This window comes from Salmo trutta, chromosome 3 (genome assembly GCF_901001165.1).
Source record: "Salmo trutta chromosome 3, fSalTru1.1, whole genome shotgun sequence".
Taxonomy (NCBI): Eukaryota; Metazoa; Chordata; class Actinopteri; order Salmoniformes; family Salmonidae; genus Salmo; species Salmo trutta.
In genome coordinates, this window is record NC_042959.1 from 55743983 (window position 1) to 55804930 (window position 60948).

At 42.8% G+C, this 60948-nt stretch overlaps 4 protein-coding genes across 7 annotated transcripts; 2 read left to right on the top strand and 2 right to left on the bottom strand.

Moving 5' to 3' along the window:
• The first annotated feature begins 21388 nt into the window (after window positions 1-21388).
• On the top strand, window positions 21389-22818 carry gbp (glycogen synthase kinase binding protein). Its single transcript, XM_029741264.1, has one exon. The coding sequence runs from the start codon at window positions 21504-21506 to the stop codon at window positions 21987-21989; it is 486 nt and encodes a 161-aa protein (XP_029597124.1). The 5' UTR covers window positions 21389-21503; the 3' UTR covers window positions 21990-22818.
• A 9699-nt stretch (window positions 22819-32517) lies between these two features.
• On the bottom strand, window positions 32518-39765 carry LOC115179633 (potassium voltage-gated channel subfamily V member 1-like). The gene is made up of 3 exons (XM_029741275.1): window positions 39359-39765; window positions 36039-37062; window positions 32518-33655 (listed from the first exon to the last, which is right to left on the bottom strand). The coding sequence occupies exons 2-3, from the start codon at window positions 37024-37026 to the stop codon at window positions 33123-33125; spliced, it is 1521 nt and encodes a 506-aa protein (XP_029597135.1). The 5' UTR covers window positions 37027-37062; window positions 39359-39765; the 3' UTR covers window positions 32518-33122.
• A 5042-nt stretch (window positions 39766-44807) lies between these two features.
• LOC115179640 (solute carrier family 22 member 13-like) lies at window positions 44808-52990 on the bottom strand. The gene is made up of 11 exons (XM_029741289.1): window positions 52904-52990; window positions 49790-50183; window positions 47622-47725; window positions 47388-47542; window positions 47070-47238; window positions 46533-46653; window positions 46318-46412; window positions 45927-46141; window positions 45635-45743; window positions 45283-45492; window positions 44808-45175 (listed from the first exon to the last, which is right to left on the bottom strand). The coding sequence occupies exons 2-11, from the start codon at window positions 50162-50164 to the stop codon at window positions 45097-45099; spliced, it is 1632 nt and encodes a 543-aa protein (XP_029597149.1). The 5' UTR covers window positions 50165-50183; window positions 52904-52990; the 3' UTR covers window positions 44808-45096.
• Window positions 52991-53565: 575 nt separating this feature from the next.
• On the top strand, window positions 53566-60686 carry LOC115179648 (protein DEK). Of its 4 annotated transcripts, none has more exons than XM_029741314.1 (12): window positions 53566-53760; window positions 54536-54696; window positions 54924-55022; window positions 55275-55384; window positions 55508-55602; window positions 57802-57922; window positions 58057-58353; window positions 58540-58716; window positions 58943-59042; window positions 59140-59285; window positions 59377-59445; window positions 59623-60686. In XM_029741314.1, the coding sequence occupies exons 2-12, from the start codon at window positions 54564-54566 to the stop codon at window positions 59632-59634; spliced, it is 1359 nt and encodes a 452-aa protein (XP_029597174.1). In that variant the 5' UTR covers window positions 53566-53760; window positions 54536-54563; the 3' UTR covers window positions 59635-60686. The 4 variants fall into 4 exon arrangements, with proteins under 4 accessions (XP_029597174.1, XP_029597183.1, XP_029597168.1 ...); XM_029741323.1 differs by lacking the exon at window positions 53566-53760 and adding an exon at window positions 53950-53971; XM_029741308.1 differs by lacking the exon at window positions 53566-53760 and adding an exon at window positions 54107-54275 and having other exon boundaries at window positions 59143-59285.
• The last annotated feature ends 262 nt before the right edge of the window (window positions 60687-60948 follow it).

A 60948-nucleotide genomic window follows, 5' to 3' on the forward strand; every position in this document is an offset into this window, starting at 1 on the left:
GGACAGACGATTTTTACACACTTCAGCACTCGGCGGTCCCGTTCTGTGAGCTTGTGTGGCCTATCCCTTCTTGGCTGAGCCGTTGTTGCTCCTAGACATTTCCACTTTACAATAATAGCACTTACAGTTGACTGGGGCAGTCCTAGCAGTGCAGAAATGTTATGAACTGACATGTTGGAAAGGTGGCATCCTATGACGGGGCCACGTTGAAAGTCACTGAGCTCTTCAGGAAGGACATTCTACTGCCAATGTTTGTCTATGGAGATTGCATGGCGGTGGGCTCAATTTTATAGACCTGTAAGCAACGGCTGTAGCTGAAATAGCCGAATCCACTAATTTGAAGGGGTGTCCACATACTTTTGTATACATAGTGTAGAAAAAGGGGGAACGACAGTAACATACAGCGTCTTCAGAAAGTATTCACACCCCTCGACTTTTTCCTCATTTTGTTGTGTTACAGCCTGAATTTAAAATGGATTCAATTTAGATTTTGTGTCACTGATCTCCCCACAGTACCCCACGATGTCAAAGTGGATTTTTTTTCTCTCTGAGTATTCAACCTCTTTGTTATGACAAGCCTAAAGTTCAGGAGAAAAAAATGTGCTTAACAAGTCACATAATAAGTTGCATGGACTCACTCCGTGTGCAATCATAGTGGTTAACATGATTTTTGAATGACTACCTCATCTCTGTACCCCACACATACAATTATATGTAAGGTCCCACAGTCGGCAGTGAATTTCAAACACAGATTCAACCACAAAGACTAGGGAGGTTTTCCAATGCCTCACAAAGAAGGACACCTTTTGGTAGATGGGTAAAAATAAAACAAGCAGACACTGAATATCCATTTGAGCATGGTGATGTTATTAATTTCTATTATTACACCCAGTCACTACAAAGATACAGGCATCCTTCCTAACTCAGTTGCCAGAGAGGAAGGAAACCGCTCAGGGATTTCACCACGAGGCCAATGGTGACTAAAATAGTTACAGAATTTAATGGTTGTGATAGGAGAAAACTAAGGATGGATCTACGACATTGCAGTTACTCCACTAATTTACAGAGTGAAAAGAAGGAAGCCTGTGCTGAAAAAACAAACAAAATCTCTGCATCCTGTTTGCAATAAGGTGCTAAAGTAATACTGCAAAAAATATGGCAGAGAAATGTACTTTTTGTCCTGAATACAAAGCATTATGTTTGTGGCAAATCCAACACAACACATCACTGAGTACCACTCTTCATATTTCCAAGCATGGTGGTGGCTGCATCATGTTATGGATATGCTTGTCATCGGCAAGGACTAAGGAGCTTTTTAGGATAAAAAGAAACGGAATAGAGCTAAGGACAGGCACAATCCTAGAGGAAAACCTAGTTCAGCCTGCTTTCCACCAGATACTGGGAGACAAATTCACCTTTCAGCAGGACAACAACCTAAAACTCAAGGCCAAATATACACTGGAGTTGCTTACCAAGATAACAAGTTCCTGAGTGGCCTAGTTACAGTTTTGACTTAAATATGCTTGAAAATCTATGGCAAGACCTGAAAATGGGTGTCTAGCAATGATCAACAACCAACTTGGCAGAGCTTGAAGAGTTTAAAAAAAGAATAATGGGCAAATATTGTACAATCCAATATTTTGAGACTTACCCCCAAAAGACTCACAACTGTAGTAACTGCCAAAGGTGAATGTAACATGTATTGACTCAGGGGGTTGAATACTTATCTAATCAAGACATAGTCAGGCTTTTTTTAAGTGTTAAAATGTTTCTTCCACTTTGACATTACAAAGTATTTTGTGTAGATCGTTGAAAAAAATAATGATTAAATCCATTTTAATCCCAATTTGTAACACAACAAATGTGGAAAAAGTCAAGAGGTGTGAATACTTTCTGAAGGCACTGTCGAGAGACACAAGGAAGGAAGAAGACTAAAACAGGCTAGAAACGCTCTCTCCCTCTCTCTCTCGTAGTTTGTCTCCAGGTATGCCTCTGCACCCTGACTTGGTCCTCAGGGATCTGTTGGTGGCGTGTGTGTTGGAGTTTCTTCTCCAGGCCTTTAAAAAACACCTGAGTCAGTGAGAGAGGCTTCTCTAACAGCTGTTCAGCCTCATTTAGACCCAACCCGCTTCACTCAACGATTAAAACACTGTGTGCATCAGCAAGAACTTGCCTCGCCGCCCCAAACCCCCCCCCCCATTCCATTCCATCCGCAGTCCCTACACAGCTCAGAGAGACACCAAAGTTTCACTCTATTATCAAGAAATGGGAAGAATTAAGGTGGGCATCAGTAATAAGCCGTAATAACTTCGCAGAGGGTTTCTCCTCATCTCTTATATTCGATGTGCAATGCTCTGAGAGAGTTGAACAGATCCAAAACAAATATTGATGTGTCACCCGGTTTATTTTTCTTCAGATGAAACTGAGAGGACAGGAGAGTAAGGCACTTTAGTCTATTGAGATGCACCCTAGATCAGAGGAGGTGCTGTTCTGCGAAACAATACAAAACTACATTCTCATACATAAAGGCAAAGATAGAGGGAGGGAGAGAGAGAGTGAAAAAAGTTCCCAGAAGGAGCAAAAAGTGCATAATGAGAGAGGGAAAGGGGAGAAGGAGGGAGAGCTGAAGAGTCAGAGATAGCGACGGCTGCCAGCGAGAGTTGAAAGCATGACCTTGCCTGATAGGATGACAAAGGGAACCGGCGGCACACTCATGAACGCACGCACGCACGCACGCACACACACACACACACACACACACACACACACACACACACACACACAAACATAAAGTTTCTCTGTTCATTATTCATTTGGCCCCTTGTTGATTTTGGGCGTTCGCCCCACATTCTAAATGCCAGGGTATCTCATTTGGATGTTGGCAGCCCCAGCCACGGCTGCTGTCTGCTCTGCATTCTTTATGCATGTTGCCGTTTTCTTCAGTTATTCTTTCTCTCCCTCATTCCCTCTCTTCGCTTCCCCTCTCTCCTTGCCTCTCCTCTTCTGTCATTGTCCCAACTATACGTCTTTCTTTCCCCCTTCGTTTTATATCTATCTCTCTATCTCTCTCTCTCTCTATCTCTCTGTCTATCTATCTCTCAACTCACCTCACCTCAACTCACCCCGGCCTTTAGGGACACTCATCACGTCTCTTATTCTTCTTAATGATGGCCAGGCGTACAGAGGCACGAGGCCCTTTTGTGTTTGCATACGTCTGAGTGTGTAAGATATTTGTGTGTGTGTGTGTTTTTTTATATATGTGTCCATGCATTGGGGAGAAAACTCGCTGAACTTGCTGATACCAATGGTTTCCATGGCTGAAAAACAGCATTCAGAGTAATGATGAAATAAGTCTGTAATGATGTCCTCTACATTAGCTATGTATATCAGAGTAAAACTCGTTCTCCCATCTTTCTTCTTCGCCTTCTTATGTACTGTGCAGCACATAAACAAAACGAGGCCGGGGTAAGGCAACGTTCACCATGCCACTCTGATCAAAGAGCATGCGTTGTTTTTGAAATAGAAGAACAGAGCGCACGAAGAAAGAGAGAGCACAAAAGACAGACAGAGAGAAGGACAGAGAGGGAGGGTGAGAGAGCGGAGGGTGAGAGAGCGGAGGGTGAGAGAGCGGAGGGAAAGTTTTAATAATGCATCTGGCAATCCTGACGTCTCCTAGTTATGGCAGAGTCATCCTGAAATGTCCAATTAGTATGAAATATTCAGGCGTGGTGTGTGTCTGTAGAAAGCGACAGATTGTGGGGAACGGACACAGAGAAGGGGGAATGAGTGTGTGAGTCTGGAGGTGACAGGCTCTATGAGGGACACTAACAACATGCCCACGGTCTGAGAGTGCAAAGGAGAGTGATCACGAAATACTGGGGAGCTCCGTGTGTGTGTGTGTGTGTGTGTGTGTGTGTGTGTGTGTGTGTGTGTGTGTGTGTGTGTGTGTGTGTGTTTATAGAGATGTTCTCATCCAGCGGGTGCTGTAAGGGTTGCCTCATAAAACCCAACCAGGAGAGCTAATAACACAGTAACCTGTCCAGAGAATGGCTGGTTCAGCTCTATGGCTGGTGACACTGATCTCTAGCCTTGTCTGCTGCATTACTCTTTACAAGCCCTCCTTTAGTAGTTCTGTATTCAGAAGGTCAGTCAAGCTTTCCACCAGTCCTATTCAAAAATGAATGGCCATTGTCTGGCTAATTAGCTAATACTACTTCACTGTGTTGCAATGTTGTGTTAATACATAGAGATAGATGGTCAAACATGCTTGTAGACACCGGAGAAGGACTCACATAAAATTGCTGAATGTAAGCCTAAGGTATGTGTGAGACAGTGGAGGCTGCTGAGGGGAGGACGGCTCATAATAATGTCTGGAATGGAGTCAATGGAATCTTATCAACCACATGGAAACCACATGTTTGAAACCATTCCATTGACTCCATTCCAGCCATTATTACGAGCCGTCCTCCCCTCAGCAGCCTCCACTGGTGGGAGAGCTCCACCCATGGGACTGGTGGATAAGTACAGTGCAGGTTGTCAAAGGAAAGACAGAGAGGGGAAACACATGGCTTAGCCAACATGACCATAGTCATTCTCCACAGCACACAACGTTTCCACAATAACCGTTCACATTTTAGTTGGACGTGACTGCACTTAATCTAAAATTAGTTAAACATACAGCAGCTTCACTATGCATTTCAGCTCTACATATTTTGAGGTTGTTTGTCTATCTATCCTGTCTGCTGTGGACGGGAGGAGGATGAAGAGTAGAGGAGGAGGAGAAGAGGGGGAGGAGGAAGGGAGGAGCAGAAGGATGAGAGGAGTGGGAGGAGGAGAGAAGGGAGGAATAGAGGAGGGAGGACAGGAGGAGGGGTAGGAGATCAGCATTCTGCTCCACTCCGATGCGATTCGCGGCACTGGCCACGTCTGCTGGCAGTAACAGATTTTCTGCTGCTCGAGCAGAGACAGTTCATTTTCTCCCACTGGTTCAAACACACACACACACACACACACACACACACACACACACACACACACACACACACACACACACACACACACACGTACATACAAACACATGCATGCACACACACACATACACATATACATATAATCCCCCCAATTGTTCTTTTAACCTTGACAGAGCGGCAAGCAGCAATACACATGTTTACACACTACTGGACCCAAGCAATAGCAAGTTACTCAATGTTAGAGTTTGTGGGGGGAACTGGCGAGACTGAACGAGGGAGAGAGGATCCCTGCTGTTGTTGTAGGACTAAGAGGGAAAAAGGGATGAGAAAAGAGAGAAAGAGAGATGGAGCTATAGATAAAATGATTCTAGGAAGGGGCAGTTAATGCAGACTATAGCAGTAACATGTAACACTGACATTCTGCAATGACAACAGAGTTTTGCAGCAGACAAGGACAACATTGCACTTGCCTGCCAAAACAGTTGAACATGAGATATTTTACAACATGGCATTGGTTGCTTAATGTTATATCATAAATCTCCCCTACCCTCGGTCTCCCTCTCTCTCATTTTCTGTCATTCTCTCGTTCTCTCTCCCTCCATCCCTTCACCCCGCCAGTCGGGCCTGTGACACGGTCGGTTCACTTTGACGGCTGGGGGACAGGAGCCGAGGACCCATGATTTTTCAGCGGGCACTTTGATGGGCCGAAAAGTGCGTCACTCATTAGTGGGTGTAAATCGTGTCATCTCTCTCCATCTGCTCCCCCCCCCCCCTCTCTCTCTCTCTCTCTCTCTCTCTCTCTCTCTCTCTCTCTCTCTCTCTCTCTCTCTCTCTCTCTCTCTCTGTTCATTGCCTGTCTCTCTCTTCATCTCTTGCTCTCTCTGTGTTTTTTGCATTACTTTTCTCAATCCCTTTCTCTCTCTCTCTTTCATCCCTTTTCCTCTCCCTTGCACATCAACAACAGAACAAAATAGCGTACTTGTGAGTATTAATATTGAGCAGAGTAAAATGGATTGGGTAAAAAGAAGCAGAATGTATAGACAGTGGAGGAGAGAAGAATAGGAGTCTAGCAAGGCCAATGTCCTTTAGACGCTCAATATACATTTAAGCCCCAGATGGGGTACATACTGTAACTGATTAAATAACAATGGATCTCTACCAACAGCTGCTCCCTACACACTCATTGACACACACACACACACACACACACACACACACACACACACACACACACACACACACACACACACACACACACACACACACACACTAACAGGCTCGCTGACTTACGGAGACCACAGACAGACTGCTGACAGGCAGCAGGACATACTATGGTCTGATGTGTGTGTGTGTGTGTGTGTGTGTGTGTGTGTGTGCGCGCTCTGCTGTGTCATCAGGGACACTGACCTGAATCTGCACCACGACAGGACCCTGTACAGGAATGAGGAGGGAATGTAGGTTTAGGGAAGGGGGTGAAGAAAGGTGGAAGGGGAGAATGGAGAAGGTGTGTGTGTGTGCATGTGTGTGTTAGTGGGGTTCTGTTTACCTTTGTGTTTATGAGAGTACTACAACACAACAGTAACTACACAAACAAACTAACAGAGTAGTGGAGCTGGTATAGGCTCATGCTCTGAAAATCCCCCCAATCTGACATGGAGAATTACCAGCGCCTTCCCAATGGGCTTAGACACACTTGAATCCCCACTACCACTAAGAGGCATGAGCTTTGTGTGTGTGTGTGTGTGTGTGTGTGTGTGTGTGTGTGTGTGTGTGTGTGTGTGTGTGTGTGTGTGTGTGTGTGTGTGTGTGTGTGCCTGCCCAAGGTAAGGCATAGGATGGCCAACATACAATACAGATACAGCAATTATAAAAATAGATAAAGAGAGAGGAGACGTTGTGATGGGAGACAAAGATAGACAGATGGCGATAAAAGAGGGGAGAGATTCAGAGAGAAAAGAGCATTGGACTAAAGGAGAAAAAGGAGAAGAGGAGAGGAAAAGATGAAGCAAGGAAGTAAGAAATTGACGGAGAAAGAAAAAACTGATTCAGAGAGTCTGAAATATCTGTACAGTAAATAAATCTGTGTCTCCCTCTGGTGGTTACATTTAGTAACTCTGAATCCCCTGAAGCTCCAGGTTGAAGTTGCCCTTAGGCACAGATCTAGGATGAGATCCCTCTCTCCAAACTCTAACCTTAACCATTAGATGGGATAACTCAAAACTGAACTTAGATCAGTGTCTAGGGGCAACTTCATCCATACACTCCCTCGCCGACCCTGGCCTCATAACTCCCACGAAGGTTGACATCCTTGTCACTTGTCACTGATATTTCCGCAACAATGGCGCTCATTCCGTCAAAGGCCTGACCTTCGCCTTTGGCAATCAGCAGAGGATGGTGTTTGTCAGTGTGTATGTGAGAGAGTGTGATCAGAAAAGTATGGCTCCAGCCTCCTAACAGATTACCTAGCATAGGGATTTATGAAGGCATAACTCACCTCCATATTGGACTGGCTGCGTTAGAGCTGGGTGGACAAGGGTCAGCAGGAGTGTGTGTGTGTGTGTGTTCCACATCTGTGTCTGTGTCTTGAGAGTTTGTCTTTTCATTGATGTATGGGAAGTCTGCTGTTACAACTGTTGTGGTCTGGGGGTATAGAAGTATGAATGTTCTGATATGAAGGTATATCACACGACTGATTTCTCCCGGTAGACGGTAGTCTCCCATCCAAGTTCTGACCATGCCCAGATGGAAGACAACAGAGGAATACAGGGTGCTATGGATGCTGACTGTGACTGATTATGGATGCTGACTGTGACTGATGCTGGTCATAACTGATGTGGTCTATAACTTATGCAGTCTGCCAACTCAAGTATGCTCCCCAACAGATACGGAACTTGTCATACCAGTACACACTAACGTTTTCAACTAAAAAAGGAGAGAGAATACACGTATGGAAAAGAGAGGAGCGAGTGAAAGAGACACATCTAACAGAGAGAGAACTAATGGGGGTGGTGAGAGGATAGAGCAGGACGAAAAGGAGGGAGGCTACTCTTGATGGATTGGCCCCTCAGGCTTTACCTGCAGGCACAGAGACTACCCCTGGAGACACAGAGGTGTAGAGAGAGGGGGAGAAAGAGACATAGTTGGGAGGGTGAGAGAGAGAGAGAAAGGTAGACAAATTGAGGGGGGGGAGAGATTGAATGAAAGCAAATGGCGAGGGAGAGAGAAGGTGAGAGAAAGTGTATGCGCGCATGTGTGTGTCGGTGTAAATTCTCCAGAGAGACCTTAATGGGTTTGGAGAAGCCCGACCCAGGGAGGTCATAAGAGATTGCTCCCGGCTTTCTCTGCCATTGTTTCTACCTCATTTCTGGTGTGTGTGCGTGTGTGTGTGTGTAGTGGAACACCTTGGGGTGACCGTGGCCTATTGAAGCCTGAGAGCTGACAAAACCTCCCCAGTAGAAGGATATTCCAGGGGGTTGCCTGTCATTGTACAGTGGAGCCAGAGTGTGGCACACAGTAGGAGGATAGTTTGAGCTCTAAAGAAAAATGTAGACTGGAGACAGAGACCGAGACAGACACAAAGGAAGACAAAGAGAGAAGAAGAGAGGTGATAGAGAGCGAGAGACAGCAAATTTGCGGTAGAGAGAGAGGTGAGAGGTAGAAGGGATCATATCTGTGCTCACTGACTTCCTCCTGGGTCTTCCCATCCAAACAGAACAGATATGGATGGTTGCCGATGTGACACATTGAGGGAAACAAAGGGGAAATCAGGCAGAATTTGTCACATGAAGCGTAAAGCAACATGACCCTCTGTCATACAAATCCTCATGATTCATCAGCCGGCACGCCCAATTGTGTTGTGTTCGCTTTCCCAACCTATCAGTATCATACGCCAGGGCGACCAATTCTTACACACTCGAGCGGCGCGACCCTGTTAAGCGCTCTCTGAAGATGATGAGATGTGATTCTAAACTGAGATTCCCCTGAAAATCCTGATTCCTGTGTTATTTTGCTGGGCGGTGTGGTATAAAAATACAACCGGCCAGTACATCACGCACAAACGGTGAATATAGTAGATATATGAAAAAAAAGAAGGGGAGAACACTTCGACTGTTGTTCTCCAAGGTAAGAAAAAGACTATTACTGAAGCATTTTTACAAAGGGCCTATAAAGACTCAGCACATACACCCTGTTACTGGACCCCTAGTCTCTCTCATTCTGAAGAGGACAGATAAAAAGCCCTGTGTGAACTATTCAGTCTAAAAACAGATACACTGCTACATAACACAGCAGTCCATAGAGGTTTGAGTACCTGATGCTGTGTGTGTGTGTGTGTGTGTGTGTGTGTGTGTGTGTTGATTTCTGATGGTGCTGATTGAAGAGAGGTCATCTGACGTGAGACAGATGTCATGGATGCTACTGGTTATTTATGTGGTTAATATTTAGACGAGGCTGCCTCCAGCTAAGCAGACGATCAGGGACACACCCGTAAACCACAGCAGACACAAGGCCTCCGCTCAAACACACTCATTCACTCAGACAAACACACACAGTCACGGACACGCGCACAAACAATAGAGCACGAGACCCTCTAGCATAAACCAACACATAGGCACACACCACACCAGCAGTGACATAAAGGCCTGGGGGTAAACTCAAACCCACCAAACATCAAGTTTCATGTTTCAAGTTTTAATGTCACGTGCACAAGTACAGTGAAATGCCTTTCTTGCAACCTCTAAACCCAACAATGCAGTAATCAATAACAATGTAATACTAAAATTAACATAAGGTAGAACAACAACACACAGGAAATAGAAATATGAAATAAGAATTACACAAGAAAGTAAGTAAGCTATATATACAGGGTCAGTTGCAATACCATATTTACAATTTGCAGGGATACTGGATCAATAGGGCTCCCGAGTGACACAGCGGTCTAAGGCACTGCATCTCAGTGCTAGAGGCGTCACTACAGACCCTGGTTCGATCCCGGGCTGTATTACAACCGGCCGTGATCCAGAGTCCCATAGGGCGGCGCACAATTGGCCCAGCGTCATCTGGGTTAGGGGAGGGTTTGGCTGGAGTAGGCCGTCATTGTAAAATATGAATTTGTCCTTAATTTAACTGACTTGCCTAGTTAAATAAAAAATAGAGGTAGATATGTATAGTGTGTGTGTGTGTAGAGTCAGTATAAATATGTGTGTATGTTGTGTGTGTGTGTGTGTGAGCAAATGAAGTGAGTGTGTAGGGTCTTGTGAGTGTGCATAAAGTGAAGGTCTGTGCAGCCATTTTGTTAGCTATTTAACAGTCTTATGGCTTGTGGATAGAAGTTGTTCAGGAGTTTATTGGTGTCAGACTTGATGCACCTGTACTGCTTGCCGTGCGAAAGCAGAGAGAACAGTCTATGGATTGGGTGGCTGGAGTCTTTAACATTCATCCACTCACACACAACAAGTGAGGTAGAGAGCCATGGTGTGCTGAACAACACATACTATCTATACTCTCTCCCAGTAAGACGAGGGATCTGGGACCAGTGTCCCACGCTGCTACTGTGTTATATAATAAGTCATGAACCTAACCCAACCCTCTCCTGCCTGGGATCATAGGTGTGATTCTAGGAAAACCACAGTAGAAAATACATGACACAGAACATGGGTGGAGATCACATGGGGCTGCTAAGGGAAGGATAGCTCAGAATAATGGCTGGAACGGAGCGAATGGAATGGCATCAAACAACTGGAAACCATGTGTTGGATGTATTTGATACCATTCCACTGATTCTGCTCCTGTCACTACCACGAGCCCGTCCTCCCCAATTAAGGTGCCACCAAACTTCTGTGATAGAGATGGGGCCTACACGTGGACGTTCCCAGAGTCTGTATTGATGACCCAACATTCCTGCACGGGCCATACAGCATGCTGAATATGTTCATCACAACATCACCCGGTCAATGTGTTTATCAGTCTGTTAATATGTTTGTCTGGCTGTGATAACTGATAACAGTGCTGTTGTCACTAACTGTTCACACAGTTGAAAGACAATTATTCACAAAGGACTGTTACGTTTGCAATTAAAATTCTAATCGGGTCCATGGAAACGTTGATACATTACGTCTTCTCTCCATTAGTGAGAAGACGTTTTTATTTCATGAGAATATCAGGTGAATCAATATCTCAAGCTCGACATGCACTACTACAACTGTGTGGAGTCATTCAATAAATAGACACTGCCCTCTAGTGGTTCAAAACGGGTGTCAGTTATGTTCATTTCCTGTGGATGTACTATGATACCATAACTATTGATTTTGCGATGACTCATTATATTTGCATTGGGGCACATTATGACAGTAATAATGTTAGGCACATTATGACTGAATGACGGGTTATACAGGAAATTATATCATTTCAGTTTTGATTTCATTGACTGAGATCCACAAATAGTTTCTGATGCAAGACTTGCGCAAGCAGAAAGTATATCGAATCTGACCTTTACGTTTGACCCTTGTGGTATGCGAGAGAAAATGAGATTGTGTGTGTATGTCTGTTGGTGTAGATAACCTGGCAGTATATTATTACCAGTCTGGTCAGCTTTCAACACAACTGGGTTGAATTGAAGTGTTCTTATGCCACTTCACACACACAGACACATGCGCGGGCACCCCCCCCCCCCCCTCTCCCCACACACACACACACACACAACTGTGACTTGCAGTTCAGAGAAAAGGGTTGGTGTTCTCCTAAAGGTGTGGCATGACCACAGCACATGCAGCATGCACCCATAGACAATGATAGAGGACTCTAGTGGCCAAAGGGCTGTTTTATCATGGGCAGCACCATTGACGGCTTCCACCATGCTTCCTCCATTTTAAAGTGGTCAACTGGGTGGGGATTCCTATGGGTTGTAGCCTCAATTGTGCTGCCCATGCTGTCACAGACGCTATAATGCCACAGATATAAAGATGAGTCCTCTATCTTAATCTCTATGCGTGCACCCAGCAGTTGTTGAGAGAGCAACTAAAATCTAAACCAATTGAATCACAAGTAAGAAAACTAGCCAATCACAAGGAAACAGTATCTCTTCGGGTAGATTTCCTGATGGTGAGAGGGTTGAGCCAAGAAACGTGTCAATGTTTACTACAACTCTTCAGAGATATCTCTCAGTGTGTGTCTACATATAACAAGATGGATTTTTACAGCAGTGAACCTGACACCCTCCGGACAATCGCTATGAAAAACAATTGAGACAGGGAAGAGGAGGGAGGAGGAGGAGGTTGTTTGTTGTAGCTTCCTCTTATAACCGCTGGTCTCATGATATATTCATCTGATTACTGGTGGTGCCTTTTGGCAGTGTGTTAACATAGTATCATACGAGCAAAACAACCTGTCACCCCATAGACTGGGTCTATGATTACGGAGATAGATTACACATATTATTGACTGTAGGGTGAGGTGGGTCAGATTGGTACACTCAGGATACCATGTGATCATTGTCAACATGTTTACTTTAATATATAATTGTTTTTTGTTTTCTGTTCCCCACGTCACATAACATATATTTTAACCATCATACTCTATGGTTAGGATTGGGGTAAAATGTTATCTTATGAGAACAGTTTAAAAAACAGAGGTATTCACTCAGTTTGCTCTTGCATATCTTGTACCAATGTTGACAAAATCCTCCTCCCTCATACTGTTGTGTTTTTGGTTGAGGAGAGGGACAGCTAAGGGGATGCTGTCTGGTGTGTTGACCACCAGAGCCTAGATAGGATAGGGTTTCTATGTGTGTGTGCATGTGTCCGTGTGACAGACAATGTAGGCAGAGTACAGGGCCTCTGATACACATGGAGACAGCTGGTTATGGATCTAGTTAGATAGATCATGTACTGTCAGACAGACAGACAGACAGACAGACAGACAGACAGACAGACAGACAGACAGACAGACAGACAGACAGACAGACAGACAGACAGACACACAGACACACAGACACACAGAGACATACATACATACCATTTCTCTGTTGTGGGATGTGATATGCCCAGAGCCAAATATGCTCCATCCCATGACTCTGAATGCTGAGAAAACATAACGTACTCTACTGTCATGGGAGACAGAACAGCAGATGATTAGATATGAAAATGTTGTGTAACACTTTATTATTGGGGCCCCTGCATAGGGCTGTGTACAGTTCTGTCCATTTAAAAAAACAATTTTTCTCTTGAATGTTCTACCATTGTTAAGGAGACCAGTAGAGAGCCATGTGGCAACAAGCAAAGAGAAAAAGAAGGGGGAGGTGTAGGTGGGAGAGTTTCTAGAAAAACAGAAAATGTCTGCCCTTGTACCGACACGTCCTACACGATAAAGCTTTCGCTGTTTGTGCTCTGCTTCAGAGTCTGTTTGGACTCAGTTCCATAACCTTTAGTCAGACAACATGGCGGACATCATTCACCAGGCACTTTACAATCTGTGCTAAAGGTGCTCGTCAGCAGAATACAGTGGCCATGATAGAGTTATGTACCAACAAGCTCTGTCATAACTCACAGCCTTGTGGGTCTAAAACTGGGTGAGGCTTGACCCATCCCACCAGCCCCATGGCCATATTGTTGAAAATGTCTCACTCAAGCCAGCTGTGTACCAATGGCTATACTTAGAAAAAAAGAGCCCAGACGGTCAAACGACTGAAATAGCCTCGAACCAGGGTCCCCTATTTCAAAACAGATGGCTCTATTTACTCCGAAGTTCAATGCCACTTCTCTCCTTGTTGGGCCTGTTTGTTTGGGTGACGGGTCATGTTTGCCTGATGTGTTTTCCTACAGAGACGACATGGAGGTTTGGACCAGTGTATTCCAGGAACAAACTGTTTGGGAAAAGCTGACATACTGTATTCGTATGTGTTGCTGTTGATGATGACGAGCCTATTTTGCATAACACTGATCCATTTAAATCTTGGATATGTCTAATGACTAATGAGTCCACTTTCCACACTAGACCATATCACGCACACAGTGCATCGATGTCTACCTCTGGCAATGGTCAGCATGATCTTACCGGCTATTATAATTGGATCTTACTGAGTGTGGGCCTCAATCCAACTTCAATGCTAGGTGTAGACAGAAGGCTCATCGATAACAACAGCCATTCCTAAGGTAGCATTCTCCTCTCACTGCTACGGTCACTGCTGCCCTTTGTACTGGGGTGAGGCCAGAGAGAGAGAGAGAGAGAGAGAGAGAGAGAAACTGTGACAGTTAGATAATAAGATATGGTGAAAAAGCAGGACAGTGAACGCAGGAGCAGGACTGGAGAATGGAGACTCTGCGCAGAGTAAACATAGCCAATTGGCTCATGCGTTGGCAGCGGGCCAGCATCAGAGGGCAATCGGTGCATTCACTGGAACACGTGGTCCCGCCGGCCAACAACACACGGGGGCCCGAAAAAGCCTGGGAAAGGGTGGGAGGGGAGAGAGGGGAGGGGGCAAAGGGAGGGATTCTTAGAAATAGTAAATGAGTGTGACAAGTGTGGCCCACCAAAAACAAATGTGCAAAGCAATGGGCATCAGTCCCATATTAACTCAGTCAACTCGGTTAGTGAATGGAAAGTCCATTGATTGATTGGAATTTCTGATCATTGGGATATTTAAGACATTTCATCTGAAATTAGTTTCAATCAGACAATGAAACGACTGAGTTGAAATGGAAACCTCCATTCTCATTATTCATTTAATCCCAAAAAATAAATCTAATGTTCCTTAAAGAATATGGATATGTGTATTAATTTGCACGCACGCACGCACACACACACACACACACACACAGAGCTTTATACTGTCGCCGTCTCCTTCTAAACTCCTGTAATTTCACACACACACAAAATCAGATCACAGTCCCAGGAATTGGCCAGGGTGAGGTTTTCTGAGAGTGAGAGAGAAACACCCTCCCTCTAGGCAGGCCTGCTATTATTCCTGCCTCCCTCTTGCCTCCCTCTCTCCCCAGCTCGTTTCCCAGGCTCCCGTTTGCCTTTGTTTTGACTGGGTGAAGGATCACCATGCTAGCCTGGGGAAGATGAATGCTGACTAAAAAGGTGCAATAAATGCACCGTGGGTCTATATCAACTAGCAATGGAGCCAATTCTATTTTGAATTCTATCAATTCATGAAGTGAAATCAAATTCAATTCAGAAATAAAAAAATCTGGCCATTATTTCTATGAGGAATAATTTCCTGAATTGGTTAACTGTAAATGGCCCTATTGAGCAAAATATTTGAATTTGCATGGTGAATGCACATGGCGTCTATGGCGTAAATCCATTTGAATTCAATCACTTTTTGACAGCATCCCATTTTGATTTAAACAAAACTTTCCATACATGCTTGCCCATGGAAGAAGTGGTCAGAAAGGGACTTTTTGGACCTGAATGCCAAAACATTCAGGAGATAAACGGTGCTCAAACTTAATATACATTAAAATGACTAAAACCAAATCGAAATTGTGTAGAAATGATAATGGTCCTACATTCATACAGTTTATTGACCGTGTTCAGCTCACACAATCACTGAAATGAAAGCTAGACAGTCAGGAAGCATAGAAAATGAAAAATAACATGGATAGAGGACTATTTTTATCATATTTTGACAGCGAGGAAATAACCCATTTTCAGTGCAGTCCTCTGGACCGCATTGAAGACCGAATGCGGCCCCAGGGCAAAATGAGTTTGACACCCCTGACTTAAATGGTCAAGTCTATTCTATTATTTATATTTCTATGATTTCAATAGGTTTTCTATGGAGGATTAACAGTATAATTTATTCCCATTCAATTCAACATTATCTGATATGTGGACCTCCAACCATTTTGTGGTACCATTTGAAAGTTGACATTTCAATTTTTTATTTTATTCACATGATACCCACCCTGTATTCAAGAGCATGTTGTGTCTCAACCGATGGCGGGCACAACACAAAAACCTCAGATTATTTTTTTCAAGAAATTATAAAATAGTTTGACAACCCTGTCTGTAAGCTTTTAAATTATATCAATCTCAACCGTTTATCTTTTCCAGTGATTGAGACATGGATGTCTCATGGTATGATGGGGTATGCAAAAGGGGTCAACTTTGAGCACTTTTATCTCTTGAATGTTTTGGCATTCAGGTCCAAATTGTCACTTTGAGCATATATGTATGGGAGGTTTCGTTCAAATTAAAAGGGGTGATTTCAAAAACGGATTGAATTCAAATGGATTTACCCTATGACACACACAGATACAAACAGCCACTCTCACAAACAGCCCTGGAATTGATACAAAATTAATCTCCTAGTGTATTGTTGTTTCATAGCAACTAGAAACCCCTCCTGTGACCCTGATCCACTGATCTGAGAGCCTGATTAAACACACAAACATACAAACACCCCCACACACCCACACTGTTGATGCACAAACACCCTGCAGAAAAACAAAATGAACACAAACACACAGGGATTATGCATGCTCAGTGTGAAGCATTGGGAGGTCAATAAAAACAGTAACGCCATGCAGGCATTTAAATAGCAAACCCATGTGGTTGGTTCACTATCTCCATATCCTCCATGTTGCCCAGAGTAGGCAGAGTTACATCCTTGAATAGGCTTGTTCTAACAAGATGTCTTCTTGTTCACTGTGCTCAAGGTTTTCCAAACCCCTGGCTGCATCTAAATTGGCTTAAAGAGCATTGTTTCCTTATCTGCTTTCCTTCATGATGACCACTTCTCCAAAGCAGCAGGAGGCAATAGGTGAAAACAATAATGGATACATATCCAACTAAACCATCAATCAAATGGGACAAAAGTAAAGGCAAGAAATAGATTCATTCAATCACAGTGTTAGAGCACAGACCCTGTTATCCAAGCAGGTCTGTTGCCCTTGGGAATTGGGAGGAGCAGATTGGACCATTTTTTTGATAATCTTTTGAGGAAGAGTTGTTAGAATCAGTTTAAGTTTCCTATTCTCTACTTTCAAATCCTTAATCCATATAAATTCTATTGAATACCCCAATGTGCAATTCCAGTAGTATTAAAAAAAAATACATATGTAGAATTAAGTAAAGTCGTCACAAAAGGAAGCTTTGGTAAAGTTGTGCGAACAACTCAAGGCTCTTTCATGCCTTTAGCACTTTGTTCAGTGTGTTTGGTTGTGCACCAAGGAAACGCCTCACTAGCATTAGCAGGAAGAGGGAAAATGTCAAGCTAATCTCAGCTAGCCCACCGCAAAGAGGATAGGACTACGAATCTACACTCACAGGAACACACACACTCTCCCTATGTTTACAAGTTTACTGTGAAGCACAAGGATTATCGCCTAGGCTACTTGGCAGTAGCATGCTTTGTGATTTGACAACAATGAAAGAAAAAGAGCCATTGATAAAGTATTATAAATGAAAGGGAAAGGGGGATACCTAGTCAGTTGTACATCTGAATGCCTTCAACTGAAATGTGTGGAAATGGTGGCTCTTAACCTTCATACAATAACACTTCTCAAATCATTATCTCACACTTTGAAGTAGATTATTTTACAGCAGCCCCCACGTTCTGGAATATGACCCTCAAGTCCTTTATTTCTATGTTTAGTATATGTATTTTATATCTGTTCTATAAATACAGCATGTTCTGGTATGTTCTAATCTAATTAATGTTCTAATCTACTATTCTCCTCTTTCTCTGTTTATAGAATGCTTGAGTGGCATGTATGAACCTTGTTTTATACTTCAGTTTTACTTGTGTTATTATTACTAACATTAGTAGTAATAATAGTATTAGTGTTATAGTGCTTGTGTTGACCTCTTGCTCCTTGGTTGCATTTCAAAATAAACCTTTCCATGCCCATTATTGTCCTCATGGCAGAGAACAGCATTTCAGAAGCAGGCACCTCCCAAATGACTCTTACTGTACTTTCACCTTACATGACTTTGAGAGGCAGAAATCCAGAGGCAGACGAGTTACACAACTCTCAGTGGTACAGGATGTACAGTACAAACCTGTATGGGGTAATTTGGTGGTGCTGTGTATTGAATGTTATGCAAAGGTCCAACAATGCTCTCTGTTTACTTTAATGCAGATCTTTACACCAATAGCAGTAGAGCAAGGTCTGACATACAACCAAAACATATGTTTTAGATGTCATACCCACGGTGTAGCATTAGAATAGTTTAATGCAAAGTCATGGATGAAGCAGGAGCTATGTAAAAATGCTCCAAATAGTATGCCTAAATCAAATCAAAGTAACTTCAAACCAAGTTATGGCAACACATTATTGTGCTAATTACCCATAATATTAGGTAGCCTACATTTGTCAGTTGGTTGAACTATCCTTTTAAAGGTGGGCCCTTATGGCCGCTTAAATGTCAATGTTCTTAAATAGTTTTCTGACATTGAAAGTTGGATGTAGTTCCGTGCCTGCAATAGCTAACTTTAGTCTAAATTACTAAGAGTATATTGACCTGGAAATCGCTGCTACTATTAGCATGCTATTTCAGGGTCAGCCATTTTAAGATCCAGATAGTTTACCCCTATCATTCTGTGGACATCTTTCGGGGTAAGAAACTGTTTAAAGTATTTTAAAATATTGTTCATTTACAACACTTTGTAATTAAGTAGTGAGTCATTGTTAATCCCTTCCTTCAATCACATCTCATTTCAATCACCTATCTAGTACAAGCATCATCCATTCCAATTACTGCCACGCATCTATATGCATTACCGAGTCATCAACTGAGGAAGTTATGTTAGCACACAGGGTCTCAGATTTGGTCCAGCATACTGTCTGTTTCTCCATGGAGCAGGTTCCTAGAACTGACTCTCTACGGGGACACAGATGATGGTTGCACCATGGAGCAACAGCACGCCGAGCAAACTATCCACCGCCTCTGAGCAGGATCCCTTAATCACTGACACAGCGCATGCATTCTCCCTAACCAGATTAGACATGACATTTAAGGACCTAAATTAAGGGTGGAAAACAAGCTACGCTGTTTATAGGCAAAAGTGGGGCTTAGTGTTTGGCTCTCTTTTGGGCAAACTGGGTTGAGGTGATGGTACTCACAGCACTGACAAATGAATGTGAAATTGACTCTGACACTCCCTCCTTCTCAGAGTTAGAATACCCACTGATCGCCGTTTGAGATAAAACATGAATTGTACTTCAGAACTTGGGTGTGTATTATGATACATTCTTGTTGTGCCATTCTTTCGAAATCAGACAAAAGGCTGTGGTAAATAAAAAGGTTCCTGGACTACAACTGTGAACAGAAGTTGTGCAGCACTGAATTCTACAGCCAGGAATCTACTTCCACAACCCCTTAGTATTATGAGGCTGTTATGTGACTTGACAGATTGGTAGCCTGTAAATTACAGGAACATCAGGTGAAGTAAGGTCACTATGCTCCTGAAAAGATTATCGGGTGACAGCATGTCATCTTTGTTGATCAATCTCATATGGTGAGAGAGCTTTATGATTGTCTGAAGGTTGCAGAGCGTTGCTTTCTCTCAAGTAACAGCTTGCACTGCAGCTCTGCCAAGCGAGTCCTACAGCCAATGGCATTCACTGCATCATGTTCACAATGCAAACATTGCCATGTGATAGGGAGCTGGATAGCGAATTGCACTTTAGATGAAGTCGTAGATGAAGTTCAGTTCATGGTAAACACACCAGAGGGCCAAATTATTCCTTGGAAAAATTGTATATTAGTTAACAGTAGAGGATGCCCTCTTCTCTTTTACTGAATCAAAGATATATGATAAAGGTCAATTATTCTAATACAAGATCTCTGGGAGCATCACATTACATATCCATCAAGTTCAACTCTACCAAATATTTAGTGAAGCCAACTGCATATTTTTGCTGAGTTTCAGCCCAAATGAGACATTACAAAAGGGCTCTGTCTGTCTGTCTGTCTGTCTGTCTGTCTGTCTGTCTGTCTGTCTGTCTGTCTGTCTGTCTGTCTGTCTGTCTGTCTGTCTGTCTGTCTGTCTGTCTGTCTGTCTGTCATGTAATCTCTGAACTGTATGTCCCATTGGTCAGGATCTCATTGTTAAACTCAGATGAGTGACTTTGCTGTTAGCTCAGGGTTTATTTATGTTGAACAATGTAATAAGTATATTATTGTTTTTCAGTGGATGCAACACTAGGAAGAGCCTTATACGGTGTCAGCACATACTCAATGGAAGGAAGAAACCCAATGACCCTCTGCTTTGGCAGAGCTCCAAGTCCTATCAAAGTCAAATGAATAGACACCATACACTCAATACACTGTTTCCCCAGTTCCCCTCCCCCTCTCCGACAAGGATAGAGTCATACTAGTAAAATGGGAACATTCCTGCAACAGGAACACAACCAGCTGCTAGTGCAGACCACAAACAGGAATTGTTGTTGACCAGCCAGCTGTTTACTGCATGTCTCAGTCATAGCGGAAGAGAATGAGGACATCGATATTGCATTGTATTCTGAACCTAGTAAACATCTTATAAGTATCAACTAAATCCATTCCCCATACTGACTTTATTTTAAGCCTTGCGAAGTGTTAAGGAAATCTATCACGTACCCGAATGACATGAAGGGGCTAGGGACAGGCTGTAGTACAGACACGCACCACGTGAACACGATAGTCGCCCCTTATATGGTCATGACGGCGCTCTTTGACTGGAGCGTGAGTTCAGTACGATTCGGAGAAATCAGTAACGTACTCCATTTTCTAACCACAGATGTAAATCAAACGCATACAGCACGTTTTGCGCATAAAAGATCGTGCATTCTGATGCATTGACATCTGCACAAATAATGCATAAAAAATATATTTGTTTATTACCATAATGTAATAATTGTAATTTATATAATCCGAACATTAATCAATTATGGTTATTTCAACAATCCAGCAAATTTTCGTCAAACATTTGAAATATGCAGCATTTTAGAGTGGAGGGATGACATTGACAATAATATTGCATGCAAACAATTGAATGATAGCTAATTGTGATAAAATACTTCTCAGTCAAAGGTTTTTGATTTCATGGGTTGTGGAATATAGCAATTTGCACCAAGAAATAAGTCAGGTGTATGACAATTTGAGGTTATTTTAAAAACATCGTTTATTTGACCCACATAACATAGCTAGACAGTTACGAGTTACGTGTCCAGTTGGCTGGATGTGCCAAGACTGAATAAAATCAGGGGAATCGTGCTTGTCGGTCTTTAAATAACATATGGATAGTCAGAGTTGTGTTCAGAAAATGTATGTCATACATACGGAATTCTGTAATAAAATTAATTATTTAATACTTTGTACGGAAAATAATAGAAATTTTGATTCCCACTATTTGAAATAATTTGAATGATGATCGCACCCACATTGGAAATGGTACATTCCGGATCCCACGTCATCCATTGTTTACAAAATATCGAGGGGGTTACTTGCTTGCTTTTCTGCCGAGCAACGTGGTGAGAGGAAGGAACTGATATACGCTCCCATTCATTTCGAAAATACAGCTGAGAAACACACAAATACAACAAAATGCCTTGTCGAAAGGAGAACTACATCCTCTTGGAGCAGTCTGTTACCGTCGATTCGAAAGAAGTGGACGCTTTGGTCACGAAAATCGGCGAGGCGCTGCAGCTTCACAACAATAGTGCTAATCAAAAGACGATGTCGTGTCTCCACGGTCTCACCGGCAACTGCAGCAGTAGCAACATCAAACAAGCTAACAACAACAATGGCGTGGCCCTACAAAAACGAACCGGGTGCTGCATACCGCTTCGAAACCGGGGGCAACGTAGTAACAGAGCTAGTCCATACAGCTTCCCTGGCTCAAGTAACCAGGAGTGGGACAATTTCAAACCTTGGAACCGAAAGAGGATCAGCGCAGCTGTCGAGAACGACGACCCACATCAGTTACTTCAGGAATTAATATTGTCTGGGAATCTAATCAAAGAAGCAGTCAGGCGGCTGCAGTTCTCTACGACGGAGTGTGGAGATCTTTCGGACAATCTGCAATGCTGATGATGCGGACAATGTATTCATTATCGAGATGTTACGGACAAAACGAAAATACTCTTTTGCTGACATGGCTAGCTAGCTATAACGTTATACTATATATGTTGAACGATTAAATGTCATGGTGGTAACGTTAGCATGTCTAATTTGTGACGGCTAATTTTGGCTTTTCATTTAGCCAATTAGTTAACGTTAGCAATGTTTGAAACTCGCTTCACCTTTTGATGGTTCATTTAGATTTGTTTATGGGTTGGGACTCTCCTTTTCACCATTCGTTGGCTTAGTTGGTAGCTAGTTATGTAAACCAAGTGAATGCTATGTAAACCAAGTGAACGCTTTACGTTGACCTTGTTTACAAATCTAATCTCAGGCCGCCAGCATTGCCTGTTTTGTTTTTGTCCGTTAAATTTGAAACGATCCGATTCAAACCAAGGTCTTACGTTACTAGTTAGCATGATAGGCTAGCGCCACACTCATGCCAGGGTGGATTCCAAACGTCTCCAGCAACGTAACACTGACGGCAGCTTTGTATTTCCTTTACAAAGAAGGAACGGGATCAACAACCAGCTACCAAATCGTGTAAGAGACGGAGGCAGGCGACATTTCAAATGGTTGACTAAATGTCTCTTCGAACTGTCTGGAGGCGGTGTATTTTTCATAATGATGGGACACTGTTGTGCTTAACTTTATAATTCCAATGTGGATTAGTGTTTATCATTTTCCAATTGTCTGTGTCAAGTTATTTACCATGACCACTTCGCAACGAAGTATTTCATAATGTTCCTGAGTATTCAGGCCTTGGTGTCTTAAAATAAACACGGTGTTTTTTTTCAAATTGGTGTGTGTGTGTATGCTTTTCGCCATCAGATAAAGGTTCCAATAAAATATAGCTAGTAACTGCAGCATTTGGGAAGCCAGTCGACACTACTATACAAAACGCTGCCCCACGTACACTGAACAAAAATATAAACATGCAACATTTTCAAATAATTTACTGAGTTAATAAGGTAATCAATATCTGGTAACAACCATTTGACTCATGGAACGCGACACATCTCTTTCGCATAGAGTTGATTGTGGCCTGTGGAATTTTTGTCCCGCTCCTCAATGGTTGTGCGAAGTTGGTGGGTAGTGGAATATGCTGTCGTACAATGGGTGACATGTCTGGTGAGTATGCAGGCCATGGAAGAACTGGGACATTTTCAGCATCCAGTAATGACATACAGATCCTTGCGACATGGGGCCGTGCATTATCATGCTGAAACATGAGGTGATGGCAGCGGATGAATGGGATGACAATGGGCCTCTGGATATCGTCATGGTATCTCAGTGCATTAAAATTGTCATGATAAAGTGCAATTGTGTTCGTTTTCGGTAGCTTATGCCTGTCCATTCCATAACCCCACTGCCACCATGGGGCACTATGTTCACAACGTTTACGTCAGCAAACCGATCGCCTACACCACGCCATACACGCTGATACTTGCTCCATACAGTTGAAACCGGGATTCATCCGTGAAGAGCACACTTCTCCAGCGTGCCGGTGACCATCGAAGGTGAGCATTTGCCCACTGAAGTCGGTTACGACTCCGAACTGCAGTCAGGTGAAGACCCTGGTGAGGACAAAGCACGCACAGATGAGCTTCCCTGAGATGGTTTCTGACAGTTTGCAAAAAAATTTCGGTTGCGCAAACCCACAGCTTCATCAGTTGTCAGGGTGGCTTGTCTCAGACAATCCTGGATGTGAAGGTCCTGGGCTGGCATGGTTATACATGGTCTGAAGTTGTGAGGCTGGTTGGCTGTACTGCCAAATTCTCTGAACAACGTTGGCGGTGGCTTATAGTACAGAAATTAACATTACATTCTCTGGCAACAGCTCTGGTGGACATTCCTGCAGTTAGCATGACAATTGCACGCTCCCTCAACTTGTGACATTGTGTTGTGTAACAAAACTGCACATTTTAGTGGCCTTTTATTGTCCCCAGCGCAATATGCATCTGTATAATGATCATGCTGTTTAATCAGCTTCTTGATATGCCACACCTGTCAGGTGGATGAATTACCTTGGCAAAGGAGAAATGCTCAAGAACAGGGATGTAAACAAATGTGTGCAAAACATTTGAGAGAAATACACTTTTCATGAGTATGGAATATTTCAGAGATATTTTATTTCAGCTTATGAAACATGGGACCAACACTTTACATGTTGTGTTTATGTTTTTGTTAGGTGTAGTTTCATAGGTGTAACTGCTTTCCCCATTTTAAATGGTACTGCTTTATTTATTCCATCAATTAATGCTCAAAAACATTTAACCCCTGTTCAATATGTTTGTGGGGGAAATTGTTGGGCCTTGCCTGTGTGTAGTCGCTGTTGGAAAGGACACATGTCCATTTTCTACAGTGTTATGTTCCGGGGTTTGCCCCCAGTGGCCTACACTACACTGGCAGACGATAGTTTGAGGAAAACATGTTTTGCTCTTCCCTTTACTATATAGCCAGTGTGAGGGCCAATAAATTGTTTAAGTGTCTCCTCCCCCATTTATTTTATACTGGATGTTCAGCTACACGTCATTATCATTTATGGTCACAATAGCAGATGTTCATGCAAATAAAGAATAGATGGTAGCATGTTTTGGTTGTGTCTTACTGTCGTACATCACTGGGGAACATTCTCTTAACTGAGTATCCAGAAATTACATCCTGTTAAGTCAAAGTATACACGAGTGAATCTCCATAAAGGTCTAGGGATCAAAAGATGCCAAAATATGAAATTAAGAAGAGAACCACCACTGTTGACCCAAATCCTTATTATTTTCTACATGACACAAGAGAGTTTGTTCTGCAGTAGGCTACATTAGGAAAATGTTGCAATATTCCCTTTTTCTTAACTATGGTGTGACCCAAAATCAGATCCATGTCCACACCTACTTGTGTTTATTCTACAAAAATTGCTCCTCCATATAAACCTGTTTGGTGAGGACATGTTGAGAAGTAGGCACAGCCATATACTATCCTCATGGTGAAACAGAAACCGACCTTGTTTTCATTCTGTTGGTTTGAATCTGTTGATGACCCCATGTGGATAAACTATAATGAGAACCACTTTCATTTTCAGTACACAAAGTGTGCTACTGTGGAACAGACACCAGATGGCAGTATACGACTAGGATGTGGAAAACATCAAATTACTTCTTTTTTTTTGCCTGTGAATATTTGAGTCATTTTGGCTTCCAAATAAATCAATAAACTCAAAGAATAAGATTATGAAAACAAATGGACTTCCGTATAGACATATGGGAATTCACAGCTAGTGTGACAGGCTATGAAGTTGAGATTTCCACCAATTTCAACCACAAACGATACTATAAATAATTTGTCAGAGCATTGTGAGGATTTTGCTGGCAACAATCAGAAGGCTATTGTGGCTTGTATGAGGTATAAATAAATGAGGGTTTTCATTGTAAATAGAGAATCATGTAGAAAAGTTTAATTTCAAGCATTCGTAGAGCCTTATCATTTTAAAAGATGTGTATCAAGAGAGAACCAAGTGTGCCAGTGCCACTCCCTCAGGATATGCCAGATACTGGAAACCTTGCTGCTGCTATTGCTTTCAATGTCACAAACATTGAATCCTAGATAATTGTATACATAAGGACAAGCTCCTTGTCCTACATTCTTCCCTACAATTACCAAATAAAATCAGAGAGGGTTAGAAAAGTGTGGCTGAAGTCATTTGAATGGCATCCAATCTCTTTTAAGATGATCATAGGTTACACTTTATTTGACCTTAACCCTTATTTGGAAGGTGCTTTCAGGACAGAAAAACCCACACCTAATCAGCAGCCATTGTGAGGTGCCACCAATCTCTACTCCTCAGATACCAGCTTGGCATATGGAAGGCAAACGTTAGAACACACCTGCATGTGTTACTGGAACAAGTAGCAACAAAACGTTGGTTTAACGTATTGATAACAGACAGGGGTCATTAACCTCATTACCATGTCTCAACTGAAGTGCCCCAGCAAAACAAGGGGGCTGGTCTACCAAATGTCACCTCATAGCAGCTGGGAGAGAAAAGGCTTCATAGGAAATCTATTAATATTTGATTGGTATGATTGTTGTATACTGACATTGTTCTAGACACAGACAGGTGCCAAACCAATGGCACATCAGCCACTGGTTTGTTATGGAGCCCTGTCTGAGCCTTACTGTATGACACGTGTCAAACTCATTCCACGGAGGGCCACGTGACTGAGGGTTTTTGCTCCGCCCTTGTACTTGATTGGTGAATTAAGGTCACTAATTAGTAAGGAACTCCCCTCGTCTGGTTGTCTAGGTCTTAACTGAAAGGAATAAACAAAAACCTGCAGACACTTGGCTCTCTTGGCTCTCTTTTTTTTCTTTCTTTCTTTCTTTCTTTCTTTCTTTCTTTCTTTCTTTCTTTCTTTCTTTCTTTCTCTCTCCATTTCTCACTGTCTCCACTCAGAATGAAGAGTGGAGTGACGTCTGTGTATCTGTGTATCCTTACCTAGCCTCGCACGACCATCTGATTTGCGAGTTTAAATAGAATGTAAACTTGCTAGATATGGATGGTCGTACAAGGCTAGTCCTTACCAGTCAATGACGAAGTTTGACCAGAAAACCAGTTAGATCCATAGGCGTACAAAATTAACTTGTAGCCCCTAGAAATCTTTTTGGTGTCGGATGAAATATTTATTTAGCATTTAAGCTAGCTACTTGGCATTCAATATCCTTACAACATCGCTTAAGCATGGAAAGATATTTATGCCATCTCTTTGACGTGCGTATGTTTAGCCCTTGAGCTAACTCTGGCACTGGATAAATATAAACATTTAGCTTCAGTACAAGACTGAGTCGGCAATGCCTATGATGTTGGGTTAAAATCAGGGTGTGAGTCATTCCTTCAGACTACAATGTGTCGTAACCATTTTGCTTTACTCTCTCTCTCTCTCTCTTTAGTCTTTTTAGCATGGGACTGCTTCGCCAAGTGTGCAAATCCCTTCCCAAAATGTGTGGGCCCTAGAGGCTCACAGCGAAATATTTTGGATGATATTTAAAATCCAGTTGTCACTTTGAACTAAATGTTTCACACGATAACTAATTAGTGTCACTTAGGTTGGAAGCTGGTTTATCTCAGGCTGACATTTTCAATGTAGTCTTATGTCTGTCACTATATTCAGACATAAAAAATGTGAAAGTCACTGAACAACTGGAAAAGAGAGAAGGACAATCAAACATGTAGAGGGAAGAAGTTGCCCCTAGCTAGACAGTAAAGGTCAGTTTAGCATTTACCCTCCTATGTGGTTAGGATTTGAAGAGGGTAAGCTAATTGTAGAAATGTACAGGTTGGATGTGTCAATGCATACATTGTGAGGATTAATCAACAGAGACACACTCTAAACTGACAATTTGTTTTGTATTATGATGCTGTTGGAGTATGGAGATGACGCCTGGTCACACTCATTCAGACATCAGGTGATCAAAGGCATGGCTTCCACAAGGAATAATCCTACCTCTGATTGGTTCACCACAACTTGATTGAAAGGATTTTCACTCATCGATTAAAAATGATGAAGGTATTAAACTGTGAGTATGATTAAGAGTTCCCAAGTGGCGCAGCGGTCTAAGGCACTGCTTCTTAGTGCTAGAGGCATCACTACAGACCCTGGTTCAATTCCAGGCTGTATCACAAACAGCTGTGATTGGGAGTCCCAGTTACATTAGACAGGAGGGGTGTATTCTTCCAAGGACAAAGCAAAGGATATTCCCTGTTGGGTTCAGAGGTCAGACAGGTGGGTGGAGTTTGAGGAGAACACACTACTGCTGCATGCCTTTCTCTCCATGCACCATGTCAATGTAGACCACTACTCATAACCTCAGTATTGAATAGTAGTTAACTCATTCTAAGAATACTTACAATTGACTGTTGTAATAGCACCCCCCAAAATGTTTTTTAAATAAACAAATCCATGCAGCTTTAGTCAGACCACTTCCAAATGGTTAAACACTGATTATAACAGTCAGAAATCATCATCTAAACAAGCCTTTTGCTGACAATTTATAGAACATGGCACTGGAACTTTACTAAAGACATTACTAAAGACTTACCATGAGAGTAAAGTGCCGATCCTAATGAACTATGGGACCCTGGAAAGCAAGGGGGGATCGATTCTCTATTCTGCTTCCAAAATGGGCACTGTGCTTCCTTGAGGACTGTGTGACGTAAGGGTTTAATGAGACTACGTTTGAAGTTTGGGATGAAAGATTTGTGCTCAGGGCCTCAGCGATGGGGGAGGGAACAGATATCTACACGAGGCACTTGAAATACACCCAGCAACAAGCAACAGGCTCGGTATTGCAAGAGCTGGGTTCTGCACGTCCATTCTTTTATAACCATACTATTAGAACGTGAGGATAGTTTTGAAGCTATAGCAGGACGTTTCTCCATAACTTTCAGTGCTCTTGGCCCGGTGTTCTCTCCATGAGTGTCTGTAATGGAAATGATATGATTAAAGGTTTGACTAAATGATTTCACTCAGAAACCATATAACCTGTTGAAATGTATTAGAAATGATAAAGGCTATGGCTGAGGGTGAGTAGACTGTTTAAAACTAAGACACTGTTACCACTTCAAAATGAGCAGGGCAGAGTTGATAAGACGACCTTGGGAAAGGAACAGGAGAGATGCCTCCCTAAGTTAGGAAGAGAAACAACGGCCTGGGAACTGCTTAGTTGGCAGGAGATTAGAAGACAGGTGGCAAGGTTGATAAGGAATGTATGTGTACTGTGGAAAAATACAGCAGCCTAAAGCGGGTTGGAGTTCTCTACTGATGTAAGTTTATGTGTGTGTGTGTGTTAATATAAAAGGCTTTGTACATTGTAAGGATTTCAGAGCTCTCATGAATAAACGTTTTGACCCTTGTAGGCTGGCTATCCGTCTGCTTCATTCAACCAGAATCTTACACACTCTGGGGGGGCAGACTGAGTAGTCTAATTGAAGTTCGGTTTAAGGACATTGATAACTTCATTCACGTAACAGTGTCCCAGCAGTGTTTTTGCCTCATGACGTGTTTTGTTCTCTCTCTGCCCTGGGAATGCCTGGCCCTCATTTTGACTTCTGCACCATCCTGCTTCGGATTGAGGCTCTGTACTAGCCATGAAGTTGCAATCCTGAACCGCTTCAAATGACATTGATGATATAGTTGGTTGCCAATGTCAACAATGTTTATAAACGACAACACAGGTCATAAACAATGGTGTAACAAAGCCCTTTAACTTTAACATTGTTACTTTACTCACCTACAGTAGATTGTGTGTCCTATTTCCGACAGGGCTTTAGTACAGCAAAATGAGAGATGAAAGGGGGAACATTTGGGTAAAACAGAAATATCCTATTGATCTCACACACACTGAATACTCACATCTGTCCTCTGCTACTCTGACCTATTTGTGAAATACTACCATAAATTACTGGTCAATCTCTTCTCATGTCTCTTTCACCCCATACCCCTAAAAGAAGATGTACTACATAGCCCAGCACATGTCCTTCTGCCTGTCCAAGCGACAATATCCCTCCTTGAACCACTCTACGGTCATCTTAAAATAGTAAGAAGGAGTGAGAGAGAAGAGGGCAGAGATATACAGGGAAAGTAAAAGCAGAGAAGGCAGGGTTGTTTATCAAATGGAATCTTTTTTTTTATAGAAACTTAAACATCTTGACATACATTTCACATACATGTTAACAAGAAAGTATGATATTGTGATCAGTAATGTAAACTATATTTTCTAGCAGTTTTTCCTGACTAAACCTGTTGTATGTTAAACACAGCTGCAAGGCTGCGGGATGTCTAACCATTTCCCTCAGGCAGAAAGATTTACCCCAGGGATAGAACTGTTAGCAAAGTGAATATACTTCCAGAGCCATGAAATAGGAATTGAGTTTGGGGTCCAAGTACTTAGACACAACTAGCATTCAAACTAAAACAGTTTATATTCTCCTCTCTATTACCATCCTGTATGAGAAACAATACAGTGGCTATTTCCTATGTTCGATAGCTACTCTTTTAAAAAGGTAACATCGGTTGAGTGGTGTATGTCTGTTTAGTGTTAGTAACTTGTACTGGGGCTGCTTGTAAAACCCAAGAGATTTATCCTCTAAAAAGAATCCAGGAAAAGGATGCAGTAAAATAAACAGCTCAACCCATAAAGCATCCTGGTCCGGATGGTGTCTGAACCACTGTCAACACACACTCTCTCTCCCTCAGTCTCTCTCTCTGATCTCTTCCTTCTCTTAACTGTCTTACTCTCTCTCACACACACACACACACAAGCACGCACACACACACACAGTTTTGTTCTGCTATCCTTGTGGGGACCAAATAATTGATTCCAATCCCAAATCTTATTTTCCCTAAACTTAACCCATAACCTAACCATAACACTAACCTTAAACCTAAGACTAACCTAAACCCCTAATCTTAAAACTACACCTAACCCTAATTCTGACCCTAGCCCTAGAATATTTCGGGGCCCACAAGGATAGTTCAACACACACACACACACACACACACACACACACACACACACACACACACACACACACACACACACACACACACACAAACTAATTAGCTTTCCCGACTGTGTGTGTGTGTGTGTGTGTGTGTGTGTGTGTGTGTGTGTGTGTGTGTGTGTGTGTGTGTGTTGTGTGTGTGTGTGTGTACGTTTTCTCCAGAGGGTTGGGAGTACTTGTCCAGCTGGGACATGGATAGTGCTCTCATCCCTGTAGATCAAACACATGCAAATTAATTCTACTCCAATAGCCTCACCAGAGAGCATGCTGATTGGTGCGCTCTGTCTGATTGACTCCCTTATTATTTGAGCTTCATGTGTGTTTTATAAAAACTCACAGGGCCTGTTCAAACGGGACTCATCTGATGCAGCATCAAAAGGACTATTATCTCTCTCATGTTGATCACTCTCCTGCCAACACAAAACGTTTTCCTCGGCTTGATGCCAGTTCTATTTGTCATTTATTCCCCAAATACAAATACAGAGGATAGAACATTGTATAAATGATACAATCTCTCCAATAATATTGAATGAGTGTACTGAGATGATTGTCCTAAATTCTCTCGTCTAGACAGGTGGTTCCCAACCGGTGTATCACAGCACACTGGTGTGCCTCCAGGAACTCTCAGATGTGCCTTGAAACTTTTCCTATTATTGAAAACAAATCTAACAGTCAATTATAGGCTAAACATGACATGTGGAATGCGCATGGGATTTCTGACTTAGAAGCACTAGTGCCAGTCAGATAATACATGAAATGGGATCTGTATCCTAACTTGTTTCTCAGGCTGTTTGAGGGGCGTGCATCACGAGCAAAGTAATTTGTATAATTTTGTTTTATCTGTGAAAAACATTAGCACAAGCAAGTCTTATATTTATTATGGCTCTGTACTTAGCTATACCACAGAGAAGGCTGAAGGTGAGGTTTGGAAGAGGCAAAAAATCCTATGGTCTGGAAATATTTTCCCTACATGATTAAATACAGTATAATCCGTATGTATGTACAGTATATCATTTACAGTATTTATAGGTGACTACAGGGGAGAAATGTGAGAAAAGCATTTGATTTTAGTGCTACATAGAGAAAACATTCTACTCTGAGGGCAGGTTGGATTGTGTTATGGAGGTGGCACGGTCTCTTCCCACTGGACACACCACTTCATTGCGTAATATTTGGTTGATATGTTGATCAATGAGATTACAACCTATTTTCACCCATTCAGAAATACAACCAAAAGTTTGTTGAATTCCTAATGTGGTATCACAATGATTCCCTTAATTGGCTTTCACTCCTAAAAGCACAACCAAATTCCAATGGAAAATCAAATGTCAGATTTTTGGTTTAGTTGTCACCAAAATGTGTTATCACTGTGCTTTCAACCATTTAAAAGCACAACAAAGTTCAACTGAGAATACAAGGGTAGATAGTTTGTTTATTCATTTATACAACAACTTAACGTGTTATTACTGTACTTCATATACTAACACAACCAAATGACCTGGATTGCAATTGAGATTATTTAAGTACATGGTGCAAGTGGTCAGAGCTGTTTGAGATTCTGAACAGATTATCACAGCAATTGTGAAGATCTCCACAGACCTGAATCCAACATACAGTATGTTGTTATTATATTATTATCAAAATTCCATTTGAAATCAACCACAGCTTGAAACCCTCAGCCTATATTTGTCTATATTTAGTTTAAACTATAGCATTTGATGACTTCCCAAATGCTATACAGTCCTCAATAGTATCACTGATGTTATATGATTAATAAAGTATGGTCACCTTTCATTTGCTCTGTTAAACCTACCCTGTGGAATGACTTTAACCAGTTCAGGATATTTGTGTGTGCTCTGCATACAGACTTGACTCGGAGACTCCTCCTCCCAGCGCCCTTATGGTATTTCACTGTGACCCCGCAGGAAAAAGAGACTGGGGTGAAGAAGAAGTCAAATCTGTTTATTGCTCTCCAATGACGTCATGTTGTACTGTTCTATACATCATAACATACTACATCTTTCAATGGAGAGAAGTTTTGAAATATCAAACACAATATAACATCATTCAGTCTATACTGTACATCTTGTCTATGTGACACATACAGAGGAGACAGAACATGCAACAGTTGTCAGAGAACACAACACTGAAAAAGGTTAGCCATGAAAGTTGTGGCTAATCTTTCAGGTGACATATAAGTAATTGTCCCCCCCATCATCCTTTAGATATGTCCTATACATTGTACACACTGTTGTCATATTCTGATGGTATTCCTAAAGCTGGAATCCTTAATGGTGAAACAACCACATCCGCTTGCAATGTTTTCCCCCTCTGACATCATTGCACGTGCGATAAAAGAGCACAGTATGAACCAATTAACATTTTTACCATGCTTCACGACACTCCTCAGCTCAGCAACAAAAACATCAGTGGTGGGGCAGCCAGTAGTGTTGTTTCCCCCAACTGCAGATTCCATCTTTAACCCAATTGGCTTAACTTTTCCATAGCTTTTTCTCCACAGCTGCCCTTGTGGTCCGTCTTCCACACTACCACCTGAGGTCACCCCCTCCACTACTCCGTGTGCTGGCCCTCTCCCTTCCCGGCAGCTTCAGCATCTCCGTCACACTCCTGGCATAAACATCCCTCAGGTTCACCCCTCCTCCCCTTGCTGCCCCACCCACCTCCGAGTCACCCAGCGAACCCCGCGCCAGCCTCTTGAGCGCCTCCCCGTGCCGCAGTGCCGCCTCCTTCATCTTGAGAGTGAAGTAGCAGGCAGAGAAGCGGTCGTTGATGATAGCGATGGGCAGTGCCAAGATGAGGATTCCAGACAAAATGCAGAGAAAGGCCAGTACCTTGCCCAGGGTGGTGTCGGGGCGGATGTCTCCGTAGCCCACCGTGGTCATGGAGGTGGTGGCCCACCACCAGGCACAGGGCACGCTGCTGAAGGTGGTGCCGGGGATGTCATGCTCCAGGGCGAACTCCACCGTGGCGAAGATGGAGATGCCCACGGAGAGGAAGAGGAGCAGGAGACCCACCTCCTCGTAGCACTGGGCGATGGTCAGGCCCAGGGACTTGAGGCCTGGGAGACACAGGGATACAGAGGGCTGGGGTTAATTATACATCTTGTAAGGAGATTAAATGACAGATTACTTATTCAGGTCGTACACCTGAAAGTGCATTGTCTAACGTTAGATAGTCTGACGGCTGTCTGCACTGATGCGTTAGAATGATGCCATCTGTTGGAAGACCATGCTGAAAGTGTGCACTCTTTGATGGTATGCAAATCTTAGTGTGTGGCAGGTGCACACTTTCAAGTGTAGAATATTTTACCTGAAAAATTAACTCTTAAGTCAGTCTTAATACCTTTTCACTTGCCTAACATGAAGGTACTGTAGTGCATCTATACAACTTATACAATGTATTCCACAAACAGCTAATGTAAACAATGACAAGTGATGATGTGCGAAACTCATGACTGAGAATTTAGAGAGGAAAATTGAACAGCAAGCTGGCAGTTAAAACAAGTGCAAAACTCTAAATATACACAACTGAGCAGGTGGTAGGACTATTCACACGCTGAAATTGCTTGTAAAGCTCTCCAAACTCCTCAAGTAGAAAATAGATATTGGGTGAAGTTTACCAAGTATACTTTATGTTCTTTTTATCAAATCTCTGGCCACTTAAATAAATGGACTTAATAAAGGTATCACTAGTCACTTTAAATGCCGCCACTTTAATAATGTTTACATATCCTACATTACTCATCTCATGTATATACTGTATTCTATACCATCTACTGCATCTTGTCTCTGCCGCACACCATCGCTCATCCATATGTAAATGTTCATATTCTATTCATCCCTTTACATTTGTGTGTATAAGGTAGTTGTGAATTTGTTAGATTACTTGTTAGATATTACTGCACTGTCGGAACTAGAAGCACAAGCATTTCGCTACACTCGCATTAACATCTGCTGACCATGTGTATGTGACCAATAACATTTGATTTGATCAACTGAAACACTATTGTGAAACTATATGGGATCAAAATAAGACCTAGCTAGCACATTTGGTTCTTTGGAAGTTGTGGGAAAGCACGTTTTTGGTTTCTATTGGTTTTGGAAACGAAACCATAAGTTTCCTTTGCGGTAAAACTGAACGTTTTTTAAACGTTCTGAGAACAGAAGTGAACATTTTGCCTGTGGCCTGGTGTGTCAGTGCATCCTAGATCAAAGACAAAGTCGACCTCTCATCGCCTTTTCTTTTTTCTTTCCTCATCATTGAAAGGACAAGATGTGATGTGCTGGCTCTGTATCTGTCACAGTCTCTGATCTACTGCCTCCCCTCTTATCTTCTCTTTTGGTGTGGTAACATCATCTCCCTTCATTATGCATGGACTCTCAGCCTACATCCCAAACCAGGGTTTTCATCCCTCGCCAAAATCAGCAACATCCAAGCCATTCACACGCACGGACACAAATGTACACAGACACACACAAATGGACTCAGGAACATTCATCTGTCAGGCCCCCTTTTCTCAATCTCCTGAGGAAATTTGTGAAATATGAATGAATATTTGTTTTCTCCTTCTCCTAGCCTGTCATCGTTCCCTTTCTCACTCTTGCTATTTAGTTCTCTGTGAACTCTGAAGCATTTATTTGGGCTGTAACTTCTGAGGATGGTAACTCTAATGAACTCTGGGTCTTCCTTTCCTGTGGCGGTTCTCCATCATAGTGCATGATGGTTTTTTGCGACTGCACTTGAGTACTTGAAATTTTCCAGATTGACTGACCTTCATGTCTTAATAAAGTAATGATGGACTGTCATTTTTATTTGCTTATTTGAGCTGTTCTTGCCATAATATGGCCTTGGTCTTTTACCAAATAGGGCTATCTTCTGTATACCACCCCTACCTTGTCACAGCACGATTGGCTCAAATGCATTAAGAAGGAAAGAAATTCTACAAATTAACTTTGAACAAGGCACACCTGTTAATTGAAATGCATTCCAGGTGACTACTACAAATGATTATACTGTATGTGTCACGCCCTGATCGGTTTTCACCTGTCCTTGTCTCCACCCCCTCCAAGTGTCGCCCATATTCCCCATTATCCCGTGTACTTATACCTGTGTTTTCTGTTTGTCTGTTGCCAGTTCGTCTTGTTTGTCAAGCTTACCAGCGTTCGTCCTGTCAGCTCCTGTCTTTTCCCAGCCTCTCTTTTTCTCGTCCTCGTGGTTTTTGACCCTTGCCTGTCCGGACCCTGTACCTGCCCGCCTGACCACTCTGCCTGAGCCTGCCTGCCATCCTGTACCTTTGCTCCTACTCTAGATTATCAACCCCTACCTGCCTTGACCTGTTGTTTGCCTGCCCCTGTTGTCACAATAAACATTGTTACTTCACAGTCTGTACTTGGGTCTTACCTTGATCCTTGATAGTATGTATAGATAGATGACTACATTACCTGTGGAGTGGCGTCCCAGTTTGAGCATGCGCAGGAACCTCATGAGCCTGAGCACCTGCACCACGCGGCCCATGTTCTCCAGCTCTGTAGAGCCACCGTGAAGACTCTCAACAGCCAGAGTCACATAGAAGGGCAGGATGGCTAGCAGGTCGATCACATTGGGAATGCTACAGGTGAAGCGGCACTTGTCGCGTACGCAGACGAAGCGTAGCACCAGCTCGCCAGTGAACCACACCACGCATACATATTCCAGTGCATCCACGAAGAAAGGTGTACCCCCGTCACTGCCCCCACTCTCATCACCGATCCCGTTCCCACCCACATCCCCCAGGTCCAGCGAGATGAGCACAATGTTGACAATGGATACCGCCACGAAGATGATGGACAGCGTGCCGAAGGCGCGTGCCGCTCGTGAAGACTCTGGCTTCTCCAGCAGTTCCCACAGGCGCCGGCGGAGATCTGGGTATGCGGCGTGGTTGAAGTCTTCATCCTGGCTTTCGTCAGCTTCAGCCTCGTTCCGCACGTCCAGGCTCTCCTTGAGCTCCTTGCGGCGGTAGTAGCGTTCCCGGCAGCAGGGATCGATGCAGAGCTCGTCGATGCCCCAGTACTCAATCTCCTGGAGGAAGGAGAGCACGCAAAGCTCCTCCCTGACATGCAGGTGGCCTGTGCGGTAGAAGTTTATCACATACTGGAAGGTCTGTGAGCTGCGGTCGAAGAAGAACTCATTCTCCAGGAAGTCAGCGTCGTCGCAGAGCTCCAAGGCAGAGTCCCGTGTGGACAGGGCCAGCTTGCCCAGCCGGGTTTCTGGGTGGGATGCCAGCAGCTCCTGGGAGAGAACGTAGCGGCTGCCACCCACATTGATGGTGAAGAAGTCCAGTGGGTCACCACAGACAGGAGGGGGTTCGCTGTAGAAGACGCTGGAGTTAATGGACAGGAGGGAGGTGCTGACCCCGTAGAACTCAGCTGGGCTGGATGAGCTGCTCATCATGGTGGGCACAGGCCTGCCTGGGGTGGAGGGGAAAACCTGAAGGGCACCAGGAGTGCAGTTGGGGATCAAGGAAAAGGTAAAACACTGAGGTCAACAGTTGTTCAGGTTCAAAATAGTGACTGGCACCAAAGCCAATTAAGACCACCTAGAGAACAGTTAACATGCAAGTCAGAATCTTCATAATAATTCCAAGAGGAATTCTCTACTCTGTCCCTGCTTGTTCCATCCCCTGTGTAGCCTATTAGCCATGTGGCAAGGGAATACATTGTACAGCTTGGCTAGAAGCAGCCATTAGTTATCCCTAATCCTCAGTTAAACTCCTTCTGCTCCCTGAATGAAGGAATCCACATTTCATTGGCTGCTCCTACCAAGAGCATCATGTCTGACATCAGATGAGTGAGAGGGGGAGAGAGAGCGCGAGAGAGAAAGAGAGGGGAGTGAGAGAGAGGGAAAGACAGGGAAAGAGCCTCTGGCCGTGTCCTACTTATTCAAAGCTCTTTGTAGAGATTTAAATATTTTAGCTGGCCTACCTAATTAATACAACTAATATTCCTATTCCCGTAATCATTAATTCCCTTTGTTAAGTCTATCTGCTATCTAACAACGTCATGGTGGTAATTAAGTCGCACATATTTAAAAGATACATCCTGAAAAATGGATATCAGAGCAGTTGATCTGTTGGCAAGAACACAGACACTGTAGAATGTGCTCACCTGTCATGACTGAAAGGAACTACCATATAGTGAAAACATGCTGTGTGTAAAAGTGAAGGATGATGATGAATTTCCTCCATTTTAAGTGAGAGGAGGGAGATAATACCTATGCTATACCAATTGATATTGTAACAAATCCAAAAGGGGCATGTAATGAACACGAGGGGAGGCAGAGAGCTGGATTCAAGCGCAGGGCACAGCAGGTGTTTATTGTAAAGGACCACAGGAGGAGGCAGGTAGCTGGGTCCAGGGGCAGGCAGAAGGTCATACACAGGGGGTCCAAAAGGGCAACAGTACAGGCAGGGAAAAGGCTAGTAACGTTGTCTGGGAGATCAGGCAATAGGTTGATAACAGGAAATCCGATAGGCTAAGGTACAGGCAGGGAATAGGCAAAGGGCGTCGTTAGTGAGGCAGGCAAAAACGATCCTACACGGGAGTAAATCACGGGGAAACACAGCGCTACGAAAGACGTGTGTCACAAAACAAATAATACCTCACAGTGATGGGGTGCAAAGAACTGAACTAAATAGTGTGTGATAATGACATACAGCTGTGTGAACAGGTGATCAGAATTCAGGTGATTGGGATCTGGAGAGTGAGCTGTGTTCAGGGGATCTAGGCGTTTGAGAGTGTAAACTGGAAAGTGGCCTGGAAAGTGAGCTGTGTTCAGGGGATCTAGGCGTTTGAGAGTGAGAGTTGGAAGCAGACGTTACAGGGCAAAATGTCAATTGCAATTTAAATCAAAAACGTATATGATCCTACCACACACGTTACTGAGTATGGAGATATTCTGATTATGTTAACTCTACATGTCTCTAAATGGCTGTGTGAGCAAATACACATATAATGAGAAAATAAAATAAGACGCCAGAATCATGAGTAAATTGGATTTTCATGCAGGCAATCACATTAACGAATGTGGTCACTGCAGAAGATATGAAGAGCATACATGAGCAGACTGTATCACAACTGGCCGTGATTGGGAGTCCCATAGGGCGGCGCACAATTGGCCCAGCGTCGTCTGTTTGGCCGGTGTAGGCCGTCATTGTAAATAATAATTTGTTCTTAACTGACTTGACTAGTTAAAAAGAATAATAATACATGACAGAAAAGGCAGGATAAATGGGGGTCTAGACAATAACATTGTAAAATGGCATCCTATTACACAATAACTACAACAACATTATATTACTGGCACAACATCATAATTAAAACGAAATGTACTCTTGTTTTTAATTTCACTTGCAAATAAAATAACTACCTACATTTTGTAAGCCTAGTGGGTGAGCAGTTTGGATTATGTAATAACAGAGCACCACATGTGTTTCGAATGAAAAATAGCTGTAGATATTCTGGTTATTATATAAATCATGAATAAATATGCAATATACAAGTTGCTGACAATTATTTATTACATTGAAATAAATAATTAATACGTTTTGCATTAAATAGTTACTTGTTGTCAGAGAAATTAGGTTACTGGAATGAACCATCTCTGAAAGATCAGGCTGTACTGTATCAAGTGGACCACCAAACTACAGTAGTAGGCACGAAACTAGCCCGACTAATATAATTTAGCCAATTTAACAACCTAACAAGGGGAACAAGATGGGTCTTACCTGGCTATATATCGAGAGTTTATCTTGATAAAAGGGATGGTTGAGTTTTCCATCCTCTCCATTAGCCAAGTTCCTTTTTATACTCTGCGTAAAACAGCCAGTTATGTGTTTTGACACTAGTGTTGGTCATGATTCTTATCTTCTTGCGAGCAGAAGTGAAAAAGAGCGCCAGTTACTCGAAGAAAACATGACAAAACTCCGTGCGTTTCAGACAGCTCTATGACCTCAGATGCGCACTACACCATATTGGCTCTATCCTTGCTATCCTGAATCCTTTGGACCTCCCTTTAAAGTTGAAATAAAACATGGTTTAAGGTTAGGGTTAGGTAAGGGTTATGGTTAATGGTAGGGGTTAATGGTATGGTATGGAGGTCCCAATGATTCCGCATTCTAACCCTTTTGGCTCGCGGTGCTTTTTCAAAATGTTGAGTAGCAACGAGCACACGCAAGGAGTGGCGTAAGGAGCGAACTGTTTTTCTGAATATAGCATGCAAATGTCTTATGATGGATCTTTAAATATCCAATTTAGCCTATTCATATTAGAAACCGTGAAAATAAATATTTCATGAGTTTTGAACGCTGGCTTATCATTAATGATATTGCCTTATGCAGATTGATATTTCTAGAGAAATGGCATTTTAGACAATTTCACAAAATTGTTTCATCAAAAAATGTGACCCATCTCAAAGGTTTTCTAACTGCAACACATTTTTTTGTCCATTCATGTCTCTGAAAAGGGGCTCATCTACATGCACCATTGCATTTGCAAAAGTCCCCCAAACATTTGCTTTGAATCAGACAGAGCCAGGGGTCCTCAATTAAATTTTCCCCCGCCATTTCAGTTCTTTAAAGATATTTATTTTCCTTCCTTGCTCTATGGGAGGAAGTCAAGGAAGGGGAGAAACGTCAAAGTCATTTTTGTTGGATTTTGGTGCTTAAAATATCCACATCTATTTGTACAGATCCAGGACACTATTTTCAAAGATAGGTTCATGAATTCCCATTTCGTCTCTACTTGTCACAGTTCACCCTCCGTTGACCCCAGAGAGCCCTCAAATCTTTTCTTCACTTCCCATGGCAATTATGGAAGCGTTGCGACAGGCTTTGTCTGCTGTGACTGCACCTCCACAGCTCTCCAGATATGCAATTACTGTCCATATATAGGTGGCGTTTCTCACATTGTTCACCCATGTGCATGGAAAGAATATGAATAAAATAGGATATAATGGGTCCTGTGACATGCAGGACATCAGGATCCAGGTTTATCTGTTCAGTGTCTACCAAAAATGATAGTTTGTCATAATCTTCGTCGTCTGAAGAAGAGAAATCATCGGACCAATATGCAGCGGGTATATTGTTCATCTTCGTATTTATTGAAGGTAAACACACTTTAACAAAATAACGACGATAACAGTCCAGTAAGGTGCACAGACTAGCCCGGAAACAACCACCCACAAACACAAGTGAAAACACACACAACTAAATATGGCCTCCAATCAGAGATAACAACAAACAGCTGCCTCTGATTGGAGGTCATTGACAAAACTAACATAGAAATAGAAAAACCACAGAACATAAACCAAAAACCCCGAAACACACTAAACAAACACCCCCTGCCACGCCCTGACCAAACTACAATAACAAACAACCCCTTTTACTGGTCAGGACGTAATATAGTTTCACGTTCATATGGCTACAAAGTTAATAAACTCAGCAAAGAAACGTCCCTTTTTCAGGACCATGTCTTTCAAAGATAATTCGTAAAAATCTAAATAACTTCATTGTAAAGGGTTTAAACACTGTTCCCATGCTTGTTCAATGAACCATAAACAATTAATGAACATGCACCTGTGGAACGGTCGTTAAGACACTAACAGCTTACAGACGGTAGGCAATTAAGGTCACAGTTAAGAAAACTTAGGACACTAGAGGCCTTTCTACTGACTCTGAAAAACACCAAAAGAAAGATGCCCAGGGTCCCTGCTCATCTGCGTGAATGTGCCTTAAGCATGCTGCAAGGAGGCATGAGGACTGCAGATGTGGCCAGGGCAATAAATTGCAATGTCCATACTGTGAGACGCCTAAAACAGCGCTACAGGCAGACAGGACAGGCAGCTGATCGTCCTCGCAGTGGCAGACCACGTGTAACAACACCTGCACAGGTTCGGTACATCCAAACATCACACCTGCGGGACAGGTACAGGATGGCAACAAAAACTGCCCGAGTTACACCAGGAACGCACAATCCTCCATCAGTGCTCAGACTATCCGCAATAGGCTGAGAGAGGTTGGACTGAGGGCTTGTAGGCCTGTTGTAAGGCAGGTCCTCAGCAGACATCACCGGCAACAACGTCACCTATGGGCACAAACCCACCGTCGCTGGACCAGACAGGACTGGCAAAAAGTGCTCTTCACTGACAAGTCGCAGTTTTGTCTCACCAGGGGTGATGGTCGGATTCGCATTTATTGTCGAAGGAATGAGCGTTACACCGAGGCCTGTACTCTGGAGCGGAATCGATTTGGAGGTGGAGGGTCCATCATGGTCTGGGGCGGTGTGTCACAGCATCATCGGACTGAGCTTGTTGTCATTGCAGGCAATCTCAACGCTGTGCGTTACAGGGAAGACATCTTCCTCCCTCATGTGGTACCCTTCCTGCAGACTCATCCTGACATGACCCTCCAGCATGACAATGCCACCAGCCATACTGCTCATTCTGTGCGTGATTTCCTTCAAGACAGGAATGTACGTGTTCTGCCATGGCCAGCGAAGAGTCCGGATCTCACTCCCATTGAGCACGTCTGGGACCTGTTGGATCGAAGGGTGAGGGCTAGGGCTATTCCCCCCAGAAATGTCCGGGATCTTGCAGGTGCCTTGGTGGAAGAGTGGGATAATATCTCACAGCAAGAACTGGCAAATCTGGTGCACTCCATGAGGAGGAGATGCACTATAGTACTTAATGCAGCTGGTGGCCACACCAGATACAGACTACTTTTGATTTTGACCCCCCCCCCCCCCCCCCCTTTGTTCAGGGACACATTATTCCATTTCTATTAGTCACATGTCTGTGGAACTTGTTCAGTTTATGTCTCAGTTGTTGAATCTTATATTCATACAAATATTTACACATGTTAAGTTTGCTGAAAATAAACGCAATTGACAGTGAGAGGACGTTTCTTTTTTTGCTGAGTTTATATCAATAGTATACTATTGTGCTTTTGAGACTTTTTAATTTATCTGCAGTCCCACTAACATTTATCTAAGAAATTTGGGGGCAGTTTCCAGAGGCACTGTAATGTCTGTACCATTTCTCCCATTGAAATGTTACTTGGCACCATCTGCTGTTCATGAGAGGTATCACCAACAGGGGCACCGCCAGGTATTTTGGGCCCCATGAAAAGGTATCACATTGGGCCCCACCACCACAGGCCACACCAACCCTGCGCAATTGCTGTAACCACACACCAGAACCCAATCGAGCCATTCATAGCTTTAAATAACTCTACCTTTGCAGGTTTGCAACTCTCTTGTAGTCCAATATTTACTGTACGATATATACTGACAGTGAGCTGTGAAAATATAACACTGTGCAGACATGCATGCAACATTCTGCATACAGTGGAATTCACTATTTGATCCAGGACTGATACCCTCTATAAGAAATGTGCTAAAAGTCCATCTTTTACAGTCTAAATTACATTTTAATGGTACAATTCTTGAATGGAAAATTCTCTTAACATGAATGAATAACTTAAAATAAATAACTTAAATATACATTAACCTCTTCAATTAAAATAAATTAACATTATCATCTATAGAATGATATAACAAACAAAATAATCAAATCAGCAGCAGATTTTTGAACTAAGTATACATACCAACTAGAAAATAAGCAGCTAAGTGGAAACAGAAAATGGAAAATAAAATGGAAATGAAAAGGCCTGATGGTGGCGCTAGAGGAAAGGTCAAGTGGTCACCAAATCAATAGGTTTCTTTCACTTGGGGTCTTAATTGTGCACAATAAATTGAGATACAGTCTTGTCCTCAGCCTGTGGGCATCGTGTGTAGTGATCCAATATCCATAGCCATGCCATTTAACAGTTATCACTGGCCCTTGCTCAGCCTTACTCACCAAGAGCCCAGCCTTCTTGCTAGCAAAGTCACTGATCAAGTCTTGAAGTCCAGCTTTCTAGCTAACTGACTTTCAATGGACAGCATGGCAAGACTGCAAAGCCTGTCCTGGGACATAGTGGACCTCAAATAGCTTATCAGTTTTAGCTTACTAAACGCTCTCTCGCCACCAGCAACAGTCACAGGCAGTGTGCAAAATATACGTTAAGCAATGCACACTTCTCCAAAGATCCTTTGCAGCTGCATCTTCCAAATTGCATTCAGGAGACCAAGAGGGGACAAGTTAGGGGGAAAGTGGCAGCATATGCGGTGTTCAGGTGTCTTACTTCATTTTGAAACTCAGGTGTAAGATCTCTGGAGTACTTCATGATCAGTGGTTGGCACACAGAATGGACTTTATCCTCACTAATCTGCCCAACTTTCAGAACAGCAGAAGATTCTTCTACAATTTTTGCAGTGGTGTGGAACCTAGTGTCAAAGTCAGTTATGATGTTGTCCATAGCAGTAAAAAACACTGTGTTCCAAAACACCGTTGCTGCACTGTCCTGAGCTGTCTCCTCTTGAGAGGTCTCATCATGGAATCTCTTCCTTTTCCTCTGACAGCGGTGTTCCTTGCTAAATTGAGGTGCAACATCCATTTGCGTAGCAATCAGTGTTGCCTCAGACAGGAGAGACTCCCATCCATCTCTAAGAGCCTGCATCTCTTCCTTTAAGGCTCTGATATTGGCTGCCTCTGTGTCAACTGAGATTTTTCCTGTCCTCAATGCATTGCAGTACCTGCAATTATGCCAACTGACATGTCATTCAACACAATGCTGCCCACCTCCTTCAGTTGGAAGTAGGGCTGATTCAGGGGTATGGGGATGGGGAGACAGGGCTGGTTCAGGGGTATGGGGAGACAGGGCTGATTCAGGGGTATGGGGAGACAGGGCTGATTCAGGGGTATGGGGATGGGGAGACAGGGCTGGTTCAGGGGTATGGGGATGGGGAGACAGGGCTGGTTCAGGGGTATGGGGATGGGGAGACAGGGCTGGTTCAGGGGTATGGGGATGGGGAGACAGGGCTGGTTCAGGGGTATGGGGATGGGGAGACAGGGCTGGTTCAGGGGTATGGGGAGACAGGGCTGCTGAGCCTGAAGCTGCTTCTGTTGGGCCTGGCACCAGGAAGGGGCAAGTGATTTAGTATGAATAGCTTGCTAAAAGTTTGCATTGATTATATGTTGGCTAAAACATTCTGGATGTTTACTTTTTGCCAAAAACAAGAAAAAAAACCTGTACGTTTTATTAGTACATTGTAAAGGAAATATTATATTCATGATAATAGGTTAATAATTTAATATTAAAAAACTATACCTAATGTTCTAATAATTTCTTAGGGCCCCTCAGTCACAGGCCCTTAAAATCATCCCCCCCCCATATGGCACCCCGATCACCAAGATTAATATTGTGATGGGTCCATTTTATTTCATACACAACATCAATCATTTTGTATTATCCATTCATTTAAACAAATAATTAGTCCCAAAAGGGTGCTATCATTTACAAAACATAAGAGAGATTTTAGAGTAATAACTAACTCGCACCTCCAGAGAGTATGGACCAGACAGTGATCAGAATTTTGAGCTCCTCAATTGAGTTGGTTTCTCCTCCTCATCGAGTCCATTTTCAATAGTCCCGCTCTCTGATGTTCTAAGATCAACAAGTAAAAATCAATAAGTATGGTGCTTGTTTCAATTCACATACTTCACAATTCAAATATAGACAGCTAAAATGTCTAAAACAGAGGGGTTACCCACATTGTCTTCTCCACGAGTGGGTCTATGTAGTCTTGGAGCTCAGTGTTGAGGGTCTCTGGCAGTAGAAAGCACAGCCCCCCGCCGATGATGGGCAGGAGGCCACAGATGAGCATGGGCAGGGCCTGGTGGTACACCTTTAGCAGATGCATCAGAGGGGCCAGGATGCCCGCCCCACGGGCACACATGGAGTTCAGACCCACACCATTCTGTCTGCAAGGACGACATGAAGAAGGACATTGCAATAAATGTATCCAAAAGTGGATGAGGAGAAAATTTGACATGTATACACAGTATGAAGAATGAGGATATTATTCTGCTGTAATAAACAGTATACATTGGGAATGTAACTAACCTTACAACGGTGGGATAGAGCTCAGCAGTATATACATAGACAATAGTGAAGGAGGCTGCTATAGCAAACTTTCCAGTCACTGCAATGACTGTCACCAATACTGGTAGGTCTAAGGGTCAAAATAAGACAGAAATAAGTACCACCAACAGTTATGTTTCAGAATATAAACGCCAACTACACCAAGTTCATGGAAATTCGACAAAGATAAAACATTTGAATACTACCCACTATAAACCCAGATAGGGTAGATGGTTGAGCATTTGCATAACTGGAAACAGCCTTCGGTAGTCACCTTCAGGAATAGCAAGAATTAGGAGACACGCTGCTCCACCAAAGAAGAGAGTGCCTGCCTGACAGGGCCTCCTGCCCAGGCGCTCCAGGAGGGTGTAGCAGCCCAGGCGAGAAAGAATCTCTGCCAGGCCAAAGATGAACTGGGTCAGGTAGATGTCTAGGCCAAAATGGCCCACGTTAAGACTCACGCCGAAGTAGACCAGGCTGGTCACAAACCTGCCCCAAGGGAGAGTGGGAAAAAACAGCTTGTAAAAACAAGATGGGGCATGAAGAAATGCACTCCATGAAGGAATGCACTACAATTGTTGTGAATTAATGCATTTAAACAGTATTTTGAATATTGATCATAAGATGTTAAGTTTGTATTTAGCTAAGTCATTGGTCACACAAACCAGATGTAGCTCATGGTGAGAGCACGTTTCCTCAGGTTGGGTATCTTGAAGAGGTCCATCATACTGCCCGTTGTAGACGTGTTCTCAGCCTCCAGCTAGAAGATGCAACTAAATAATCTATACCACAAATGCAACTTCATATATATATATTTTTTTACATGTTTACATTCTGTATCCCCAAAGTAAATTTATTCCAGTAAGGATGGTTAAATCACCATGTAGAGTAATGACTGGGGGACCTCTCTCCTGTTGACCGCAGCTGCCCTCTGGAGCTCCTGCCTGGCCTCATTATGTCTGCCTTGAGTTAGTAGCCAACGGGCAGACTCTGGGAGAATCCTAGCGCGTACACACCCACACAATATTGGTCTACAAATCCCCAAAAATGTGTGGTCATTCAAATATCCCTTCCAAAGCGGTAACTACACAATACATAAATAAGCCTTTGCTTTGATGAGAGGACAAACTCATCCACATAAAAATCTGACCTTACATCAGTTTCTGGTGGCAATTTAATCGTTCCTTCCCTCCACCCGCTGCCCACGCACAAGCCACCATAAGGTATGAAGGTCAGGCTCACCATAAGGTATGAAGGTCAGGCTCACCATAAGGTATGAAGGTCAGGATCACCATAAGGTATGAAGGTCAGGATCACCATAAGGTATGAAATTCAGGCTCACCAGAAGGTATGAAATTCAGGCTCACCAGAAGGTATGAAATTCAGGCTCACCAGAAGGTATGAAATTCAAGCTCACCAGAAGTAGACAGCCAGTAGGAGGACGGGGCTGGAGAGCACCAGCTGCAGGGCCCTCCAGTTGCGGACCCCGTAGGCGATCCATGGCAGCAACATCAGCCCCACGGCATAGAAACATTGTGAGAGGATGGTGAAGAGGGCCCGCTTAGATGTACTGGTCCACTCAGCCCCTTCCAAATAGGAAAATAACTATCACACACTACAATGGTTTGGGGCTGTCAGCTCACTCAATAGTCAAACACTGTTTGATGATTGTAGACAGTACAAGTTTGTGTGTGGAGCTTATGTGGTAAGAGACAACCTGGGAGTATTGCCCCACCTAGCACAAATGTGTTCATGGCAATGCCTGATATTGTCATGCCGACCACGAACCGAAGGCCAATGTAGACATAGATGTTGGGGGAGAAGGCAGCAGCCACTCCAAACAGCAATTGGAAGAGCAGGGAAACGAGGATGGCGAAGCGACGACCAAACCTGCGGGGGTATTTCACATTTTTGGGGTGACCTCTTCACTAAACTTGTGACAATTTAAAAAGTGGGTTGTGTTTTTTACCTGTCTGCCATAGGTCCAAACACCAGGGACCCTATTAGGAGGCCGGTCATGTAGATGGACTGTGATGCCTCACTCACACCTTTGTTGTCACACACCAAGTTAAACTGATGAGAAGGAAAGGAAAGAGGAGAGAATTTAGTTGCCTTTGATGATAAGGAAATGGATTGCTTCTTTTCATAATAAAAGCACCATACATGCCTAATCTCACAATATATCAGATACAGTGCATTCGTATTCCGACCCTTTTACTATTTCCACATTTTGTTACGTTACAGCCTTATTCTAAAATGGATTAAATAGTTTTTCCCCCTCATCAATCTACACACAATACCCCATAATGACAAAGCAAAACAGGTTTTTATAAAAATAAAAAACTGAAATATGACATCTACATAAGTATTCAGACCCATTACTCAGTACTTTGTTGAAGCACCTTAGGCAACGATTACAGCCTGAGTCTTCTTGGGTATGAAGCTGCAAGCTTGGCACACCTGTATTTTCTCCCATTCTTCTCTGCAGATCCTCTCAAGCTCTGTCTGGTTGGGATGGGGAGCGTCGCTGCACAGCTATTTTCAGGTCTCTCCAGAGATGTTAGATCAGGTTCAAGTCCGCGCCCTGACTGGGACCACTCAAGGCCATTTAGAGACTTGTTCCGAAGCCACTCCTGTATTTTCTTGGCTGTGTGCTTAGGGTCATTGTCCTGTTGGAAGGTGAACCTTCACCCCAGTATGAGGTCCTGAGCGCTCTGGAGCAGGATTCATCAAGGATCTCTCTGTACTGTGCTCTGTTCATCTTCCCTCGATCCTGACCAGTCTCGCAGTCCCTGCCGCTGAAAAACATCCCCTAAACAGGATGCTGCCACCACCATGCTTCACCGTCGGGATGGTGCCAGGTTTCCTCCAGATGTGACGCTTGGCATTCAGGCCAAAGAGTTCAATCTTGGTTTCAGCAGACTAGAGAATCTTGTTTCTCATGGTCTGAGAGTCTTTAGGTGCCTTTTGGCAAACTCCAAGCGGGCTGTCATGCCTTTTACTGAGGAGTGGCTTCTGGCCACTCTACCATAAAGGCCTGATTGTTGGAGTGCTGCAGAGATGGTTGTCCTTCTGGAGAGATGGTTGTCTTTCTGGAAGGTTCTCCCATCTCCACAGAGGAACTCTAGAGCTCTGTCAGAGTGACCATCGGTTCTTGGTCACCTCCCAGACCGAGGCCCTTCTCCCTCGATTGCTCAGTTTGGCCGGGCAGCCAGCTCTAGGAAGAGTCTTGGTGGTTCCAAACTTCTTCCATTTAGGAATGATGGAGGCCTCTGTGTTCTTGGGGACCTTCAATGCTGCAGACATTTTCTGGTAACCTTCCCCAGATCTGTGCCTCAATACAATCCTGTCTCTGCGCTCTAAGGACAATTCCTTTGACCTCATGACTTGTTTTTTTTCTCTGACATGCACTGTCAACTGCGGGACCTTATATAGACCGGTGTGTGCCTTTCCAAATCATGTCCAATCAATGGAATTTACCACAGGTGGACTCCAATCAAGTTGGAGAAACATCAAGGATGATCAATGGAAACAGGACGCACCTGAGTTCAATTTTGAGTCTCATAGCAAAGGGTCTGAATACTTATGTAAATAAGGTATCTGTTTTTTATTTTTTATAAATTTGCCCCAAAAAATTCTAAAAACCTGTTTTCGCTTTGTCATTATCAGGTATTGTGTGTAGATTGATGAGGAATTATCTGATTTTATGAATTTTAGAATAAGGCTGTAATGTAACAATGTGGAAAAAGTCAAGGGGTCTGAAAACCTTCCGAATGCACTGTATCTGTGGATATAAAAGTGAATAAAGGTCGAAAACAAGACATAAGCATTGACTTCATGAAGAAGTCAAGGCCATTCTTGCATAACTTAAGGTATAACTCTGATATACAGTATATACACAACAAGTGCCTTCAAGGGACACAGGATTTAAAACACAGAACGTAGTGATTGATGTCTAAGCTTCTAGGAGAAAATTAGTGACATTATGAAAACTATTGTCAAGCAGCCAAATCAAATAGCGTAAACAGAACCAAACTAACTTGGGCTATCTGCACAAAACTGAACTTCTCACCAGGTAGTGCATAGAGTTAAATAGGAGTTGGGCTGGGGTAATGCAATGATTGCTCTCATCCCTACCTCTGTCACCAGAGTAGGGTTTCCTTGGGGTGTGTCGTAAACCCACCCATCTGTACAATATATGGTGCTGTTGATTCCTTGCTCTTGAATTGTTTCCAAGTCCAAGTCCACCGGTGTGAACATACGACAGCTCTCATATTCCCCGACATCATTCATTGGAAGTGTGAGATTTTTCTGTTGGTCATAGGTCAATTCGGGTCCACGGGCGAGTATCCAGTCGGTGTTGCAGTGGTGAGGAAAATTCATACCTGTGAAAACTTGGCTGAACATGTGAAAGGCCATGAATATGTTGGGTATCGATATTGCCAACAACAGGCGATTTTGAAATGCTCCAAACTCACCAACTACTGGGAGTATCTTTCCGAACGCAACCATTCTCTTCTCGCCTGGGGTCCTGCATGGAAGACATTGGAAAATTAATCCAAGAAAGCCTACCACTTTTGTAAAATAGGGGCTACCTACCTAAAACTATTAAGGATTCTTTGACTAGTGGTATCCCTTTAGGAGAACCCTTTTTGGTTCCAGGTAGAAATGTTGGTTCCAGGTAGAAAGGTCTAGGAACCAAAAAAGGTTCTCCTACAGGGACATTCAAATAATAATTTATGGTTATATATTATATTTAAGGTTTATTTTTTAATTGTACACATAGTCAGCTAAAAGCTGAATTGCAGCATGCATAGGCCTATGTAAGTAGGTAAAGAAAGAAATATGATATGCAGTATAGAATATTACAGTTCAGCAGCACTAAGCAGTCTCACAAAGGCATAGGGATGTTGTAGTATCTGTCAATCTGAGTAGGGGGAAGGTTCAGTTTGTGATTGGATCGGGTAGATCTGCCACTGACATGGTCTTTCTTCTGAGGTAGCCATTTGTTGTAATCCTGGGATTTTGCAAGCTTCTGGGCAAAGGATCTGCAGAGATGGGTGCGACCGGACTCCGAGGACTGCAAGCCCAGGTCATTGCATGCAGGAGGTGTAGGTAGTGCCTATGATGATTTTGGTTGAATGTCGTTGGATCTTCTCAAGTTGGTTGTGTTGGTGGGCTGTGAGACCTGGGTGCCATACTGGAGCGGTGTACTCTAGCACTAGCTGGACAAAGCAGGTGTAGAATGTCAGAAGGTCTTCTGGGAGGAAGGTTGAAGTGGCGATGATGGTTCTTCATGAAGAGCCTTCGGTTCCCTTTGGTGGTAATGTCGGAGATGTGTATGTCCCATTTGTGTATGTCCCATTTGTGGATGTGTATGTCCCATGTGTATGTCCCACAAATTCTTATTTACAATGACGGCCTACCAAAAAGGCCTTCTGCGGGGAAGGGGGCTGGGATTTAAAAAAAATACACACACACACACACACACACACACACACACACACACACACACACACACATCACAACAAGAAACAACACTACATAAAGAGAAACCTATGACAACATAACAAGGCAGCAACACATGACAACACAGCGTGGTAGCAACACAACATGACAGCAACACAAAACATGGTACAAACATTACTAGGCACAGACAACAGCACAAAGGGCAAGAAGGTAGAGACAACAATACATCACGCAAAGCCGCCACAACTGTCAGTAAGAGTGTCCATGATTGAGTCTTTGAATGAAGAGATTGAGATAAAACTGTCTAGTTTGAGTGTTCGTTGCAGCTCGTTCCAGTCGCTAGCTGCAGCGAACTGAAAAGAGGAGCGACCCAGGGATCTGTGTGCTTTGGGGACCTTTAACAGAATGTGACTGGCAATAGATGATATCTCAGATAGGGGGGAGGGGGGAGTGAGGCCTAAGAGGGTTTTATAAATAAGCATCAACCAGTGGGTCTTGTGACGGGTATACAGAGATGACCAGTTTACAGAGGAGTATAGAGTGCAGTGATGTGTCCTATAAGGAGCATTGGTGGTAAATCTGATGGCCGAATGGTAAAGAACATCTAGCCGCTCGAGAGCACCCTTACCTGCGCCATTGACGTGAGCCACGAATACAACTGGACCAAGCCGTGTGCCCTGGGGGAGGCCACTGGGGGAGGTCACTGGGGGAGGCCACAGGAGAGTTCTTGGGCCTGGGATAGAGTCTCATGGGATCTTGTAACCTGGCTACGGCCGGAATGGAAGTTTCAAATTCATGGCATGATCTCTGGTCGGACAGATAATTGCAAAAGGTGTTTCATTGCAATGGTGTGATCCACAAGATCAAAGACCGTGCTGTAGTCCGTCAGGACCAATGTGCTGGAGGTGCCTCTGGTGTCTGCTGTTCTGTACAGACAGTGGGTGGTTGAGCATCCCTTGAGGCGGCCAAACTGTTGTTTGGAGATTTTGAATATCCTGTGTTGCCCATTCAGCAACAAAACCTTCACACAGAAGGGGCGTGAGCAAGATGGGCCGTAGCTGGTCAATCCTCTGTGGATTACTCTTCAGCAGGAGGACCACTATTGTCTCCTTCCATTGATGTGGACCCACTCCTTCACACAGGGAGGAGTTGAAGAAGTCAGTCAGGTGGGTGGATATTGCAACAGCAACTTCCCTGATGAGTCTGCCACTGATGAGATCAGGACCTGGGGCTTTTCTGGTTAGAACGGAGCGTAGTTTCCTGTGCATTTCCCATGGTTCAACAGTAGGGAGTGGCATAGCTGACAAAAATGCAGGTAGGTCTGACAGGTTTAGCATAGGTAATGGTGTGGTGACAGATGAAAACTTGGCATTTATAGCATTGGCAATGGCAGAATGGTTCTCTGGGTCGAGCCTGTCAACTTTGATGGAGATTGTCTTTTTACTCCTGGTCAGAGATTTATTTTGATGGTACCTGCTTTTTTGCTAACCATAACGAATGTAGCATAAAAGTCATAAAGAGTGTACAGTGCATCAAAGATGCAGAATTTTCTTAAAAAAAGGTAAAATATGTTATTTCCAGTCACATAAATAAACCTATATTTTAACCCCAGAAAGCAACCTGGCCTTTGATTAATACACTCAGCTTATTATTACTGACCATCAAGTCCACCTAAAATAGTCAGTCTAGTGTGGGATAGAATGAAAAAAATCACATTCTGAAAAAGCACAAATATTGTGAAATAGCCCAAATGCAAGTCGTGTCATCAAGTTTAAGGCCTACCTTTACCAGGTGAGTCCCTTGCCTGGCACCCGCTATTTTCCCTGCGCAACAGGGTAAAGGTGGTAGCAGCACAACGTACTGTACAGTGTAGTTAGTTAACTGATGAACTGACATGCCAAAACGTTAACTCTTGAGGGAGTTCTATTATCCTGAGCCGCGTTGCACCGGTCAATGGCACGTGACGCGAACGGGCAAAAGCCGTAAGGGAGAAGCGCCAGTTTCAACTCGAACAGTAATCTGCGCCAATAGATAATGTTGTCAACAAGGTAGCATGATGCATCGTCCAGAAACATAAACATATCCATATCTTCCATAAAATATATATTCGAATGTTCAAACTAGTTTCCGGTGGGAAGGCAGATAAAGCGTTTTTATCAAAAGCAAAAAACAACACAATGTACTCATTACTCCATGTGCTTATGCCCGGTTCAAAACAACTGTGAACTCGGAAAATACAAGGTCGAATCATGACGTTAGTGATATTCAGGTAGGAAAGTCTGAGCTCTTGAAATATGTCCGAGTTCCCGAGTTGGAATTCCGAGTTGGCAGCTCAGTTCCGAAACGAATGCAATCACCTTTCACCCGCTATAAACTCCTCCCACCGGGTAACTTGGGCCAGATAATCGAATCCCCTTATTGATTGTATTACCCAATCGACCAATAAAACCAGGGAAATACGGACGTTAGACGTTAGATTACTCCTAATTGGCTAATTTCTAATATTGTGTGGTTTAGTTTAGTCATGGTCGATTTATTTCTAATGTTGTGTGGTACGTCATCTAAATGATTGCCCATTGACGCCCACACTGCAACAACCCCGCCATTTGGAACATAATCCAATCCTGTTTGATAACAAGGTAAAGTATTGAATATATTGGCATACTGTAATAGTTGGCTATAGATTTCCAATGAGCCAGAATGGTCATATTAAGTATCATTGTTGCGATAAAACAAATATTCAGCAGTTAGACGCATTCAGTAACTAAAAAGAACTGGATGGCTGCTACGTTGACAAGAAGACTGAGCTAACCGCGGTAGCTAGCCAAGTCAGGCAGCATCAGCGGGAACGTATTGACTTTACTAGCTAGCTATCTCGTTGATAGGTTTCTACCTAACACCATCATTGTCAATATAACGGGTTATTAAGTATCTAGATAGCTAGCTAGTTTTCAGTCTGTGTGGTGGTGAACTTTGATACATGGCGTATAGTTGGCTAGCTAGCTAACGTTAGCTCTCTGTGTTCAAAACAAACCTGCGCGCCAAATCATGTCTCCGGGCGCCACACGGCAAAAAGTTAAACACCACAAGATTGAATGTAACTTACTGTTGTAGCTGGCTAGCTATGTGTACTTATAATGACAACTATCTGGTGGTGGGTAAATTGTGATTGATTGTAATTTTAACTAGCTAACGTTATTTTTTGTTGTATTGTTTGTGCTTGCTAACCCCTTAACATCTTAACAACGTTCTCAGACATGACATTGTCAAGTCCGATGGAAAGTTGTTGACTAGCTAACGTTAGCTTAATGTGTTTAGTTATATTATTCGCATAAAAAGGAGGGACTATAGTCAGGTGCTTCTCCAGGGATATCTGGCTAAACTGATGGTGGAACTACTTTCTTCCCAAAACAGGGCAGCAGATGTTACAAAGTGCACTGACATGACTGAAATAATGGATGAAAATATGGTTTGTCCCCTATCGGATGAGGTAGAGAAAGAACCAAAGGTTGAAGACCTGGCGGACTCACCAGAAAAGGCCCGAAAACCACGGAATGAAATGAGCAGAGACATAAGTATGATAAGTCAATGATGTTTATTAACCTGTTTTGCTCAATATAGGCCTACACTGTTAATTTATAGTTCAGTACAGGTATCTAGCTAGTTATCATCCCTCCTTTACCTTCCTCAGCTTTGCATGGGTCCAACTTGTTAGTTATTGCATGCAGAGAGGCCTGGTTTGCTACAGTTGATGAAGCCAGCAGCACTGAATTATATTTGACCTGTTATGTTCTTCTTGCAGCTCTATCTCAAATAGTTGAAGGGAAGAGGGAGAAAAAGATGGTGCAAAGACTTGATTTCCAGGTTGCAAAACCTGCGAAGGTGCTGAAAGTTGAAAATGGTAAGATGGAGCATCCTCAGACATGTCTATCACCAAAGGCTGTAGATGTGCACAGAACTTTTCCAAAGTTTTGTTGACATGAGACAGAATGAAGCCTGTAAATAAGTTCTCATCAGTCTCGTAGTCTATTGGGATGCAACTGTATCATGTACCAGCCCCGCTGGGATCCCATATAATGCTCCCATCACCATTTTGCCCTCAGTAGTCAGCTCATTATTTAACAGTACAACCCTAATTTTCACTCCCTCTCAGGTGGCGGAGATAAATTAGGAGACATTGCGAGAGTGAACCACCACCTCGGAAAGCTGAAGGTTCCAGATCTGAAACCGCTTCATACAATTCTCTTTGATATGCCAGGTAAGGTAAGTGTATCTTACACTTTTTTAAAAGGCTGAGTAATGTCACAATGGACACCCTTGTGTGGGTAAAACAGCTCTAGAGTTGTTGTTAGTCGGTTGTGTCATTATTGATGGTTCTTTTCTCAGATTGCCACAATGAGGAAAAACATGCGGCTGTTCAATGGCTTCCCGTTCGAGGTTGACAGTGATCCCTATATAAAGAAGAAGGAGAGGATGATGAAGTAAGAAGGAGAGGGGGTTGCACAGTTAGGACTTGTGAAACAACAGTAGTAGTGTATATAATGTACCAGTCAAAAGTTTGGACACACCTAGTCATTCAAGTCTTTTTTTTGGTACTATTTTCTAATAGCGAATACATTAACTATGAAATAACACATATGGAATCATGTAGTAACCAAAAAAGTGTTAAACAAATGAAAATATATTTCAGATTCTTCAAAGTAGCCACCCTTTGCCTTGATGACAGCTTTGCACACTCTTGGCTTTCTCTCAACCAGCTTCATGAGGTAGTCACCTGGAATACATTTCAATTAACAGGTGTGCCTTGTTAAAAGGTAATTTGTGGAATTTCTTTCCTTAATGCGTTTGAGCCAATAATTTGTGTTGTGACAAGGTAGGGGTGGTATACAGAAGATGGCCCTATTTGTTTTACCCACATTTGGTAAAAGACCAGGTCCATATTATGACAAGAACAGCTCAAATAAGCAAAGAGAATCAACAGTCCATCAAGAACTTTGAAAGTTTCTTCTAGTGCAGTTGCAAAAACCATCAAGTGCTATCATGAAACTGGCTCTCATGAGGACCGCCACAGGAAAGGAAGTCCCAGAGTTACTTCTGCTGCAGAGGATTACTTCTGCTGCAGAGGATAAGTTCATTAGAGTTAACTACACCTGAGAAATTTGGCCCAAATACATTTTTCCACAGACTTCAAGTAACAGACACACCTCAACATCAACTGTTCAGAGGAGACTGTGAATCAGGCTTTCATGGTCCAATTGCTGCAAAGAAACCACTACTAAAGGACACCAATAAGAAGAGACTTGCTTGGGACCAGAAACACAAGCAATGGACATTAGACGAGTGGAAATCTGTCCTTTGGTCTGATGAGTCCAAATTTGAGATTTGTCTCCAACCGCTGTGTCTTTGTGACGCAGAGTAGGTGAACAGATAATCTCTGCATGTGTGGTTCCCACCTTGAAGCATGGAGGTGTGAGGGTGCTCTGCTGGTGACACTGTCTGTGATTCAAGGCACACTTAACCAGCATAGCTACCACAGCATTCTGCAGCGATATGCCATCCCATCTGGTTTGGGCTTAGTGCCACTATCATTTGTTTTTCAACAGGACAATGACCTCCAGGCTGTGTAAGGGTTATTTGACTAAGGAGGAGAGTGGTGGAGTGCTGGATCAGATGACCTGGCCTCCACAATCACTTGACCTCAACCCAATTTAAGATGGTTTGGGATGAGTTGGACCGCAGAGTGAAGGGAAGCAGCCAACAAGTGCTCAGCATATGTAGGAACTCCTTCAAGACTGTTGGAAATGCATTCCAGGTGAAGCTGGTTGAGAGAATGCCTTGACAGCTTTGCACTTTCTTGGCAAGGGTGGCTACTTTGAAGAATCTCAAATATATTTTGATTTGTTGAACACTTTTTTTGGTTACTACATGATTCCATATGTGTTATTTCATAGTTTTGATGTCTTCACTATTATTCTACAATGTAGAAAATAAAGAGAAACCCTTGAATGAGTAGGTGTCCAAACTTTTGACTGGTACTGTATATATATTTTTTTACCTTCATCAGGGAGTCATACTGAGACCAAGGTCACTTTTACAGATGAGTCCTGAATTAAATAAATGACAGAAAATACAAACGTCAAAATATAAATGCAAAATGCAAGCAGAAAGAAACACAGTCATTAGAAATGAACATTCATCAGTAAAAAGGTCCTCAATCAGCTTTCTGAATTGCACTAGAGGCACCAACACATCCAATTTTAGAACATTTTGAAGATTGTTCCACAAGGTGCAAGAACTAAAAGCTGATTTACCCAACTCAGTAGAGACCAAAGGAATTTCCAGAGTTAACCATCCCTGAGACAGGGTCAGGTAACTTGTCTAAAGTTGAGTAATTATGTTTGCTACAGTGGACTTTTTGTTTATGAATGAAAACAACCATGTATCAACCTACATAACTTGACATCAGAGGGCCAATCAACTTTCTGGTAGAGAATGCAGTAATGAGTACTAAAATTGTCGCCCGTAATAAAGCGCAGTGTGCTATGATAAACTGCATCTAACAGCTTTAATGAAGTAGCATGTTTAAACATTATCTGAACTATTGTTGTGGATCAAACGTACTCTATTGTTGCACAATAAACAAGCAAACGAATGACTAGTATTTGTGTGCTCTGATTCAGGATAACATGCGTAAGGTTGAGGACCATCTGTAAAGTGTTGGACCTGGAGAAGGGTGGAAACCAGTCAGTCCTCATCGACAGGATCATGACTTTCCTCATGAGTCCCAGAATATCAGGAAAGGTGAGTTAAAGGTCTTTATTTTTCAAAAAAACTGTCCTTAACAGTTTTCATGTAGTGACTGCTCTTTAGCTAGATACACATTTCTTGAGTTTGTTGTCTTGTCAAACAGAATACAAAATCCTTCCCATCTGCAGCCTGTGATCTCCAAGAGGAAGAAGAAGTCTAAGAAGAATATCTCAACCAAAGACTCTAAGAGCAAGACCAAGGCCAAGAGTACATCCAGCAGCCCCCGGAAGGTCAAAGCAGAGAGCAAGTCCAAAGCCATCGTCACTGATTCTAGCAGTGATGAGGATGATGACGACGACGACGAGCAAGGAGTCACAGTAGAACAAGACGAGTCAGATGCTGAAAAGAAGAGCGAGAAATCGGGAAAGCGGGAAAAGGTGACGACCGATGAAGATACCGATGATTCTGAAGACTACGGCGATGAGGTGAGGAGAACTGAAATGTAATGTAAACCGATAGATATTGTCCATTGGAAATGTGTATTTTCCCCTATTTGGTCTTGGACGATACTAGTGCCACTATATAAATATTCTAAAACTGTAAAAGGGAACGGTCAGCCTGTTCTGTCACTCAAAGATTAACCACAAAGTCCCTTCTCTCCTACCAATCAGGATCCCAAGTCAAATCCAGCAGCCAAGGGCAAGAGAACACCTGCCAAGAAGCGCGCGCAACCAGCAAAGAAGGCAGCTCCTGCCAAAAAGAAAACGAAAGACTCCGACCAGTCTGAGTCTGATTCAGACAAGGATGATGACGAGGATGAGAAAGACAGCGAGAGTGAAGTTGAGAAGGTGAGATTCTTCTGTCAATCTGTCTCTGATTCTGGATTTGCTAAACTCACAGCAAGTCTTGTGAATACAAAAGTCAACAGTTTGGGTTTGTGTTCATATTTGTGTTCATATTTGTATGTAATTATTATGTAACAGATCATGTCTATAATATCTGGATGGGTTTTTACCCATTTTGTCTTTTTATCTTGAACTAATGGAATGAACTCATGGATTGACTTGTCCTCAGCCACAAAAGAAACCGTCAGTTAAGAGGGCAGCACCGGCTAAGACCAAGAAAGCAGACAGCAGCAGTAACAAACAGAAAAAGACTGCCAATAAGGGCAATGGTAAGAATCTCTAGATTTACTTTCATAGCATGTTTCATACATCATTGGCAACCTGTAGCTTATTGTTATATTTTTCTCTGCTTGTTTTCCTAAATAGCAGCACTCGACAGTTCGGACGATGATGAGCCGTTGATCAAGATGATCAAGAAGCCTCCTACAGATGAGCAGCTTAAGGAGACGGTGAAGAGGCTGCTGAAAGATGCCAACCTGGAGGAGATGACCATGAAGAAGATCTGCCAGAAAGTATGTTTGCTTCTCAAATATCTGATTTGATATCACAATGTTGGTTGGTTTACCTGTAAAAGTGTCTAACGCAACAACTTCTTTGTCCCAGGTGTACGACACATACCCAGAGTATGACCTGACCAGTAGAAAGGACTATGTCAAGCAGACAGTAAAAACGGTGAGTTACCTGTCCTCCCTTGGTGTTCTGGAATAGCAGCACTGTGCTTGCCTTATAGACTACTCAGGTCTGTCAATGTCATTACCCCCAAAAAATGTGTGAATGCTTTTCAATTATGTTTTATCTGTTGGCAGACTGATTTCTTTGTATAACCATCTGTTTTATTGTTCTTTGCAGCTGATTTCCTAAAGAACATGGAAAAGGACATAAACAGTCCTTGTGGCAAATAACTGTGAATGTTCCAATGCTGGAAAAGGATAATCAAAAGAATGTGCCTACCTTCTTAGAACTGCTCAAACCCTCAATTTTACTTCGTTGTGTTTGTTTTTATTTAAATCCTAATGTTTTTATGTTTCTGTATTATGTCATTTCCAACTTGACTGCACACTTCTCTTAGGTCATATGTAACATGCTACTTAAGGCTTATGCATTTGAGTCATTGCTTGTTAATAATCTGTGCTTTGTTAATACACTTTAACTTTACAGTTTTTCTACTGATCCCAAGCAAAGGGTGTTAGGCTAAACAAACAGTGTTTTAGAGATTCAAGGTTGGTCACTATAAATGGAAACATGTCCTCAGGCAATGCATGAATTCACACTGTTGATTTTTAAATGCATTTCCTGAATTGACCAGTCAAAATGCAATAAGGGCCCTCACTATAGCTATCCACTGCCTTTGCCTTCTGTGGAGGATTTCAAATCTTTCCCTCTGTGGTTTTGATGCACATAAAACAGCCTTATAGCAACAAGGCTGGGGTGTATTCACTAGGAACCAAAAGGGGAGGGCCCTACTGGAATTTGACCAATAGAAACTCTGTTTTTAGTAAGCATGTTGTTTCTGTTGCAAAACATTTTGGACTAATAAATCCACCCCTTTTCCATTCTCCCTAGGCATTTTGTGTGAAATTGTTTTGCATGGCAAGCTGTTCAATTGAGTTTTGAAAAGTATTTATTGTCATGGTCAAATCTTCAAACATATATTCCTTGATTGCATTTATAAGACTTCATGTTTTTATATGTAAATGTGTACATTTTGTTAATCATTCCCTTTTGATGAGATCCTGTTTTAGTCCTTTTTTTGTCTCTGTATGTGGTACAGGATTCTGATTGATGTAGTTGTTACCTTGCTCAATGAAGAGTTGGATCTTTTAGTCAATGTACCTTTGACAAAGTAACAGTCATTGAATGAAAATGTCTTCCAATGTTCTGCATATAAATTTACATCAGATTTTTTGAACGAACCATTGTCTATCTAGTGTTTTTCTAAAGCAAAGACACTCATTACTAAGGTGGTAAACAGTTAAGATATTGGCCCTGTTACTGCGCATCAAAACCATAATGTCATGTAAACTGTGACTGCCTGACTGAGCTACAAACAATATTGGTCAGTACTATCTGGAATCCTTGGGATGTTCCTACTAACCATTTTACATTTAAACTTCAATGGGGCTGAGGGATGTCCCAAGGATCCAGGATAGCAGGGACTAAATAATATTGGCTGTG

What these genes read in the sequence shown, in the direction of transcription:
- gbp (XM_029741264.1), top strand. Translation starts at nt 21,504, where the DNA reads ATGCCTTGTCGAAAGGAGAACTACATCCTCTTGGAGCAGTCTGTTACC.
- LOC115179633 (XM_029741275.1), bottom strand. Translation starts at nt 37,026, where the DNA reads ATGATGAGCAGCTCATCCAGCCCAGCTGAGTTCTACGGGGTCAGCACC. An exon ending in ACTGGGACGCCACTCCACAG is followed by an intron (nt 33,656 to 36,038) that starts GTAATGTAGTCA and finishes TGTGTCTCCCAG; the next exon opens with GCCTCAAGTCCCTGGGCCTG.
- LOC115179640 (XM_029741289.1), bottom strand. Translation starts at nt 50,164, where the DNA reads ATGGTTGCGTTCGGAAAGATACTCCCAGTAGTTGGTGAGTTTGGAGCA. An exon ending in CTCACCATGAGCTACATCTG is followed by an intron (nt 46,142 to 46,317) that starts GTTTGTGTGACC and finishes CCCTTGGGGCAG; the next exon opens with GTTTGTGACCAGCCTGGTCT. An exon ending in CCACTCGTGGAGAAGACAAT is followed by an intron (nt 45,176 to 45,282) that starts GTGGGTAACCCC and finishes TGTTGATCTTAG; the next exon opens with AACATCAGAGAGCGGGACTA.
- LOC115179648 (XM_029741301.1), top strand. An exon ending in TCTTTGATATGCCAGGTAAG is followed by an intron (nt 55,385 to 55,507) that starts GTAAGTGTATCT and finishes TTCTTTTCTCAG; the next exon opens with ATTGCCACAATGAGGAAAAA. An exon ending in GCGAGAGTGAAGTTGAGAAG is followed by an intron (nt 58,717 to 58,942) that starts GTGAGATTCTTC and finishes ACTTGTCCTCAG; the next exon opens with CCACAAAAGAAACCGTCAGT.